Genomic DNA, 71,437 nt, shown 5'->3' on the forward strand with positions numbered 1-71,437 from the left:
TATGTTAGCTGCCTGGGCTATATGTTAAATGTTTTTATTTCTGCAGAAAAATTTGATTTTCTATGTCTATTTCATGTTCTTTGAATTTGCTTCTCTATTCATATTTAAATTATGACTGATTTTATTGCATATGGGCTAAAAAAAAATTGGGGTTTTCAACTGATGTTTTTTGCTCTCCCTACATTTCTTTGTCCCCCTTCCCCATCCCTACCCTCATTCATTCAAGACCAGGTGGCATCTTTCCCTCAGGGAAGGGATGTCACAGTAGAAGGATGAAAAAAATCTTTTGAGTTTCAAAGCCCAAACCCTGAGGGACTTTGGCCATGAGCAACAGATTTGGGAGAGGAGGGATGGAGTCAGATGGAGAAAAGCAGGCTGAAGCTTCCCAGACCGGAGGAGAAGGGAGCAAAAGGAAATTGAGAGTGAGGGAACAGCAGAAAACAAGAACTGCAGAGAGACATCTGTCCCAGAGGGAGCCTGTGCCCTGCCTCCCACTCAGTGCACAAGGACAACACCAGACCCGTGGCAGAACGGCTGCGTGGTTAGACAGATGGGCCTGAGACCACCTCCCAGAGCTTCCTGCACCCCAGAGGGTACAGGGACTATGCAAAATGACTCCCATATGCCCGGGAAGGGGGGAGTCTGGAGACGCTTGGAGAGCATATCCGGAGGGCCCTTCTGCTTGAGAAAGGAAACTGTGCGGCAGCCTCCTTCATGAACCCAGATCAAGGCCAGATGATGGTCTTCACCCCAGATGCCAGGATACATGGACAGTGGCTGAAGATGAGGACAGGTGCCTGGCTTGCCTTGATGACTTGTAGCCCTGCAGAATGGAGATCAATCCGGAAAAACCCAAAGATCAACTTTCTGTCATTTGTCAGAATGTTGCTCTTAAAAGAAACTGAGTCTCCTTATAGAGAAATCGTTATACTTCTTGTAAACCTGAGTTTGCAAATGTTGATACTCAGAGCCCCTCAATGGAATGAAATGGAGAAGCAAAATTTTTTAAGTAGCAAAGTGCCTTGTCCAAACATTAGTCTTTTCCAGAGACTTCTATAAGAGGGAACCCCAGGACAGACTGCCGCCTTAGGACCCCGGGGACGGTTTTTCTGATAAGGATACGATTTCTCTGCTTGGGAGACAACTACATCTCCCTCCCACATTCTGAAGGGCCAGGAAGCCTTTGCCACGCTTGGTGCTTCTTCCTCCATCAACTGCTTTCTGAATCAACTGGATCTGCCACTGAGCACGGTAAGACGGATGATCTGGAAGCTTTCCAGCTGCTTTAGGAAAGAAGCGGCATTTCAGCCACGGTTTTTGGCCTTCATAATCAATGTCAGCCTCAAATGCTGTCTGGAATAGCAGATGAGTGCCTGTCTGACCCGGAAACCTTTTGCTCACCGCGCCCCCCAGCTTTGTAACTCGCTGATGGAGGAGGCTGGTTTTGTCATGTGCCGTAGCTGTCTTACCGGTCTGACCGTTCCTTTACCTGTCTTTCAAATGAGCAGAAGAATAATTTCTTCGTGGGGGACTGATGCTGAGCAGATGTTCACAGAGCCCCAGAGGATCACCGTGACAAGTCCCTCAGTAGGACTGAGATTGTGGTTATGTAATAATTTTTCCTTCTCATTTTGATTAAAAAAATGATGCATGCGCATCTCTGAGCGCAAATGTGTCAATGCTAATTGGACATGCGCATTCGAGACGGCTCCATACGGAACGGAATGGGACCGTGGCCCCGAAGCAACACTCCCTCCCAGCACCATATTACGCAAACAAAATGATTCAGGGGAAGAATTCCTCCATTAAAAAGAATTTGAGGTGTCCCTGATCTTTGGGTGCCAAACATTGTGGCGAAGGGCTCCGCCGGCCCCTGCAGACGCCGCGCCGCGAACTTGGTGCCGTAGTCTCGAGTGCCCTCTGCCGTAACTTGGCAAACCAGCGCTTCTTTAGGGAGCCAGCCATGTTCTCCTGCAAGGAAGGAAAATGAACTACGCTTTATTTCTCAAAAGTTTCCGCCAGAATCTGGCCTTCCTGCTGTTTCGAGTTATTTGGGTTGGGAGCCAGGCTCCCTCAAACCCTGGAGTGTCCCGTTAAGTCCGCCTCAATGTTCACCCCAAAGATGGAACTGGGGCGTCTTGGAACAAAAAAAGGAAACCGACCAAAATACTATGACTCTCCGGGTTGAAATAGAGCTCCACGATATTTTGGAGACATCTTCTAAGAGTATAACCCGGGTCTGATTTTATACAACCTCAAGCTGTTGTGTTCTGAGCATTATTTATTCATTTTAACGTTTACTCGAATTTTGTTTTTTTGCCCATCAAGCAATGAAAAGCTTAGATTTGGCCTAAAATGTGGAGGTCTTCACTGGGTTTGTCTGTGCCTTTCTTTCACACCTCAGTATGGCTTAAAAATCAAATGTTCATTTACTCTGTAAGTGAAAAGGATATTTGCCCATTAATTTCAACTCCAGCGCTCAAGCCCCATATAAGACACAGTTAATATAATCTCACTTTGGATGGCACTCGGAGGAGCAGGAAGAGAATTTGTGGGGGTAAAGGAATAAGAGGCAGCGCACATTTAACAGGAATGTTAATATTTACTGGTCGCTGTGCTGGATATCTGGAAGGCTGCACAGTCACTAAGTAGGGATTACATCTTCAATTAAGTAGTGGTGGCGGGGGACTTAGCGATGTTTCACAGAGGGAAACTGCCGAAATCATACTTTAAGGAGAATAATTTTTTTAAAAGCTACAAAAAAAAAAATGGAAAGAAAAGCCCGAGGGAAAAAAATAGAGGGAACATTTCTGTTTAGGGAATCCTAATATTTTGGCTGAACACATTATGTAAAATTAAATACTATTTTAAACCAAGGAGATATAATATCTAATTAAGTTTTTGTGGTTGATGGGCTTAGAGAGGATTGTGAATGTTACATCCATTGAACTGAAAGAAGTAGAAAAATTAAATAACACTGTTCTATAGTGACTTTCACCCAGACATACAAGCAGACTTCCATATTCCACTATTACTCTGCCCTACCTACAGCTCACTGAAGACATGAAAGAGAAAATGAGAATGTGCACAGTGATCTCATTAAGGCTTGTAACAACCCCAAGGAGCAGAGATCAAGAGTTGTCAGCCTCATTTCCAAGCAGCAACCATGGGCTCCAAGTGCACAAGGGACTCGCATCCGGGGTCATCCTGAGTCAGGGTGGAGAGAGAACAGAACCACCACTTTCTAGCTGCATCTGGAACTTCTGTTCCAGAGCACACAGCATGCCCTGTGCTCCCTAGCAAGAAGAATGTCACACTGGGGAAGTAGAGGCTTCGGTTCCTGACCAGAGTTATCAGGGGACACCAAGATTTTAAGACTTTTTGGAGTTTTAGGAGAATTTCAATGTAACGTATGTGGTGACAGGAGATGGAAGATAGTTTTAAAAGAATATTGACTTCTAAGATTAATTATTACATGCTGGCATTTTCAAGTAACTCTATACAATAATTTTTTTTTTTTTTTTGAGATGGAGTCTCGCTCTTGTCGCCAGGCTGGAGTGCCGTGGTGCAATCTCAGCTCACTGCAACCTCCGCCTCCTGGGTTCAAGTGATTCTCCTGCCTCAGCCTCCCGAGTAGCTGGGACGACAGGCACACACCACCGCACCCAGCTAATTTTTTGTATTTTTAGTAGAGATGAGGTTTCGCCATGTTGGCCAGGCTGGTCTCAAACTCTTGGCCGCAAGTGATCCGCCCACCTTGGCCTCCCAAAGTACCTGGATTACAGACGTGAGCCACCATGCCCAGCTACAATAATTTTTAAAGGTAGAAAATCAAGCCTGGGTGTGGTGGCTCACATCTGTAATCCCAGCACTTTGGGAGGCCAAGGCAGACGGATCACTTGAGGCCAGGAGTTCGAGACCAGCCTGGCCAACATGAAGAAACCCCATCTCTACTAAAAATACAGAAATTAGCCAGGCACAGTGGCACACACTTGTAGTCCCAGCTACTCAGGAGGCTGAGGCAGGAGAATAGCTTGAACCCAGAAGGTGAAGGTTGCAGTGAGCCAAGATCTGCTACTGCACTCCAGCCTGGGCCACAGAGCTAGACTCTGTCCCAAAAGAAAGAAAAGAAAGTCAATCCCAGCACTTTGGGAGGCCAAGGTGGGTGAATCACGAGGTCAGGAAATCGAGACCATCCTGGCTAACACAGTGAAACCCCGTCTCTACTAAAAAAAAAAAAAAAAATTAGCCAGGTGTGGTGGCACGTGCCTGTAATCCCAGCTACTCGGGAGGCCAAGGCAGGAGAATCACTTGAACCCAGGAGGCAGAGGTTGCAGTGAGCCAAGATCGCGCCACTGCACTCCAGCCTGGGTGACAGAGCAAGACTCTGTCTCAAAGAAAAAAAAAAAAGACAAGAGATAGCTATGCGATTTTTGGTGGGCAATTTTTAAAAACTTAGCTTGAATAGGGAGCCTTCTCAAACTGCATAAAACTGAAATACAGTACCTACAGATACCAAAAGGCAACATATACAAAGGCAATATTCCAAGCACAAAGACTGAATGTTTCAATCATATTTCATTGTTTTCTCCCTTTAAAATTTTATTGTTAGAGATATACAATAAAAGAACTAACAGACCACTTTAAAAAGTTTAATAATATCTATTCTGTCTATAGTTCCCCACATAAATTAAGCAGGGTCATATTTCATATTTGAGGGGAATAAAAGAACTTCCAGGACATCTTCATAGAGAGCTGAGATAAATTTGGTGAGAAGGCTCTTTGAAATTAGAATATTCAAATTATAATTTGATAATAAGAAAGTATTTTAAATAATTAAAAATGAGAAATGAGCTTCAAGAAGTTGCTCTATGGTGGTCATTTTTGTTTCAATTGCTGCAAGCAAGAAGTAGGTTTTAAAAATAAATCACCAGGGCACAGCAAGTATTTCTGACAGGCACTTGCAGGCAGGATTTTATAAATTCCAATCATTTAACAAATTGCACCATTAAAAGTCATAATAGGTCTAAAAGCCATTCTTAAAAGAACTTACTAAGTAATTTGACCTACATAATCATCTTGTTAAATTCATTTGACATCATGAGACAGTGAAATATGCATAGTACATTATATTAAAGAAAAAAGTACCCTTCAATTGGTATCTGATTGCACTTTGCAATTGCAGCTATTAGTTGTCTATAAAACTCCTAGACATGATTTGATTTGATTTTATTACTGTTATATCATTTTACTTTGTAACATATAGGGGTGGAGATTACAGGTCTTCTATTGCTTACTAGGAAATATTTAACGAAGGATGTTTTATTTATTAGCATAAAGAGACACAGTGGATTATTGGGTGATTAAAGTGACGATACGGCTGCTGTACTTGTCAAAAATATAGCCCTAATTCAATAGCAAGGCGACAGAGAGTCTATGAGCTGATCTATGCCTAAGCAAACTGACTCTGAAAGCAGGACATTGCCCTCTTAAAAGGATCTTTGTAAATTTCTATAATTGTACATTATCAAAAACAAACAGCAGCGACAACAAACCCACAGAGTGAGTTCTCAATTGGAAGTTTACTTTCTATCTGCCAAGAGCCCCTACCTTTTATCTTTTGCATTCCTAACATCTCAAATCAATAATAGAGAATGATACTTAATGTTACTAATCTTTGTGGCAAACACACTTTTTTTTTTTTTTTTTTTTTTTTTTTTGAGATGGAGTTTCGCTCTTGTCGCTCAGGCTGGAGCGCAATGGCGCGGTCTCGGCTCACTGCAACCTCCGCCTCCCGGGTTCAAGCAATTCTCCTGCCTCACCCTCCCGAGTAGCTGGGATTACAGGTGTCGGCCACCACACCCGGCTAATTTTTGTATTTTTAGTAGAGACGGGGTTTCACCATGTTTGTTGGCCAGGCTGGTCTCGAGCTCCTGACCTCAGGTGATCTACCTGCCTTGGCCTCCCAAAGGGCTGGGATTACAGACGTGAGCCACTGTGCCTGGCCGGAAACATAATATTTTTATAAGAAGTAAATTGAAAAGAAAATGCAATAAATGGAGCAAAGGAAGAAAGGAACTAGCATTTATTGAGTACCTTCTGTGTACCAGGCACTGTTCTAAATGTTTCATCAGTACTATCAGGCTATCTTTTCCTTTTTTTTTTCTTTTTTAGACAGAGTATCACTCTGTCATTCAGGCTGGAGTACAGGGGCATGATCTCAGCTCACCACAGCCTTGACCCTCTGGGCTCAAGTGATCCTCCCACCCCAGTCTCCCAAGTAGCTGGGACCACATGCATGAGCCACCACACCTGGCTAATTTTTTTAATGTTTGTAGAGATGGGGTTCTCCTTGTGTTGCCCAGGCTGGTCTGAAACTCCAGGGCTCAAGCAATCCTCCTACCTCCCAGCTTCCCAAAGTGCTGGGATTACAAGCATGAGCCACCATACCTGGTCATAAAAAAAAAATTATTTTTAAATGTTGAATTGCGCACTTATTCACTATTTGTCCTTTGTTTTCTTTAAATGTTGAATTGCGCACTTATTCACTATTTGTCCTTTGTTTTCTTTCGGTTCATGCCATTTAAGTCTTACAAGTAGCTTGTATCAGCAGGACTGCTTTCCTTCGCCTGATTGTGAGGAAAAAGTTGCTATCACTTGTCAATTAACATGTTTACTGCAATCACAATGTGTACATTTCATCTATTCTTAACTCTTAAAAGAGATCAGAATTGGGCAGGGCGCGGTGGCTCATGCCTGTAATTCCAGCACTTTGGGAGGCCGAGGCAGGAGGATCACAAGGTCAGGAGATCGAGACCATCCTGGCTAACACGGTGAAACCCCACCTCTACTAAAAGTACAAAAAAAAAAAATCCGGGCATGGTGGCGAGCGCCTGTAGTCCCAGCTACTCAGGAGGCTGAGGCAGGAGAATGGCATGAGACTCCGTCCCAAAAAAAAAAAAAAATCAGAAATGTATTCTGTGTATATGTGTATAATGTGGCATACAATATGTTTTCCCAAAAATATCAGCTCTGTGCTGACTCTTGTGAATTTAAAGAACTCTTATAAGATTATAAACTACAATCAGGTGATCATGTAAATCATTAATTTTTCTTTAATATGTGTTGTCTTATTTGCATTTCAGGACACAGTGATATTTCGAGGTAAAATATTACAGATTCTGTTTTATTTCAGGTTATAAGCCAAGATATGGTGTAGACCCTTTCTCAATTATTTTACTATGTTTTAAGCTGAAATCCACCCAGCATATCACAAACCTTTCCTGTGCTTTAGGACTTTAGATTCACAGCGCCCTCTGCTGTAACTCTGAGTTTGTCACACTATTCTAAAACTCACTAAGAGTCAGCACGGAGACAGACACATCCCTGCTGAAAAGGATCTCCAGGTCAGGATCAGCTCCTCAGCTTTTAGGGTTTGAACCCAAATACTGATAGTAACTCAAATCCGAGCGGGCTCTGGGGACCAGTGTTCACTGATTGGCAGGATTTTTCTTTCCATCCCACCCTCTCCCCTGAGTTCCTGGGCGCCTGCATTCAGACCCTTAGACGATATATAATGGGCAATTTAAATTTAGCACTTCCCAACCCGACCTCTTGACTCCACCACTCTTAGCCCAAGTATGACTTACCTCCTGGCCTTCCTGTACCCATTAATGTCTCGCCACTCACTCAGTGGCTCAGGCCTCAGCGCTGGGAGTTGTCTGACTTACCTCACCTGGCACACAAGGGGCCGTTTATAAATATCTACTGCATGGGCCAGGCACGGTGGCTCACGCTTGTAATCCAGCACTTTGGGAGGCCAAGGCGGGTGGATCACCTGAGGTCAGGAGTTCGAGACCAGCCTGACCAACATGGAGAAACCCCGTCTCTGCTAAAAATACAAGGCGTAGTGGCGCATGCCTGTAATCTCAGCTACTCGGGAGGTTGAGGCATGAGAATCACTTGAACCCAGAATGTGAAGGTTGCAGTGAGCCGAGATTGCACCACTGCACTCCAGCCTGGGCAACAGAGTGAGACTCTGTCTCGAAAAAAAAAAAAAGTTGGTCCTGCATTCGCTTAGCAGAAAATAGTTGGTTTAAGTAAAATCCTAAATTAATTCTAAATTTCTAGCCAGGCACAGTGGTTAACGTTTGTAATCCCAGCACTTTGGGAGGCCGAGTGGGAGGATAGCTTGAGCCTGGGAGTTTGAGGCTGCAATAAGCCATGATTGTACCACTGCATTCCAGCCTGGTTGAGAGAGCCTGTCAAAATAATAAATAAATAAATAAATAAATAAATAAATAAATAAATAAGGCTGGGAGCTCATGCCTGTAATCCCAGCACTTTGGGAGGCCGAGGCAGGGGGATCACTTGAGGCCAGGAGTTTGAGACCAGCCTGGTCAACATGGCGAAACCCCGTTTCTACCAAAAATACAAAAATTAGCCGGGCGTGGTGGCAGGTGCCTGTAATCCCAGCTACTTGGGAGGCTGAGGCAGGAGAATCGCTTGAACCCGAGAGGTGGAGGTTGCAGTGAGCTGGGATCGCACCTCTGCACTCCAGCCTGGGTGACAGAGTGAGACTCTCTCTCTCAAAAAAAACACATAAATAAAAATTTAAAATGAAATAAATAAATTTCTAATTAATTCTAAATTTCTAAATTATATTAGCTAGTTCAATAGTTCAATTTAGGGCTGGGCACAGTGGCTCACACCTGTAATCTCAGTACTTTGGGAGGCCGAGGCAGGTGGATCGCTTGAGCCCAGGAGTTTGAGACCAGCCTGGGCAACAAAGGGAAACCCTGTCTCTACAATAAATACAAAAATTAGCTGGGCATGGTGCACGCCTGTAGTCCCAGCTACTTGAGAGGCTGAGGTGGGAGAATTGCCTGAGCTCGGGAGGTCGAGGCTGCAGTGAGCCATAAGCCATGTCACTGCACTCCAGCATAGGTGTCAGAGTGAGACCCTGTCTCAAAAAAAAAAAAAAAAAAAAAAAAAATTTAATTTAAACAGACACTCTTTGGACCAGGCACGGTGGGTCACGTCTGTAATCCCAGCACTTTGGGGGGCCGAGGAGGGTGGATCACTTGAGGTCAAGAGTTCCAGATCAGCCTGACCAACATGGTGAAACCCTGACTCTACTAAAAATACAAAATTAGCCGGGCGTGGTGGCGCATGCTTGTAATCCCAGCTACTTGGGAGGCTCAGGCAGGAGAATTGCTTGAACCCAGGAGGCAGAGGTTGTAGCAAGCTGAGATCACACCATTGCACTCCAGCCTGGGCAACAAGAATGAGACTCCGTCTCAAAAAAAATAAATAAATAAACAGATACTCTTTGATTTAAAATATACACCAATAATACACATTTTACATTTTGACATGTATAATTCAAAAAATTAACAGGCTAATCTCACTACTCAGATATAACTTTTATTTATTGATTTATTTATTTTGAGACAGAGTTTTGTTCTTGTTGCCCAGGCTGGAGTGCAATGGCGTGGTCTCAGCCACTGCAACCTCTGCCTCCTGGGTTCAAGCGATTCTCATGCCTCAGCTTCCCGAGTAGCTGGAATTACAGGTGCCCACTACCACGCCCAGCTAATTTTTTTTGTATTTTTAGTAAAGATGGGATTTCACCATGTTGGCCAGGCTGGTCTCAAACTCCTGACCTCAGGTGATCCGCCCACCTCGGCCTCCCAAAGTGCTGGTATTACAGGCATGAGCCACTGCACCCATCCTTTTTTTTTTTTAAGACTTGTTTTATTTTAATGGCTGATCTATGTAATCACAAAGGCCAGTATGTACAGACAAAGGGGCAGCTTTTGTTTCTTCATCTCTTCGTCCTTGGACAAAGTCTTGATGATCCCCTCCTTCTTGGCCTGGAGGCACTCTTCATGTTGCTTTCATGCTTCCTTGGTCTTAGGCCTGCGGGCCTCAGCCTGGTCAGCCAGGAGCTTCTTGCAGGCCTTGTCTGCCTTCAGCTTGTGGATGTGTTCCATGAGAATCTGCTTGCCTTTGAACACACTCCCCTTCACCCTCAGGTACAGGCTGTGATACATGTGGCGATTGATCTTCTTAGATTCACGGTATCTTCTGAGCAGCGGGCGCAGAATCCTCATTCTCCTCACCATGTGACCTTCTCTGGCATTGGGGCATTGGCTGTACCCTTTCGCTTACCCGTGCCCATGTGCCTGCCTTTCCGGTGGGCCAAGGTGTTTTTCCAGCATTGAGCCTGGGAATGGACGGTCACAGGCTTACAGATAATCAGCCCATCTTTGATCAGCTTCCGGATCTGCTGACGGGAGTTGGCATTGGCGATTTCATTGGCCTCATTGGGGTCCAATCAGACCTTCTTCTTGCCACAGCAGAGGACACTAGCGGCGGGCCTCTTCTGAAGCCCGAGCGTACTCATGGCTGCAGCCGCAGCAGTGAAGAGAGAGATAACTTTTAGTAACATTTTGGTGTTTTCTTAAACACAGACTTTGTTCTTTACTTGTTTGTGTGTGTGTTCCTCCTATGAGACCCCTGGGCTGGCTCACACTGTGGCCTTCTCTCTGGCCACTTTCCTCTTGTCACCATCTTCTTCTAGCTTTATTGAGGTATCACTGACAAATAAAAAGTTGTTGGTATTTGAGGTATGCAACCTGATGTTTCATATGCTTGATATTCACAATGGTATCATTGTGAATGGTACCACAGTCAAACTAATTCACATACCGTGTGTGTGTGTGTATTGAGAGCATAAGTATACAATACAGCATTGTTAACTATCATCACCATGCTGTACATTACGACTTATTCCAGACTTATTCATCCTGCAGAACTGAAGCTTTGTACCTTTGACCAACGTCGCTCGGTTACTCCCATCTCCCCAAACCCTGGCAACCACCTCTACCACCTCTACTCCGTGCCTCTATGAATTCCACTGCTTTAGAGCCCACGTGTAAGTGAGGCCATGCACTTTGTCTTTTTGTGCCTGGCTTATTTCACTTAGCATAATGTCCTCTAGGTTCATCCGTGTTGCTGCAAATGGCAGAATTTCCGTCTTTTTAAAGGATGAGCCGGGCGCGGTGGCTCACGCTTGTAATCCCACACTTTGGGAGGCCGAGGCGGGCGGATCACGAGGTCAGGGGATCGAGACCACAGTGAAATCCCGTCTCTACTAAAAAAAATACAAAAAATTAGCCGGGCGTGGTGGCGGGCGCCTGTAGTCCCAGCTACTCGGAGAGGCTGAGGCAGGAGAATGGCGTGAACCTGGGAGGCGGAGCTTGCAGTGAGCCGAGACTGCGCCACTGCACTCCAGCCTGGGCGACAGAGCGAGACTCCGTCTCAAAAAAAAAAAAAAAAAAGGATGAATAATATTCCATTATATGAATATATACACACATATACACTGTATATATGTATACATATGTACATACATATATACACATACATATCTACACACACACACACATCTATCATATTTTATCTGTCCATCCTTCCATGGACATCTAGGCTGTTTTCACATCTTGGCTATTGTGAATAATGCTGCAATAAACATGGCAGTGCAGACATTTCTTCAAGATACTGATTTCAGCTAGGCATGGTAGCTCACACCTGTAATCCCAGCACTTTGGGAGGCTGAGGCAAGCAGAACAGTTGAGCCTGTGAGTTTGAGACCAGTCTGGGCAACATGATGAAACCCCATCTCTACGAAAAATACAAAAATTAGCCAGGCATGGTGGTACATGCCTGCGGTCCCAGCTACTCAGGAGGCTGAGAATGAAGGATCGCTTGAGCCTGGAGGCAGAGGTTGCAGTGAGCTGAGATAGCACCACTGCACTCTGGCCTGACAGAGTGAGACCCTGTCTCTTAAAAAAAAAAAAGGAAAGAAAGAAAAATGTCTATCCAAGTCCTTTACCCATTTGTAAATAAATTGTTTTTTCTCTTTCTTTTTTTTTCTTTTTGCTACTGAGTTGTTTGAGCTCGTTATATGTTTTGGATATTAACACCTTCTGGCCGGGCATGGTGGCTTACGCCTGTAATCCCAGCACTTTGGGAGGCTGAGGTGGGTGGATCACCTGAGGTCAGGAAGTCGAGACAAGCCTGGCCAACATGACAAAACCCCATCTCTACTAAAAATACAAAAAATTAGCCAGGTGTGGTGGTGCATGCCTGTAATCCCAGCTGCTTGGGAGGCTGAGGCAGGAGAATTGCTTGAACCCGGGAGGCGGAGGTTGCAGTGAGTCGAGATTGTGCCATTGCACTCCAGCCTGGGCAACAGAGTGAGACTCTATCTCAAAACACAAAAACAAACAAACGAAAAACCAAAACAACCACAACAACAAAAACCACCTTCTTGGAGATATGGTTTGCAAATATTTTCTCCCATTCCATAGGTTGTGGCTTCACTCTGTTCATTGTTTCCTGCTGTGCAGAAGCTTTTTAGCTTGATGCAATCCTAGTTGTCTTTCTTTGCTTTTGTTGCCTGTGGTGTCGTATCCAAAAAATCCTTGCCCAGACTAATGTCAAGAAACTTTTCCTCTGTGTTTTCTTCTAGTAGTTTTACTGTTTCAGGTCTTACATTTACATCTTTAATCCATTTTGAGTCCATTTTTGTGACAAGTGTAAGATCCAATTTCAGTCTTCTGCACATGCCAGTTTTATTGAAGAGACTTTCCTTTCCCCCACTGTGTGTTTTTGGCATCTTTGTTGAAAATCAGTTGGCTATAGGCCAGGTGCGGTGGCTCACGCCTGTAATCCCAGCTCTCAGGGAGGCAGAGGCGGGAGGATAGCTTGAGCCTGGGAGTTCGAGACCTGCCTGGTCAATATAGCGAGACCCCATTCTCCACAAAAAGGAAAAAAAAGAAAAAACAAAAACAAAATAAGTGAAAGTCAGTTGGCTATAAATCCATGAATTTATTTTGGGGACCATCAGAATTTTTATAGGAATTGCACTGAATCTGTAGGTCACTTTGGGTAGTACGGACATTTTAACAACATTAATCTCTCCAATCCATGAACGTGGATGTCTTTCCATTTATCTGTGTCTTCTTAAATTTCTTTTTCTTTTTCTTTTCTTTTTTTTTTTTTTTTTTTTGAGACAGAATCTTGTTCTGTCACCCAGGCTGGAGTGCAATGGTGTGATTTCAGCTCACTGCAACCTCTGCCTGCCAGGTTCAAGCAATTTTCCTGCCTCAGCTTCCCAAGTAGCTGGGACTATAGGCATGCACCACCACACCTGGCTAATTTTTGTGTTTCTAGTAGAGACGACGTTTTGCCTTGTTGGCCAGGCTGGTCTCGAACTCCTGACCTCAGGTGATCCACCCACCTCAGCCTCCCAAAGTGCTGGGATTACAGGCGTGAGCCACCACGCCTGGCCTTAAATTTCTTTCATCAATGTTTTATAATTTTCAGTGTACAAGTCATTCACCTCTTTAAGTTTATTCCTAATTATTTTATTCCTTTTGTTGCTATTTTAAATGGGATTGTTTTCTTTTTTCTTTTTTTTTTTTTGAGACAATGTTTCCCCCTGTCACCCAGACTGGAGTGCAGTGGTCCAATCTCGATCTCGGCTCACTGCAACCTCCGCCTCCTGGGTTCAAGTGATTCTCCTGCCTCAGCTTCCCGAGTAGCTGGAACTACAGGCGCGTGCCACCACGCCTGGCTAATTTTTTGTGTTTTTAGTAGAGACGGGGTTTCACCGTGTTAACCAGGGTGGTCTCAATCTCTTGACATCGTGATCTGCCCACGTCGGCTTCCCAAAGTGTTGGGATTACAGGTGTGAGCCACCGCGCCCGGCCCATATATGAGTCTTTATTGTGTTAAGGTAACTTCCTTTTATACCTTTTTTTTAATTTTAATTTTTATTTTTTGAGACAGAGTCTTGCTCTGTCACCCAGGCTGGAGTGCAATGGCGTCACCTCGGCTCACTGCAACCTCTGCTTCCCAGGTTCAAGCGATTATTCTGCCTCAGCCTCCCGAGCAGCTGGGAATACAGGTGTCCCACCACACCTGGCTAATTTGTGTATTTTTAGTAGAGACAGGGTTTCACTGTGTTAGCTAGGATGATCTCAATCTCCTGACCTCGTGATCCGCCCCCCTTGGCCTCCCAAAGTGTTGGGATTACAGGCGTGAGCCACCGTGCCCGGCCCATATATGGGTCTTTATTGTGTTAAGGTAACGTCCTTTTATACCCTCTTTTTTAATTTTAATTTTTATTTTTTGAGACAGAGTCTCACTGTGTCGCCCAGGCTGGAGTGCAGTGGCGTGACCTCAGCTCACTGCTGCCTCTGTTTCCCAGGTTAAGGCGATTATTCTGCCTCAGTCTCCTGAGCAGCTGAGACTACAGGTGTGCCACCACACCTGGCTAATTTGTGTATTTTTAGTAGAGATGGGGTTTCACCATGTTGGCCAGGCTGGTCTCGAACTCCTGACCTCAGGTGATCCAGCTGCCTTGGCCTCCCAAATTGCTGGGATTACAGGCGTGAGCCACCGCTCCTGGATTTTTTTTAATTTTTTATTTATTTATTTTTTTGAGACAGGGTCTTGCTCTGTCACTCAGGCTGGAGTGCCGTGGTATGATTATAGTTCACTGCAGCCTCAACCTCCCAGGCTCAAGCAATCCTCCTACCTCAGCCTCCTGAGTAGCTGGGACTATAGGCACATGCCACTACACCCAGCTAAGTTTTGTATTTTGTGTAGAGGTTGGGGTTTTGCCATGTTGTCTAGGCTGGTCTCGAACTTCTGGACTCAAGTAATCCTCCTGCCTCGGCCTCCCAAAGTGCTGAGATTACAAGGGTAAGCCACTACACCCTGGCCTATACCTGTTTTTAAAAAATAATTTCAACTTTTATTTTAGATTTAGGAGTACATGTGCTGGTCCCTTCCTTCCTTCTCTCTCTTTTCCTTCCTTCCTTTCTTTTTTTTGTTGTTTTTTTTTTTTTTTTTTTGTCTCACTTTGTCACCCAGGCTGGAGTGCAGTGGCGCCATCTTGGCTCACCGCAGCCTCAACTTCTCGGGTTCAAGCAGTCCTCCTGCCTTAGCCCCCAAAGTAGCTGGGACTACAGTCGCATGCCACCATACCCAACCAATTTTTTTGTATTTTTTGTAGAGATGGGGCTTCACTGTGTTTTCCAGGCTGGTCTCAAACTCCTGAGCTCAAATGATCCACCTGCCTCAGCCTCCCAAAGTGCTGCGATTCTAGGCATGAGCCACCATGCCCGGCCCATGTGCTGGTTTCTTACATGGGTATATTGTGGGATGCTGAGGACTGAGATGCGAATGATCTTGTTACCCCGATAGTGAGCATAGTACTCAACGGTGAGTTTTTCAACCTTTAACTCCCTCCCTCCCCCATCTAGTGGTCCCCAGTATTTATTGTTGCCATCTTTATATCCATGAATATCCAATGTTTAACTCTCACTTATAAGTGAGAACATGCAGTATGTTTTCTGTACCTGCATTAATTCACTTAGGATTATGCCCTGGAGCTGCATCCATGTTACTGCAGAGGACATGATTTCATTCTTTTTATGGCTGCATAGTATTCCAGGGTGTATATGTACCATGTTTTCTTTATCTGCTCCACTGTCGATGGGCACCTATATTGATTCCATGTCTTTGCTACTGTGAACAGTGCTGTGATGAACATATGAGTACATCTATCTTTTTGGTAAAACAATTGATTTTCTTTTGGATATATACCTAATAATGGGATTGCTGGGTTGAGTGGTAATTCTGTTTTAAGTTATTTGATTACAGGTGTGCACCACCATGCCTGGCTAATTTTTGCATTTTTAGTAGAGACGGGGTTTCACCATTTTGGCCAGGATGGTCTCAAACTCCTGACCTTGTGATCCCACTGCCTCAGCAGTGGGATTACAGGCGTGAGCCACCGCCTGGAAACATTATTTTTAACCACTGCCAAACATTGTCATTGTCTGAATGTATGGCAAACTTTTCAATGCATCTTTGACTATTTCTTTAGGATACACCTCTAGAAGTGAATTACAGAATCAAAGGCTAAGAATTTTAAAGGTACACGCTACATCATCTTAAAGTTGTACCAATTCATATTCTAATCAGGAAGATGTGAAAGGGCCTGTTTTCTTGAACCCTCCCCAACTCTGCATATTAGCAATTGTGTTGGTCAGAGTTGCACTGCAGATAACAGAATCCACTCTAGCTGAAAGTAGAGTTATTGCCAGTTACTAGGAAATCATTAGGAGATTGGGAGACGCTGGTCCAAGCTCCCAGGAATAAACCCAGAACCATATTGCAAAACTGGTTCACTAAGGGAGCTATCTCTGCCACTGTCTGGAAGCCTGGGAATAAGAAAGTTGTGGCTGGAGGCAGTGGCTCAAGCCTGTAATCCCAGCACTTTGGGAGGCCGAGACGGGTGGATCACTTGAGGTCAGGGGTTCAAGACCAGCCTGGCCAACATGGCAAAACCCTGTCTCTACTAAAAATACTAAAATTAGCTGGGCATGGTGCCTGTGCCTGTAATACCAGCTACTTGGGATGCTGAGGTGGGAGAATTGCTCCAACCTGGGAGGCAGAGGTTGCAGTGAGCCGAGATCAGGCCACTGCACTCCAGCCTGGGTGACACAGTAAGACTCTGTCTCAAAAAAAAAAAGAAAGTTGCCATAATGACTGCAGTCTCTAGGCTCACAGTGCCTCTGTCATGATTCACACTATCAAAATGGATGCATCTTAACCCTCGTTAAACTAGGAATTGGATCCTGGGTCTTCTACTACAAATGCCACAGCAACTCCAAATGCCTCTGTAACCTGGGTTACTGGCCAAAACAGCATAACTGACAGAATGATGGCTTCTGCTTCATAATTCCAATTTTTATTTTTCAAATTTCATATAAGTACATTGTTAGCTATAAGGGAGTCTGAGCAATGTAGCATTTTGCTTTCCAGCTTTTAGCAGGCAGTAAGACATGATACACGGTGGCTGGAATGGAGCTGAATGAGCCAGTCTGTAGTATCTGCCACAGCCAATTCCTTTGGCAGCGTTCACACATCGCTGTCTTTTTTTTGTCTTTTTTTTTTTTTTTTTTTTTGAGGCAGAGTCTCACTCTGTCGCTCAGGCTGTAGCGCAGTAGCGTGATCTCGGCTCACTGCAGCCTACACCTCCTGGGTTTGAGAGATTCTCCTACCTCAGCCTCCCAAGTAGCTGGGATTACAGGTGCCTGCCACCATGCCCAGCTAATTTTTTTGTATTTTTAGTAGAGATGAGGTTTCACCATGTTGGGCAAGCTGATCAATAACCCCTGACCTCAAGTGATCTGCCTGCCTTGGCCTCCCAAAGTGCTGGGGTTACAGGCATAAGCCACTGTGCCAGGCTCATATATAGCCTTCTGCCAGTAAATCTCCCAAACAAAAATAATAGCAAAACCCAGCACACTCTCCTAAGGGACCCATACCTAATACAATCAAAAATGAGCTTATCCCAAAAAGGAGACCCAAGTCTCATTGCATCCATCTACATGATGTTCATTCCTCTTCTAGTATAATCACATACCCTGTAATCTATAGACTCAGTGATAAAGTTTACTACCCCTCTATATTAAATATCCTGACTTACTCCATATAATGTAGTAGGTGGGCTGGGCGCGATGGCTCATGCCTCTAATCCCAGCACTTTGGGAGGCCGAGGCAGGCTGATCACCTGAGGTCAGGAGTTTGAAACCAGCCTGACCAATATGGTGAAACCCTGTGTCTACTAAAAATACAAAAATTAGCTTGGCGTGGTGGCGTATGCCTGTAGTCCCACCTACTCAGGAGGCTGAGACAGGAGAATCGCTTGAACCCAGGAGGCGGAGATTGCAGTGAGCCAAAATCGTGCCACTGCACTCCAGCCTGGGTGACAGAGCGAGAATCTGTCTCAAAAATAAATAAATAAATAAATAAATAAATAAATAAATAAATAAACGTATTTGAAATTTTCAGGGTTAGGGCCAGGGTCAGAGTCAGGGTCAGAGTTAGCTGGGCCAGTGAAAGTCAAGAAGAAGACAGTTAAAGGATCAGAGAGAAGCTGTTAACCAGGGACCATGAAGAGAAGCCAACGACGTCTGTAGAAGGCGTCTGTTGACTGGGCTGAAGTTGCTGTAGGTCAACAGGGCTGGAAGCTGGGAATCAAAGCTGAATGTGAAGCAGGGGAGAGTGAGGACAAATTAGAACTGTAACCCATGAAGGTATATTGGAACCCACATCTTTTTTTCAGCACCTCCAACCTTGATGCCGTGGGTTACTGCAGAAAAAGCCAGGGCCCTCTGCCACAGAGCTGCACATACATCTGGCCCAGGCCCCAGAGGGCCTGAAAGAGAGCATTCAGAGAGGCGAAGCCAGCAAGAGGTGGCACAAGTTAGTCACAGTGGCACCTGGAGACCTTAGAGACCAAGGTAGGAGGATTGTTTGATGCCATAGTGTTGGGCTATGTTGCCCAGGCTGGTCTCAAACACCTGGTCCTCACTCCTAAGTGATCCTCCTACCTCAGCCCCACAAGAAGCTGGGATTGCAGATGTATGCAGAGGGAATTTATTGTGAGAATTGGCTCACATGATTATGGAGGCTGAGAAGTCCCATGATAGGCCATCAGCAAGCTAGAGAACGAGGGAAGGCAGTAGTGAGGCTCAGTTCAAGTGCAAAGGCCTCAGAATCAGGGAAGCGGATGGTGTAACTCTCTGTTCAAGGCCAAAAGCCTGAGAACCTGGGGGCTGCTGGTACAAGTCCCAGATTCCAAAGGTCATAAAACCTGGGCCAGGCGGGGTGCCTCATGCCTGTAATCCCAGCACTTTGGGAGGCCAAGGCAGGCAGATCACTGGAGATCAGGAGTTCAAAGCCTGGCCAACATGGCGAAACCCCATTTCTACTAAAAATATAAAAATTAGCCGGGCATAGTGACGCGTACTTGCAGTCCCAGCTACTTGGGAGGCTGAGGCAGGAGAATCACTTGAACCTGGGAGGCGGAGGTTGCAGGGAGCCGAGATCACAGCACTGCACTCCAGCCTGGGAGACAGAGCAAGACTCCATTTAAAAAAAAAAAAAAAGGTCAGAGAACCCGGAGTTCTGATGTCCAAGGGCAGGAGAAGTTGGATGTCTCAGCTCTAGAAGAGAAAGAACAAATTCACTTTTTTTTTTGGCTTTTGTATTCAATCTGGGGTTCATTTTTGCTTTTTTATTCAATCTGGGTTTATTCAATCTAGGGGTTCACTGATCTGGGACCCTCCAGCAAGATGGTATTGGTTTTGGTTTCAGATTTGGTGGAGGCGGTGATGGTGGTTTCCACTTGGCCTTTTCTACCCTAACAGTGCTCGTTCCACACGTCAGGGAGCCAATGTGGGGATTGTGCCAATGTGGGGATTCAGCTGATTGGATGGTGTTCACCTACTTTGGTGAGAATAGATCTTGCATACTCAGTCGACGATTCCAATGCCAGTGTCTTCTGGAAACACTCTCACAGATACACACAGATATAATGCTTTACCAGCTCTCTGAGCATCCTTAATGCAGTCAATTAACCATCACAAACACCATTGGATCTTCTGGGTGATATGGCCCAATGTGGGAGCAGCATGGTAGCCTGGACTTGCTGCAGAGCTTTCACTTGTTCCAGACTCTACCGAAACCTGGCAGCCTTTGGGTTACTCAGTACACACAATGCAACAGCGTGGCCTGGTAAGATACATGTTGCCTTCAGAATCCAAAGAGGCTCACAAAGTATCGTGCTACTTTCTTGGTGGCGGAAGGGACCAGATAGAGAAACTTGCCCTTCATCTTGGAAGGAATATCTCAAAATGTCCCAGATCAGTGAACCCATAGAAACTTTACTGAGGTGGCAGATGCTTGCAATTTTGTGGGATTTACTTCCTATGCTTTGGGATGTAAGTGTCTCACCAAAATAGCTGGAGTAGTTGCTACTTCCTGCTCACCAGGTCCAACCAACATGATATGATAAAAGGAGTGAAGCGACCTAATGTCTTATGGAATGGAAATGCAATCCAGCTCCTTTCAGACTGAAGCAGGACAGAGGGCCTTAGGAGTGATTACCCCTGAGTCAGGACATTGAAGGTGTATTGGTGGCCGTGGCAGCTGAAAGTAAACTGTGTCTGATGGCGTTAATTAACACGTATGGGCTGAGCGTGGTGGCTCATGCCTGTAATCCCAGGACTTTGAGAGGCTGAGGCGGGCAGATCACCTGAGGTCATGAATTAAAGACCAGCCTGGCCAACATGGTGAAAACCCATCTCTACTAAAAGTACAAAAATTAGCCAGGCATGGTGATGCTTGCCTGTAATCCCAGCTACTCAGGAGGCTGAGGCAGGAGAATTGCTTGAACCCGGGAGGCAGAGATTGCAGTGATCCAAGATCATGCCACTGCACTCCAGCCTGGGCAACAGAGCAAGACTCTGTCTCAAAAAAAAAAAAAAAAATTAACAGATATGGAGGGGAAAAGTGTTCTCCAATAGCTGAACAGCAGGGCCTGGGGGATGTGGTGATTTATTTCAGAAATGAAACCATATCTAGGACAGCAATGCAGTGGCAGTCACTACTGATTAAGTTTACAAAATCCACTGTCATTCTCCAGGGTTCATCTGTCTTCTGCACAGACTGAAAAGGTGAGTTAAATGAGGATAGGGTAGGAATCACCACCTCTTCAGATTCTACCAAGTCCTTGATGGCAACATTAGTCTCTGCAATCCCTCCAGCAAGTTGGTATTGGTTTTGGTTTCAGATTTGGTGGAGGTGGTGATGGTGGTTTCCACTTGGCCTTTTCTACCCTAATAGCGCTCATTCCACACGTCAGGGAGCCAACGTGGGGATTCTGAATATATCTATGCCAATGATCCATGCTGAAGAAGAAAATTACAAGCTCAGGTTGGCCAATTACCAATTCAGGACCTGGTATGAGTCAGAAGGCCTCTATGGTAACACTTAAGGCACCTTCATTGAGAGAGAGCAAACCATGCTGAAAATCACACCTAAGCCTTGATAGCAACAGAACTACAAAGAAGCCTGAATCTGTAGCCTTTGCTAGTCCCCTATGCCACCAGAAGGAAGAAATGGCCCCTGAGACCCAGAATGCTGATATCTAGATAGACCTTATGTGATCTCATTGAAATTCCAGATTCCCCTGAACCCGTGGGCCTGCAAGAGTGGCTCATTATCCCTTGCTGGTATACAGCAGCTTCCCCTTTCTTGAAAATTATATGTGTTTCAACCAAAGTGGATGCCCTTCAAAATGATATTTGCCCTCCTCGAGATGGGTTACCACCTCCCCTATGGCTATAAGACCAATAATCAAAGTCAAGTCACAGCGTGGCCCAGCTGAGGAAGTATAGGACCCGCTAGGGAAGAAAATGGCAGAGCTGCAGGGCCCAGAACTGGGAAAAAAGTACCCACTGGGAATGGATGCTAAGGATGAAGGGAGAATGTAAGAGGCAGTAAGGAAGAGATTGTTGATATGAAGGATCCTTCCGTGGCTCAGGATTCAGCGTCCTACTGAGGGTTCCTGGTGCCAGCCCCAGTTGTGGCTCCTGGAAGCTTGGAAAAACTGATGGTGCACATAAATAAAGGTGGGGCGTGCCAGAAAGGTGCCAGGGCAGAGTGCTGAGGAAGTGGCCAAAACACTCATTGTGTAAGACCTGAGAACCTACCGATGAGCAGGCAAAAGAGGGCTGAGAGATCCTCCCTCTTTTTAAATGATACGAAATGAGTTAGTGAGGGAGCCATTGCCATCACCGAGAAGCTCAGTATTGGCTGTTCTGTGGGGCCAGATGGCAGTTCTTTTTTTTTTTTTTTTTTTTTATTTTTTTTTTGAGACGGAGTTTTGCTCTGTCTCCCAGGCTGGAGTGCAGTGGCGCGATCTCGGCTCACTGCAAGCTCCGCCTCCCGGGTTCACGCCATTCTCCTGCCTCAGCCTCCCGAGTAGCTGGGATTACAGGCGCCCGCCACTGCGCCCGGCTAATTTTTTGTATTTTTAGTAGAGACGGGGTTTCACCGTGTTAGCCAGGATGATCTCGATCTCCTGACCTCGTGATCCACCCGCCTCGGCCTCCCAAAGTGCTGGGATTACAGGCGTGAGCCACCGCGCCCGGCCCAGATGGCAGTTCTTAACTACCAAAGACAAGGTGGGTGGAATGGCTCTAATGGGCAGCAAGGCTGGAATGGCCACTGGGAGACTTGACTCCCAGGGATCACTTATAATGATGAATAGGCCCCGGTGTTCCTAGGGACAAGAAAGAGGGCAGCCAACAAGGAAATGGCAAGTATTTAGATGTTCTGGCAAGAAATATGTGCTCCAGAGGGCAAGAAGTTAAACCCTGCAAAGGTTCAGAAACCAGTGAAGCTAGTGAAGTGTTCAGGTACCAGTGCCGGATGTGGGAAGATAGGTCAAGTGCATTATTGCATCTGGCAACTCCCACACTAAGAAAGACTCGCAAGGCTTGATAAAAGGCTCTTGAGTTTTGGATGTTCTGCTCTCAGAAATATTGTTCTGACCCATATATCAGAAATCAGGTGACTTGAAGGAATGCCAGGTCTGAGGAGTGGGCAGGGCCAGAAAGGGCTCTGCAGCAGCTCCAGGCTGCAGTATAACTGGGCCTGCCATCTGGGCCATATGGCCCAACAGATTCCCATCATGGTAAGGTTATCGGTGGTAAACACACCACGTGAAGTTTCTGTCAAACCTCTAAATACAGAACCCTAGAGTTTTGGAGCAAGGGCATTCTATCTGCAATAGAGAACCACTTAAGAAAATGGGTTTTTGGAGTGCTACTGTGTCCTGGTAGAGACCGAGCATCTGACTGCTGGAATCAAGTGACTGTCAGACCCACTAAATCCTAAGGTTAGGTGGGCACAGCCTCATTCTACTGTACGGTGGAAGTAGTACACCCAGGATTGGGCTCAGACAGGCCCAAAGGGCACAAGTAAGTTATATGAATGGGTGGGCCCAGACCCATGTCACCTGCCTCCATTGCACTAATCCTTCTCTCTCAGCTTATACCTACAGCCTCATGGGAGCTTCCCTATGCCCAGATGACAGAGGAAGAATCATGGGCTGGTTCAGAGATGGGCTACCCCATAGATGGGCCTATTTTTTGTATAAATAAAATATTCGAATTTAAAATGATGTGAGTTTTAATCCATTGACCTTTAGATTTTTCCCTCAACTGCTTTAACATTCTGGGGAAAAACTAGGCATCAAAAGCTACTTTAAGGTATAGAAAAGAAGAGATTTGAATAAGGAAGGAAGGCTGGGCATGGTGGCTCACACCTGTAATCCCAGCACTTTGGGAGGCTGAGGTGGGCGGATCACCTGAGGTCAGGGGTTCAAGAGCAGCCTGGCCAACATGGTGAAACCCTGTAGCTTCTAAAAATACAAAAAAAAAAAAAAAAATTAGCCAGCCATGGTGGTGCACATCTGTACTCCCAGCTACTCGGGAAGCTGGGGCAGGATAATTACTTGAACTCAGGATGTGGAGGTTGCAGTGAGCCAAGATCATGCCACTGCACTCCAGCCTAGGTGACAGAGCAAGACTTCATCTCAGGGGCCAGGCCGGTGGCTCACACCTGTAACCCAGACTTTGGAGCCGAGGCGGCTGATCACCTGAGGTCGGATTTGAGACCACCAAACAAATGGAGAAACCCACTCTATTAAAAACAAAAATTACCAGATGGTGGCCATCCTGTAACCACTACTCGGAACTGAGGCAGGAGAACTTAAATGGGAGGAGGGGGTCGGGTGAAGACGCCATTGCAACAAAAACAAAACCATTCAAAAAAAAAAAAAAATAAAATAAAACAATTAGACAGAGTTTCACTCTTGTTGCCCAGGCTGGAGTGCAATGGTGTGATCTCGGCTCACCGCAAACTCTGCCTCCCGGGTTCAAACAATTATCCTGCCCCAACCTTCCAAGTAACTGGGATTATAGGTGCCCACCACCATGCCCAGCTAATTTTTGTATTTTTAGTAGAGATGGGGTTTCACCATGTTGGCCAGGATGGTCTCGAACTCCTGACCTCAGGTCATCCACCTGCTTCGGCCTCCCAAAGTGCTGGGATTACAGGCGTGAGCCACTGTGCCCGGCAGACAGTGTTTTTCTTAAACCGTTAGAGTGTAGAGAACAAACCCTTATGAAAACAGAAATGTCAATTGTGTAATCATTGCTCCAATTAGGTAAATAGGAGTCCTTATGTATCGTTACAAGAATTTCCCTGTAACATCCTTTATGACCCTAAGTTCAATGACAGTTTGCATCTGGTGGTAAAAGGTTTTCTCCATGGCCTGAATGAAGACCACTAGAAAACACCAGGCAGTGAGAACAGTAACCATCGGGTGACTGTTTTCGTGCATCCTGTGTCTGGGGACATGGGGCGGTGTGCCTCATCTGTGTCAGAGAGTGGAACTGATGTGTTTGGCATTACATAAGATCTGGTGCTCCTTTTCTCCTGGATTCGCGTCCCCACCCAAGACCCCCTTTTACTAAATGTTCTGCCCTAGCCTAGTTCAAAGAAGTCATCCAACTTACTCTATCCAGTGGAATTGGGATATATTTGATATATATTTGCCTAACAACATGAAAAAGGATTTTCTCCTTCTTTCCCGGCAAGGTACATCCTACTGCTTCCAAGTATGCCTAGTCACCTTTTAAAATGTAGAACAGGCCGGGCGCGGAGGCTCACGCCTGTAATCCCAGCATTTTGGGAGACCGAGGTGGGCAGATCACCTGAGGTCAGGAGATCAAGACCAGCCTGGCTAACATGGTGAAACCCCCTCTCTACAAAAATACAAAACTTAGCCAGGCATGACAGTGGGCGCCTGTGATCCCAGCTACTCGGGAGGCTGAGGCAGGAGAATCACTTGAATCCAGGAGGCAGAGTTTGCAGTGAGCCAAGATCCCGCCATTGCACTCTAGCCTGGGTAACAGAGCAAGACTCCATCTCAAAAAAATAAATAAATAAAATAGGCCAGGCGCAGTGGCTCACGCCTGTAATCCTGGCACTTTGGGAGGCCAAGGCAGGCAGATCACAAGGTCCAGAGTTTGAGACCAGCCTAGCCAACGTGGTGAAACCCTGTCTTTACTAACAATACAAAAATTAGCTGGGCGTGGTGGTGGACACCTGTATTCTCAGCTACTCAGGAGGCTGAGGCAGGAGAATCACTTGAACCCAGGAAGCAAAGGATTGCAGTGAGCTGAGATTGCGTCATTGCACTCCAGCCTGGGTGACAGGGCGAGACTCCGTCTCAAAATAAATAAATAAAATAAAATAAAATGTAGAACAATTTTCAGAAAAACGAGAATTGCTTTCCTTGTATGCACTTATTTTCTTGACTACCTGAATTGCAAGAGATTTTTATATATTCACATGTCAAAAGTCAGCAACTTTCCTGTTGGTTCATTGTTGAATGTGCTGTAACTGAAGTGTTTTGCAATTAAAATGAGATTCACCTAGAAAAAAAAAAACTACTTAAAAACATGTACAGGGAGGTGCATGACTTTTCCTTTTGCTTCTGGTTCCAATAGGGCTCAGCACAGCAGTGAAATTTATTCAGATTTTTGATATTTTATTATCATGGATTTTTTTGCATTCATTTTGATTTTTAAAACATTGCACTAAAATATTATTTATCCTGGCTACTGATTTTTTGACACCCCCCCAGTTTTGTGCCCAAGGTGAGTTCCTTACACATCTTAACCCTAATCTCATCTCTGCAGCTCAACTGTGCAAAAAAGAACACAAGAAGAATAATCCAGAAACATGAGATTGTGTCAGAGGCGTGTGACCCAGAGCAACTCCGTCTTGAATAGGGGCTGGGTAAAATGAGGCTGAAACCTACTGGGCTGCATTCCCAGGCGGTTAAGGCATTTTAAGTCACAGGATGAGATAGGAGGTCAGCACAAAATACGGGTCATAAAGACCTTGCTGATAAAACAGATTGCAGTGAAGGAGCTGGCTAAAACCCACCAAAACCAAGAGGGCCACGGGAGTGGCCTCTAGTCGTCCCCACTGCTACACTCCCACCAGCCTCATGACAGTTTACAAATGCCATGGCACAGTCAGGAAATTACCCTATATGGTCTAAACAGGGGAGGCATGAATAATCCACTCCTTGTTTAGCATATCATCAAGAAATAACCATAAAAATGGGGAACTGCAGCCCTCGGGGCTCCCCTGTCTATGGAGTAGTCATTCTCTTATTCCTTTACTTTCTTAATAATTTGCCTTCACTTTGCACTGCGGACTCACCCTGAATTTTTCCTGGCGCAAGATCCAAGAACCCTCTGCTGGGGTCTAGATCGGGACTCCTTTCCTGTAATAATTGGGCCGGCTGCCGTCGCTCATGCCTGTAATCCCAGCACTTTGGGAGGCCAAAGCGGGTGGATCACCTGAGGTCAGGAGTTCGGGACCAGCCTGGCCAACATGGCTGTATCTTAAAAATACAAAAATTAGCTGGTCGTGGTGGTGTGTGCCTGTAATCTCAGCTACTCAGGAGGCTGAGGCACAAGAATCGCTTGAACCTGGGAGGCGGAGGCTGCAGTGAGCCAAGAGTGCTCCACTGCACTCCAGCCTGGGTGACAGAGCAAGAGTCCGTCTCAAAAAAAAAAGAAACAAATGAGATTGGTAATTTATAGGCAGTAGACAGGAATCGGGTAGAAAGGATAGGGGAAGTAATATCACTCTGAGCCATCCTTTTTGTATATTTCTGACTTTTAAAACCATGTAAATATTTCACATACTTAAAAATGAATGAAAATGTAATCAACAAAGATGGGATAGAGCCCCAAATGGAATACAAAGAAAAACAATAAACTGGCCAGGCGCAGTGGCTCATGCCTGTAATCCTAGCACTTTGGGAGGCCGAGGCGGGTGGATTGCCTGAGCTCAGGAGTTCAAGACCAGCCTGGGCAACAAGGTGAAACCCTGTCTCTACTAAAATACAAAAAATTAGCTGGGCATTGTGGTGTGCGCCTGTAATCCCAGCTACTCGAGAGGCTGAGACAGGAGAATCACTTGAACCTGGGAGGCAGAGGTTGCAGTGAGCCGAGATCTTGCCACTGTACTCCAGTCTGGGCAACAGAGCGAGACTACATCTCAAAAAAAAGAAACCAAAACAAAAAACTAGCTGTAACAAAAATGAATACCAAACCACACTGGAGATAGAGGAAGAAAATAACTACCCTAAGTAACTCTGGAAAAGAGCATTTTTGGCTATGTCCTATAAAGCCAAAGAAAAAATTGAGCATAAGTATTCTACTTAGTAGTTTTTCTCACAGCTATATATATTAGCATCTCTGAAACTAATTTATGTGTATTGGAGAAAATAAATGCATTATGGACAACGAAAGCTAAATTTCTCTTTGTCAGAGAAAGCAGTTAAAATAAGAAATGGGAAAGGCTGCATGAAACCTATTATTTTGGTTCGCAGTTGTAGGTATGAACTAGTGTGTGTGTGTGTGTGTGTGTGTGTGTGTGTGTCTGTGTGTGTGTGTGTGCATCCTACAACCAATGAACACAACTAGCACCCGGGTCTGGATTTCTAAATACCATTAGCCAATGAAAGGAATTACATCTCCTTGAAGAAATGGCTGATTTCAGTGGTAGGGCAGGGAAAGTACAAAATTAATGTGCAACAGAAAATAGGAACTGCACACACACAAAATGATGGGATGTGTCAAAAGGACACAGGAGCCCATTTGAAGGGGTTCCAATGGCCAAACCTTAAACAGTTTAAGCAAGAGAGCAGGCTGGGCCTGGTGGCTCACATCTGTAATCCTGGCACCTTGGGAGGCCAAGGTGGAAGGATCTCTTGAACCCATGGTTCAAGACCAGCCTGGGCAACATAGTGACACCCTAGCTCTACAAAAAATTAAAAAATTAGCCCGGTGTGGTGGTACGCACCTGTAGTCCCCCCTACTCTGGAGGCTGAGGTGGGAGGATTGCTTGAGCCTGGGAGGTCAAGGCTGCAGTGAGCCATGATTGTGCCACCGCACTTGAGCCTGGGCAACAGAGCAAGACCCTGTCTCAAAAGAAAAAAAAAAGGACAGAGAGAGAAAGAAAAAAGAAAGTAAATACTAAGAGTAATACATTACAACACATAGAATAAAGTAAGAATCACGAATCCATCCTGACATAAATAAATACAGAGATAAGATGGAAAAGCTCTTCCTTACGGTAGAATTTCAACTAGCAAATAGACATTGAAAAGCATTGTTTGGCAAATACTATGCTAATAATTTCTTAGGTAAAAACACTTCAACAGAAGCTAGGATGAGTAGGTAAAATAATATAGAAAATGGGATAGTTATTTAGTCTTAAAGATCTTCCCATAAAATACTTATTAATTACAAAGGGAAAGAGTAACTTTGTAGTGGGGAAACCTCTAGACATCACCCTATCAGGTGATCAAAGTGAACATCCCCAGAAATGGGAAAAATATCACGTGCCTCCTGACATGATGCACACAGCACATAGCATGCCTTCTCTGATATTCACGACAAAAATGCAGAACCGAAATTAGTCACAAGGAAACCTCAGCCAAACCCCAGATGCAGGCTATTGTACAAGATAAGTGGCCAGTTATCTTTACAAGTGTCAGGGTCATGGAAGACAAAGGATGAGGAACAGTTCCAGATCACAGAAGATTAAGGAGACATGCAACTTAATGCGTGGTGAGATGCTGCACTGAATCCTGAACCAGAAAAAGAAGATCAGTGGGACAGTTGGTAAAATTTGAATTAGGTCTATAGATCAGAGAATAGTGCTGTATCAGTGTTAATTTCCTGGCTTTTATATATGTATTGTGGTTACGTAAAATGTTAATATTTGAGGAATCTGGACAAAAAGTATAAGGAATTTTTTCTGGTACTATTTTTGCAACGTATGTAAATCTGGAGGCCGAATACAGTGGTTCACACCTGTAATCCCAGCACTTTGAGAGGATGAGGCAGAAAGGATCACATTTTGAGGCCAGAAGTTTAAGACCAGCCTGGGCAACATAGGGAGATCCTGTCTCTACAAAATAAAATAATAAATAAATAAATAAATAAATCGGTGGGGGAGGGGGAATCAGCCTTTGTAGCCTAGTGTTGCCTCACCGAGTAGGTAAAGTTCTCTTGGTAACGTCCTTTTAAGAATTCTCTAAGCTGGTTACTTCTGGATGTGCCAAATTCTGGACGTGCCGTCAAGCTCACCATCGTCCTCTCTTTTCTTTGCCAACACAGGTAGCTCTAGCCAGCCTCTGGCCTTCAGACTTTTCCAGGCAAGAGTTGGGAAGCATTGACCAGGCGTGGTGGCTCACGCCTGTAATCCCAGCACTCTGGGAGACTGAGGTGGGTGGATCACTTGAGGCCAGGAGTTCAAGACCAGCCTGGCCAACATGGTGAAACCCCGTCTCTACTAAAAATACAAAAATTAGCTGGGTGTGCTGGTGCACACCTGTAGTCCCAGCTACTCCGGTGGCTGAGGCAGGAGAATTGCTTAAACCAGGAGGCAGAAGTTGCAGGTGAGCCGAGATCGTGACACTGCGCTCCAACCTGGGCAACAGAGCGAGACTTCTTCTCAAAAAAGAAAAAAAAAGAGTTGGGAAGTGGACTCTGCACTCCCTTAACTCCAGGAGACACAGGTCACACTTTCCAGATCTCTCTCAGCATCTTTTGCTCCAGTACAGGGCAGCACTGCGGCTAATGGAGCCTTCTGACTTGACTTCAGGTCCAGGGTAGGAATAGCCCTGACCTCTAGGCCAGTAACTCCTTTCAAAGAAATCCTCTGTATCCTCTGATCAGTCTCCTCAATGACTCTCCTGTTTGCTCTTCTCTACGGTCTGGAGATATGTTATGAACTATATGCCACAGGATGGGTTAGCAACTTCTAGTAGGTTCTGCTTGATTGGTGCACTTTAGAAAGAGGGAGACGTGTCAGCTATTTTCCTCAGACTGGAGACTGAACTGGGAGCCGGAGATAATCAGTAAGACCCCATTTAACATTCTGTAGGTTCTCCATGCTACCCATAGAGGGGGCCATACGACGCTGTTCTGGATTTTCATCTTAAAAGGGAAATTTCCACAATGTCCAGAGCCTCGATGTCCTGCAAATGAAGGAGGGGAATGTCCTCTAGTTTCTTGCAGCAGGAACCCACTTAAGTGGCACCAACTTGGTTCCAGATGGAACAGTATATCTACAAAGGAAAAGTGTTGGGCGCGGTGGCTCACACCTGTAATCCCAGCGCTTTGGGAGACCAAGGCAGGTGGATCACCTGAGCTTGGGAGTTCGAGACCACCCTGACCAACATGAAGAAACCCTGTCTCAGCCGGGCGCGGTGGCTCAAGCCTGTAATCCCAGCACTTTGGGAGGCTGAGGCAGGCGGATCACGAGGTCAGGAGATCGAGACCATCCTGGCTAGCATGGTGAAACCCCATCTCTACTAAAAACACAAAAAATTAGCCGGGCGTGTTGGCGGGCGCCTGTATTCCCAGCTACTCGGGAGGCTGAGGCAGGAGAATGGCGTGAACCCAGGAGGTGGAGGTTGCGGTGAGCCGAGATCGCGCCACTGCACTCCAGCCTGGGGGACAGAGAAAGACTCCGTCTCAAAAAAAAAAAAAAAGAAACCCTGTCTCTACTAAAAATACAAAATTAGCCGGGCATGGTGGCGCATGCCTGTAATCCCAGTTACTTGGGAGGCTGAGGCAGGAGAATCACTTGAACCCAGGAGGTGGAGGTTGCAGTGTGCCGAGACTGCGCCATTGCACTCCAGCCTGGGCAACGAGAGCAAAACTCTGTCTCAAAAAAAAAATGGAAAAGTGGTGGCATTTACATCCTAAATCTGAAGAATCTAATTCTGTTGGCAGCTCGTACCATTGTTGCCATTGAAAACCCTTCTGATTCTGCAGCCAATTAAGCTGACTGAGTTCCTTTCCTCAGGGGGTCCCAGTGTGCAATCACTGCAAACAGCAGCTTCCTTGGTAGTATATGCAGACTGTTTATTGTATGGGTTGCTCTACGGGACCTTGGAGACAGGCTTTTCAGATGGATGTTCATGTTTCTGACTGCACTACCCCAGTGTAGGCTCCAGACAGGCACGCGAGGTGCCTTTGGAAAGCCCCAGGGCACTGTGGCCAGGGTTCACATTGGCCAAGTTATCATGTCCATCTGTACCAAGCTGCAGAACAAGGAGCATGTGATTGAGGCCCTGCGCAGGGCCAAGTTCAAGTTTCCTGGCCGCTAGAAGATCCACATCTCAAAGAAGTGGGGCTTCATCAAGTTCAATGCCAATGAATTTGAAGACATGGTGGCTGAGAAGCGGCTCATCCCAGAGGGCTGTAGGGTCAAGTACATCCCCATTTGTGGCCCTCTGGACAAGCGACGGGCCCTGCACTCATGACAGCTTCCACTGTGCTGCCTCCCTCTTAATATTCACCAATACATTCTACTTTCTGTCCAAAAAAAAAAAATTAAAGCCCTTCTGATGTCAATCTCATGTCCTCCTGGAATCCTGGCCAGCGGGCTGAGCTGAGCTTTGCTGCTGCCACAGGAGCCACTCCTATTGCTGGCCACTTCACTCCTGGAACCTTCATTAACCAGGTCCAGGCAGCCTTCTGGGAGCTGTGTCTGTTGGTAGATACTGATCCCAGGGTGGCCACTGGCCTCCCACAGCGGCATCTCATGATAACCTACCTACCAAACCTCTGTGGAACACAGGTTCTCCTCTGCGCTGTGTGGATATTCCCATCCCATGCAACAACGGAGCTCACGCAGGGGGTCTGATGTGGGGAATGCTGGCTCAGGGAGTTCTGCACATGCCTGGCACTGTCTCCTGTGAACACCCATTAGAGATCACGCCTGATCTCTGCTTCTACAGAGATCCCGAAGTGATTGAAAAGCTCATGCCTGTAATCCCAGCACTTTGGAGGCTGAGGCAACCAGATCACAAGGTCAGTAAATTGAGACCATCCTGGCTAACACAATGAAACCCCGCCTCTATTAACAATACAAAAAATTAGCCGGGCGTGGTGGCACATGCCTGTAGTTCTAGCTACTCAGGAGGCTGAGGCAGGAGAATCACTTGAACCTGGGAGGCGGAGGTTGCAGTGAGCCAAGATCGCGCCACTGCACTCCACACTCCAGCCTGGGTGACAGAATGAGACTCCGTCTCAAAAAAAAAAACAAAACAAACAACAAAAAAAAAAACAGAAAAGAAAAAGAACAGGCTACTGCTGAGAAAGCTATGACCACAGACCACAGAGGAATTTCAGATTTCAGGGTGAACAGACTGCCCCAGCTTCTGAGTTCACTGCTACTTAGCCTGAGGTTGCAGACTGGTTGGAGGCATGCAGGTACCCAGTGTCTATCCAGCAGTTCTCTATTGAAGATATGGAACGCTCAGCCTGCCATAGAAGACTGACCTGCAGCTGTCATTGCTCAGGCCACTAAATGGGTAGGAACAACAAATGTGTGGTCTTAAGCTGTTCTTCCACAAGCTTTTTTTTTTTTTTTTTGAGATGAAGTCTTGCTTTGTCACCCAGACTGAAGTGCGATGGTGCAATCTTGGCTCACTGAGACCTCTGCCTCCCAGATTCAAGTGATTCTCATGCCTCGGCCTCCCAAGTAGCTGGGATTACAGACGCGTGTCACCACGCCTGGCTAATTTTTCCGTATCTTTAGTACAGACAGGGCTTCACCATGTTGACCAGACTGGTCTTGAACTCCTGACCTAAGGTGATCCGCCCACCTCGGCTTCCCAGAGTGCTGGGATTACAGGCATGAGCCACTGCACCCAGCCCCACAGGCTCTTAAGCAACATGAAAATAAGATTGATGGAAAAAAAACTTTAGTTTCTAAAAATAACAACAGAGGCAGGCAGATCTCACCAGGCGGGTGGATCACTTGAGGTTAGGAGTTTGAAACCAGCCTGACCAACATGGTGAAGCCCCATCTCTACTAAAAGTACAAAAAACTAGCTGGGCGTGGTGGCGCGTGCCTGTGGTCCCAGCTACTCGGGAGGCCAAGGCAGGAGAGTCACTTGAACCTGGGAGTCAGAGTTTGCAGTGAGCCAAGATCGCGCCACTGCCCTCCAGCCTAGCAAAAGAGTGAGGCTCCATCTCAAAAAGAAAAAAGGAGACAAATCCCCCAAAGCTGGAACCTAGCTTTTCACAGTGCCCAGAACATAGTTAGTATTCATGTAATGCTATGATTCCCCACTGGGAAATTTTAGAAGAAACTGCAACTTCAAAACTTAGGTTAAAAAGCAATAGTCTTACTGAGCACAGTGACTCACATCTGTAATCCCAGCACTTTGGGAGGTGGAGGGGAGCAGATCATCTGAGGTCAAGAGTTCGAAACCAGCCTGGCCAACATGGTGAAACCCCGTCTCTACTAAAACAAAAAAACAAAACAACAAAAACAAAAACACACAATGAAAATTAGCCGGGCGTGGTGGTGGGTGCCTGTAATCCCAGCTACTTGAGAGGCTGAGGCAGGAGAATCACTCGAACCTAGGAGGCGGAGGTTGCAGTGAGTCGAGATTGCATCACTGTCCTGGGCGGCAGAGTGAGACTGCGTTTCAAAAACAAAAACAAAAAAAACGACAGTCTTAAACTAATGTGTTTGACTAAGATGGATAACAGGGATTGGATTTACACTTCCATTTTAAACAACTAAAAACTTGACCAAATATATGAAATAAGCCTTTTCAGACATCACATAGTCAGCACAGGGCAATCACGCTTGAGAGAGGAAACAGATGATTGCCCAGCTGAGTTCTAGGAGCGTTTCCAGGCCACAGCAAAGGGAGGTGGGATGTGTGGAGCCTGGTCGTCTCCCTGAGTTGAGGGAGCGCTGGGAGTTTGGGGAGGCAGGCCCAGGTGGCTAGCGTTTGCAGGGCAGAGTACTGGGGAGGAGAGAGTTAGACAGAGAGACCCAGAGAGCTGCAGAAGGCTCCCTTCAAGTCTTCAACTGAAGACAAATCAGCAAAGGCTTGTATAGAAACTGTCAGGCCTCTGAGCCCAAGCTAAGCCATCATATCCCCTGTGACCTGCAGGTATACATCTAGATGGCCCGAAGCAACTGAAGATCCACAAAAGAAGTGAAAATAGCCAGGTCCTGCCTTTCCACCATTGTGCTTTGTTCCTGCCCCACCCTCACTGATCAGTTGACCTTATGACAATACACGCTCCCCGCCCTTGCGATCATGTACCTTGTGATATTCCCCGCCCTTAAGAAGGTACTTTGTAATATTCTTTCCACCCTTGAGAATGTACTTTGTAAGATCCACCCCCTGCCCACAAAAAAATTGCTCCAGGCCGGGCGTGGTGGCTCACGCTTGTAATCCCAGCACTTTGGGAGGCCGAGGCGGGCGGATCACGAGGTCAGGAGATGGAGACCATCCTGGCTAACGCGGTGAGACCCCCATCTCTATTAAAAAAAAAAAAAAAAATTGCTCCTAACTCCACCGCCTATCCCAAACCTGTAAGAACGAATGATAATCCCACCACCTTTTGCTGACTCTCTTTTCGGACTCAGCCTGCCTGCACCCAGGTGATTAAAAAGCTTTATTGCTCACACAAAGCCTGTTTGGTGGTCTCTTCACACAGACGCGCGTGACAGAAACCACTTGAAGCCGGGCGCGGTGGCTCAGGCCTGTAATCCCAGCACTTTGGGAGGCTGAGGTGGGTGGATTACCTGAGGTCAGGAGTTGGAGACCAGCCTGACCAACATGGTAAAACCCCGTCTCTACTAAAAATACAAAAAAATTAGCCAGGGGTGGTGGTGGGCACCTGTAATCTCAGTTACTTGGGACGCTGAGGCAGGAGAATCGCTTGAACCTGGGAGGCGGAGGTTGCGATGAATTAAGATCAAGCCATTGCACTCCAGCCTGGGCCTCAAGAGTGAAAACTCTGTCTCAAAAAAAAAAAAAAAAAGAAAGAAAGAAAAGAAAAGAAACCACTTGAAGCTGGAGAAAGAACCCCCTCAAAAGAACCATCCCTAGAGCTCACACAGGGCTGGGGATCATTGGTATTCAGGCAGAGTGGGAAAACCTCATCCTGCCCAGGGCATCCAGTAGAGTACTCAAGAGTTTTTGCCTCAGAAATGGTGAGAAAACTGGCTCTAGATAATAGGCTGCTTTAATTCCACCTAATGAAACCGAAAAGCAAGATTCACAATGAATCAAACTCATTCTGAGAATCTTAATTGTGTGCCAAAACAAGACTCAACAGTATTATTATTATTATTATTTTGAGAGTCTTGCTCTGTCACCCAGGCTGGAGTGTGGTGGCATGATCTCAGCTCACTGCAACCTCCGCCTCCTGGGTTCAAGCCATTCTCCTGGCTCAGCCGCCCCAGTAGCTGGGATTACAGGTATGCACCATATGCTCGGCTAATTTTTGCATTTTTTGGTAGAGACAGGTTTTCACCATGTTGGTCAGGCTGGTCTCAAACTCCTGACCTCAGGTGATCCACCTGCCCTGGCCTCCCAAAGTGCTGGGATTACAGGCATGAGCCATTGCGCCTGGCCAACTCAATAGTATTTTTAATTTATTTTTTAAAGACAGAGTCTCGCTCTGTCACCCAGGCTGGAGTTCAGTGGCTTGATCTCGGCTTACTGCAGCCTTGACCTCCTGGGCTCAAGAGATCCTCCTACCTCAGCCTCCAAGTAGCTGGGTAGCTAGAACTCCAGGTGCATGCCACCCCACCTAACTATTTTTTTTTTTTTTAATTTTAGTAGAGACAGGGTCTCACTATATTGCCCAGTCTGGTCTTGAACTTCTGGGCTCATGCTATCCCCTGCCTTGGCCTCCCAAAGTGCTGAGATTACAGGAGTGAACCACCATGCTGGGCAGTATTTTTTTAAAATACAAGAATATTCAGCACTTGGCCAGGCACGGTGTCTCACGCCTATAATCCCAGCACTTTGGGAGGCTGAGGTGGGCGGATCACTTGAGGTCAGGAGTTTGAGACCAGCCTGGCCAAAAAGGAGAAACCCTGTCTCTACTAAAAATACAAAAATTAGCCAGACGTGGTGGCACGTGCCTGTAGTCCCCACTACTCAGGAGCTTGAGACAGAAGAATCGCTTGAACCTGGGAGGCGGAGGTTGCAGTGAGCCAAGACTATTCCACTGTGCTCCAGCCTGGACAATAGAGGGCGACACCGTCTCAAAAAAAAAAAAAAAAAAAAAAAAAGAATATTGAGCGCTCATCAAGGTAAAACTCACAATACCTGGCATCCTGGCATCCGATCAAAACTTACCTGGTTGCAAAGAAGGAAAATATGACCCACAAGGAGGATAAAAATCAGTCAATCAAAAGAGACAGAAAGCGCGTCAGCCTGCACCTTCCAGAACCTCGTTGAGGTTTGCTTTCTCCTGGTTTCCTCCTCAAACTCCAGCTGCAAATTCAGCAATCCAAGGACGAGTGGACTGTTCTCACCATGACAGAATTCCCCTGGGATCTGTACTTGGCAGAGGCGCCATCTCCCGAACCCAGACTGGAGGTGACGATCCAGGGAAGGTGCTTCCGGGTCCTGAAGAGGGCTCCTGGACCACCAGCCCCTGAGCTGGCAGCACCACAGCCCCCACTGCGCCTGTCCAGACCTTGTGGGCCCTGGGTGCTCAGGTGTGGGTTTAGTGCAGCACTGCTTGCTGCTCCTGTTACTGCAGCCTCAGCCGCATAGATTCGGCTTGTGTTGGCACCTCTCTGTTTTTGTGTGCGTCTGTTTCCTGGCAAGGTTGATCACTCGGCATGTCCGAATACTGCCTACATAGTCTCGTGGCACATGCATCCTGCCCACGTGTGTGAAACGAAGCAGAGGATGTATTGTGAACACTGGTGGTCTTGGGTTCTTGTGTTGGTGGCATTGTCCCTAGTCCAGTATTTCCCACGTTGTTATTATTATTATTGAGTTGGGGTTTTGCTCTGTCGCCCAGGCTGGAGTACAGTGGTGCCATCATGGCTCACTGCATCCTCTAAATCCTGGCCTTAAGGGATTCTCCTGGCTCAGGGTCCCTAATAGCTAGGACTACCGCTGGCGCCACTACACCTGGATAATTTTATTTGTTTTTATTTTTATTTTTTTTTTCTTTTGAGAGAGAGAGAGTCTCACTCTGTTGACCAGGCTGGAGTGCAATGGCACTGCAACCTCTGCCTCCCGGGTTCAAGTGATTCTCCTGCTTCAGCCTCCCGAACAGCTGGGATTACCGGTGACTGCTACCATGCCTGACTAATGTTTGTGGGGGTTTTTGTTTTTGTTTTTGTTTTAGCAGAGACAGGGTTTCTCCATGTTGGCCAGCCTGGTCTCAAACCCCTGACCTCAAGTGATTCACCCACCTCGGCCTCCCTAAGTGCTGGGATTACAGGCGTGAGCCACTGGGCCCAGCCTATTTTTTTATTTTTTGTAGAGACAGGGTCTCGCTATGTTGCCCAGGTTGGTCTTGAACTCCTGAGCCCAGGCATTCCTCCTAACTTGGCTTCCCAAAGTTTTGGGATTACAGGCATCAGCTGCTGTGGGCTGTTATTTTGTATTGTCCAAAATTTTAACTTTCCAACTACTCAAAGTTGTTGAACTTTTACTTTTTTTTTTTTTTTTTTGAGACAGTTTCGCTCTTGTTGCCCGGGCTGGAGTGCAATGGCACGATCTTGGCTCACTGCAACCTCCGCCTCCTGGGTTCAAGCGATTCTCCTGTCTCAGCCTCCCGAGTAGCTGGGATTACAGGCATGTGTCACCACGCCGGGCTAATTTTTGTTATTTTTAGTAGAGATGGGGTTTCTCCATGTGGGTCAGGCTGGTCTCAAACTCCCGACCTCAGGTGATCAGCCCGCCTCGGTCTCCTAAAGTGCTGGGATTACAGGCGTAAGCCACCGTGCCCGGCCTGAACTTCTACTTTTATGTAATATCTTCAGTCCTCAGTAAGTATCCTCTACATTTGGGATAAATGTTGTCTTTAGTTTTCAACTACTTTTTCTTTGGCTTTCTCTCTCTCTCTCTCTCTCTCTCTCTCTCTCTGTGTGTGTGTGTGTTTGTGTGTGTGTGTGTGTGTGTGTATTCATGTTTTCTTAATCCATCTGAATTGTTGTGTCGGTTTTCCACGCGAATTTCCAGTTACCTCCGCAGTATTCGTTTCAGAATGCTTCCATTTTGTGCTACTTTTTGATATCTATTTTCTCATATAGTAAACATCGGTTTCTGGTAAAACACACACACACACACACACACACACACTCAGATATAACACGAATTATAACACAAATGATGGCTGGGCGCGGTGGCTCTTGCCTGTAATCCCAGCACTTTGGGAGGCCGAGGCAGGTGGATCATGAGGTCAGGAGTTCAAGACCAGCCTGGCCAATATGGTGAAACCCTGTGTCTACTAAAAATATAAAAAATTAGCTGGGTGTAGTGGTGTGCACCTGTAGTCCCAGCTACTCGGGAAGCTGAGGCAGGAGAATTGCTTGAACCCAGGAGGTGGAGGTTGCAGTGAGCCGAGATCGCACCACTGCACTTCAGCCTGGGGAACAGAGCAAGACTCCGTTTCAAAAATGCAAAAAAAAAAAAAGGAAAGAAAGAAAGAACGCAAATGATAAAATTAGCAGAAAAAGACAATAAACAGATATTATATTACATATGGTCAAGAAGGTAGAAAAAAAACCATAGGCATTAAAGGAAAACATGAATGATGTAAAAAAAAAAAAAAGGTCAAGTAGAACTTTTAGGGATATAGCCTGGCGTGGGTGGTGCATGCCTGTAGTCCAAGCTACTTGGGAGGCTAGGCGGGAGAACTGCTTGAACCTAGGAGGTGGAGGTTACAATGAGCCGAGATCATGCCACTGCACTCCAGCCTGGGCAACAGAGTGAGACTCTGTCTCAAAAAAAGGAACTTTCAGAGATAAAAAATATGTGTAAGATAATGAGAGGTCGGGCGCGGTGGCTCATGCCTGTAATCCCAAAACTTTGGGAGGCCGAGGTGGGCAGATCATACCATCTTGGCTCACACGGTGAAACCCCGTCTCTACTAAAAATACAAAAAATTAGCCGGGCATGGTGGCGGGCTCCTGTAATCCCAGCTACTTGGGAGGCTGAGGCAGGAGAATGGCATGAACCCGGGAGGCGGAGCTTGCAGTGAGCTGAGATTGCGCCACTGCACTCCAGCCTGGGTGACGAAGGGAGACTCCATCTCAATTAAAAAAAAAACGATAATGAGAAATACACTGAATGGGATTAACAGCAAATTACATAACAAACAAAACAAGATTTGTGAACAATAGGCATATAGTAATAGAAGTTACCAAAAATGAGCCGGGTGCGGTGGCTCATGCCTGTAATCCCAGCACTTTGGGAGGCCGAGGGGGGTGCGGGTCACGAGGTCAGGAGATGGAGACCATCCCGGCTAACACGGTGAAACTCTGTCTCTACTAAAAAATACAAAAAAATTAGCTGGTCGTGGTGGCGGCTGCCTGTAGTCCCAGCTACTCTGCAGGCTGAGGCAGGAGAATGGCGTGAACCCAGTGAGCCCAGATCGCGCCACTGCACTCCAGCCTGGGCGACAGAGTGAGACTCCGTCTCGGGAAAAAAACAAAACAAACAAACAAAAAAGTAGTTATCAAAAATGAAACATTGAGGAAAAAAAGACTGAAAAAAATAGAGTATCAGTGAGCTATGGGACAAATCAAATATCCTAATGTATGTGGAGCTGGAATCTCTTAGGAGAGGAGGTAAAAGAGGGAACAGGAAAATATTTTAATATTTTAAATAATAATGGCTTCAAATGTTCTACATTTAATGGAAACCATATGTCCACAGATCCAAGAAAATCAAAGAACCGCAGACAAAAGAAACATGAAACTGTATTATATTTTACTGTATAATATATATACTGTTTATTATAATCAGATTGCTTAAAATCAGGAATAAAGAGAAAATCTTAAAAGTAATCAGAGAATAAGATATTGCATAGAGAGGAAAAAATATAAAAATGACAGCTGACTTCTTGTTAGAAGAAAAAAATAAAGCAAGCCAGAAGACATTGGGGCAACATCTTTAAACTACTAAAAGAAAAAAACTTCTGTCAGGCACGGTGGCTCATGCCTGTAATCCCAGCACTTTGGGAGGCCAAGGAGGCAGATCATCTGAGGTCAGGAGTTCGAGACCAGCCTGACCAACATGGAGAAATCCCATCTCTACTAAAAATAAAAAATTAGCTGGGCGTGGTGGCGCATGCCTGTAATCCTGGCTACTCGGGAGGCTGAGGCAGGAGAATCACTTGAACCCAGGAGGCAGAGGTTGCAGTGAGCCGAAATGGTGCAATTGCACTCCAGTCTGGGCAACAAGAGTGAAACTCTGTCTCAAAAAGAAAAAAAAAAAAGAGAAAAAGAAAACTTCTAAAAAAAAAAAAAAAAATGAGAGGCTGAGTGTGGTGGTTTACGCCTATAATCCCAGCACTTTGGGAATCCAAGGCAGGAGGATTGCTTGAGCCCAGGAGTTTGAAACCAGTCTGGGGAACATGGAGAAACCCTGTCTCAATAACACATACAAAAATTAGCCAGGTGTGGTCTAGCGCACACCTGTAGTCCTAGCTACTGGGGACGCTGAGTTGGGATGATTGCTTGAGCCCAGGAGTTTCAGGCTGCAGTGAGCTGTGATCACACTCCAGCCTCGATAACCGTGAGACCCTGTCTCAAAACAAACAAACAAAAAAACAGAGGATATTTTTTGTCCTTTGGTTAGGGAAAGATATTTTGAGATATTTTAGACACTACATCAAAAGCATGCTCCATATGAGAAAGAACCTGATAAATGAGATTTCATCAGAATTAAAATCTTCTACTCCTCAAAAGACACTGTTAAGGAAATGAAAAGACAATTCACAGGCTGGGAGAAAATATTTGCAAATCACCTAGATGATAAAGAACTTGTATCCAGACTATATAAACCTCCCAAAACTCAATAATGAGAAACCAATAACCCAACTTTAAAAAATGGGCATAAAAACCTGGCAAGATGGCTCAAGCCTTAAGCCCAGCTACTCAGGAAGCTGAGATGAGAGGATTACTTCAGGCCGGGAGTTCCAGATCAACCTGGGCAACATAGTGAGACCTCGTCTCTTAAAAAAAGATGGGGGATGAAGGGCCGGGTGTGGTGGCTCACACCTGTAATTCCAGCACTTTCGGAGATCTAGGAGGGCAGATCACCTGAGGTCAGGAGTTCAAGACCAGCCCGGCCAACAGGGTGAAACCCTGTCTCTACTAAAAATACAAAAATTAGCCAGGTGTGGCGGCAGGCACCTGTAACCCCAGCTACTCGAGAGGCTGAGACGAGGGCATTGATCACTTGAGGTCAGGAGTTCGAGACCAGCCTGACCAACATGGTGAGACTGTATCTCTACTAAAAATAGAAAAAAAATATAAAAATTAGACGGGCATGGTGGCGCATGCCTGTAATCTCAGCTATTCGGGAGACTGAAGCAGAAGAATCGTTTGAACTCGGGAGGCAGAGGTTGCAGTGAGCTGAGATCGCGCCACTGAACTCCAGCCTGGGCGACAAAGCAAGACTCCATCTCAAAAAAAAAAAAAGAAGGCAAAATATTTAACAAAAGGAGGCAAAAGATTTAAACAGACATTTCACCAAAGATGATACGTGAATAGCAAATAAGCACATGAAAACACATTGACCATCATTAGTCATTAGGGAAATGCAAATTAAAACCACAATAAGATGCCTCTGCACACATAATAGATCATCTGAAATGAAATTGTATTAGTGAGGATGAGGATATGTAGGAACTAAAACAATCACACATGGCAATTTACTGTAAAATGGTACAATAACTTCAATAACTTTGGAAAACAGTTTGGCCATTTCTTTACCTTTTCTTCTTCTTCCTCTTCTTTTCTTTTTTTTTGAGACAGTCTCACTCTGTTGTCCAGGCTGGAGTGCACTGGTGCGATCTCAGCTCACACAGCCTTGACCTCCCAGGCTTCAGGCAAGAGCGCAGACAATCTTCTCACCTCAACCTCCTGAGTAGCTGGGACCACAGGCATGCGCCACCACACCCAGCTAATTCTTTTGTATTTTTAGTAAAGACCAGGATTTGCTATGATGTCTCACAGATTCAAGCGATTCTTGAGCCTCAGCCTCCCAAGTAGCTGCATTTACAGGTGGGCACCACCATGCCACCACGCCTGGCCCTGGCTCTGCAATTTCTTAAAGAGTTTAATATGGGCAGGCGCAGTAGCTCATGCCTGTAATCCCGGCACTTTGGGAGGCCAAGGTGGTAGGGTTGCTTCAGCCCAGGAGTTGGAGACCAGCCTGGGCAACATAGTGAAACCCTGTCTTTACTAAAAATACAAAAAATCAGCAGCATGCAGTGGCAAGCGCCTGTAGTCCTGGCTACGCAAGAGACTGAGGTGGGAAGATTTGCTTAAACCCGGGAAGTCAAGGCTGCAGTGAGCAGAGATTGTGCCATAGCACTCCAGCCTGGGCAACAGAGAGAGATCGTGCCTCAAAAAGAAAAAAAAAAGAAAAAAGAAAAGAAAACAGAAAAGATCTTAACATAGATGTGCCAGATGAACCACTTTTTCACCACTACATGTTTATTCAATAAAAATCAAAGCAGATGCTTACATATAAACATTGTCCACAAACATACATGGAAGCTTTTTAGGATGAAAATATTTATTTTTCCTATTTATTTATTTATTTATTTTATTTTTTTTGAGACGGAGTCTCGCTCTGTCACCCAGGCTGGAGTGCAGTGGCGTGATCTCGGCTCACTGCAAGCTCTGCCTCCCAGAGTCACGCCATTCTCCTGCCTCAGCCTCTCCGAGTAGCTGGGACTACAGGCACCCGCCACCACGTCCGGCTAATTTTTTGTGTTTTTAGTAGAGACGGGGTTTCACTGTGGTCTGGATCTCCTGACCTCGTGATCCGCCCGCCTCGGCCTCGAAAAGTGCTGGGATTACAAGCGTGAGCCACCGTGCCCGGCCTTTCCCATTTATTTTTAAATTGACAAATTAACGTGTATATATATATATTTATATTGTACAACAAGATGTTTTTAAAATATGCATACATTGTGGAATGGTTATTAACCATTAGCAAATTCATTACCTCACATACTTATTATTTATTTGTGGTGATATGGTATAATATGAAATATATTTGGTCTTTGTGCCAGTTCCTCTCACCCTGTCACAGAGAAATTTCTAAAACCCTTGGAATTTTCTGAGTGACAGGAGTGCATTTTGAAATTCACAATGAGCCTTTTTTGTGAATTATTTTATTTTAATTTTTTATTTCAATAGGTTTTTGGGAAACAAGTGGTGTTAGCTATCTTTTTTATTATTATTACACTTTAAGTTCTGGGATACGGGCAGGTTCAGAACGGCAGGTTTGTTACATAGGTATACACATGCCATGGTGGTTTGCTGCACCCGTCAACCAGCCATCTACATTAGGTATTTCTCCTAATGCTATCCCTCCCCTAGCCCCCCACCCGCCGACAGGCCCCGGTGTGTGATGTTCCCCTCCCTGTGTCCATGTGATCTCACTGCTCAACTCCCACTTATGAGTGAGAACATGTGGTGTTTGGTTTTTTGCTCCTGTGTTTGCTGAGAATGATGGTTTCCAGTTTCATCCATGTCCCTGCAAAGGACATGTACTCATCCTTTTTTATGGCTACATAGTATTCCATGGTATATATGTGCCACATTTTCTTTATCCAGTCTCTCATTGATGCGCATTTTGTTTTGTTTTGTTTTGTTTTGAGATGGAGTCTCGCTCTGTCACCCAGGCTGGAGTGTAGTGGCATGATCTCAGCTCACTGCAACCTCTGCCTTCTGGGTTCAAGTGATTCTCCTGCCTCAGCCTCCTGAGTAGCTGGGATTACAGGGGCCCACCACCACACCTGGCTAATTTTTTGTATTTTTAGTAGAGACGCGGTCTCACCATGTTGGCCAGGCTGATCTCGAACTCCTGACCTCAGATGATCCACTCACCTCAGTCTCCCAAAGTGCTGGGATTACAGCTGTGAACCACTGTGCTCCGTCTCTTTTTTTTTTTTCTTTTGAGACAGAGTCTAGCTCTGTTGCCCAGGCTGAAGTGCAGTGGTGCCATCTCGGCTCACTGCAACCTCCACCTCCTGGGTCCAAGCGATTCTCCCACCTCAGCCTTAGGCTGGCCTCTAACTCCTGAGCTCAAAGTGCTGGGACTACAGGGGTGAGCCACGTTGCCGGCCAAGCCCCTTTTGATCACACTTGAGTTTACAATAATGAGGTGGGTCAGGGTGGGGCCCCTAGATAGCCTCAAGATAGAGCTGGCCACCGGAAAGACCAAGTGATTGGAGGATTGGAACTTTGAGCTCCACTGACTGACGTCTGGGAAGAGGTGGGTGGAGTTGGAGACTAGGCCTTATAAAAACTCTTATTTTTTGTTGTTTTTTTTTTGAGACAGGCTTGCTCTGTTGCCCAGGTTGGAGTGCAATGGCGTGATCCCGGCTCACTGCAACCTCTGCTTCCCGGGTTCAAGCGATTCTCCTGCTTCAGCCTTCCGAGTAACTGGGATTACAGGTATCTGCCATCATGCCCAGCTAATTTTTGTGTTTTTGTAGAGACAGGGTTTCACCATGTTATCCAGGCTGGTCTTGAACTCCTGAACTCAGGTGATTCGCCTGCCTCAGCCTCCCAAAGTGCTGGGATTGCAGGCATGAGCCACCGCGCCCGGCCATGTTTTTAAATTAATAAAAATTTTAGGGACCCGGTACAGTGACTCACGCCTGTAATCCCAGCAAGTTGGGAGGATGAGGTGGGTGGATCACTTGAGGTCAGGAGTTTGAGACCAGCCTGGCCAACATGGTGAAACTCTGTCTCTATTAAAAATACAAAAATTACCCAGGTGTAGTGGTGCCTGCCTGTCATCCCAGCTACTAAGGAGGCTGAGGAAGAATTGCTTGAACCCGGGAGGCAGAAGTTGCAGTGAGCTGAGATGGCACCATTGCATTCCAGTTTGGGCAACAGAGCAAGATTCCATCTCAAAAAAAAAAAAAAAATTTTTTTTTAATTAAAACAAAGTGTTTTTTTTGTAGAGATGAGGGTCTCAGTATATGCCCAGGCTGGTCTTGAACTACTGTGCTCAAGTGATCCTCCTACATGAGCCTCTCAAAGTGTTCAGGTTACAGGCATGAGCCACCGCTCCTGGCCAAAGCCTCATAAAACCTGTTGAACAACACCTGATGGGCCCGGTGCGGTGGCTCACACCTGTAATCCCAGCTCACATCTGTAATCCCAGCACTATGGGAGGTTGAGGCGGGAGGATCACCTGAGGTCAAGAGTTAGAGACCAGCCTGGCCAACACGGTGAAACCCCATCTCTAATAAAAATACAAAAATTAGCCCGGCATAGTGGTGCACCTCTGCAATCCCTGCTACTTGGGAGGCTGAGGCAGGAGAATTGCTTGAACCCCGGAGGCAGAGGTTGCAGTGAGCCGAGATTGCACCATTGCACACCAGCCTGGGCAATGGAGTGAGACTCCATCTCAAAGAAAAAAAAAAAAAGCCGGGCACGGTGGCTGATGCCTGTAATCCCAGCACTTTGGGAGGCCGAGGCAGGTGGAATGCTTGAGGTCAGGAGTTCAAGACCAGCCTGACCAACATGGTGAAACCCCATCTCTACTAAAAATATAAAAATTAGCTGGGCGTGGTGGTGGGTGCCTGTAATCCCAGCTACTCTGGAGGCTGAGGCAGGAGAATCGCTTGAACCTGGGAGGTGGAGGTGGTAGTAAGCGGAAATTGTGCCATTGCACTCCAGCCTGGGTGACAGAGCGAGACTCCGTCTCACAAAAACAAGCAAAAAAACTAAAAAAAAAAAAAAAAAAAAGACTTGATGAGCTGAGTAAAAGCATCCATGGCCAGGAGAGTGGCACACTCCACCTCCATGAAGACAGAAGCTCCTATCTTGATGACCTACCCTTTCAGACCTCACCCCATGTACTTCATCTGGTGGTTCATCTGTGTCCTATTTATTTATTCATTTATTTTTTGTTGATACAAATTTGATGTACATATTTTGGAGGGCACATGTAATAATTTGATACATTCATATAATCAAATCAGGGTAATTGGAATGTCCATCACCTGAAATATTTATCTTTTCTTTATGTTGGAATATTCAAATTTTTTTTTCTAGCTAATTTGGAATGTACCATCAATTAATGATAACTATAATCACCCTACTGATCTATTGAACACTAAGTGGTCTTACTTCTTGTATCAAAATATATTTGTACTCATTAATCAACCTCTCTTCATCACTCCCTTCCTCCCATCTGTGTCTTTTTTTTTTTTTTTGAGGCGGAGTTTTGCTCTTGTTGCTCACGCTGGAGTGCAATGGTGCAATCTCGGCTCACCGAAATCGCTGCCTCCCAGGTTCAAGTGATTCTCCTGACTCAGCCTCCCAAGTAGCTGGAGTTACAGGCATGCACCACTATGCCTGGCTAATTTTGTATTTTTAGTAGATACAGGGTTTCTCCATGTTGGTCAGGCTGGTCTCGAACTCCCGACCTCAGGTGATCTGCCCGCCTCAGCCTCCCAAAGTGCTGGGATTACAGGGGTGAGCCACCACGTCTGGCCATCTGTGTCTTATATAATGTCCTTTTTGTTTGTTTGAGACAGAGTCTCGCACTGTTCCCAGGCTGGAGTGCAGTGGTGCAATCTTGGCTCACTGCAACCTCTGTCTCCCGGGTTCAAGTGATTCTCATGCCTCAACCTCCCAAGTAGGGGCCTGCCACCACGCCCAGCTATTTTTTTTTTTTTTTTTTTTTGAGATAGATTCTCACTCTGTCTGCCCCAGGCTGCAGCACAGTGGTGCGAATCTCGGCTCACTGCAGTTTTCCCCTCCCGGGTTCAAACGATTCTCCTATCTCAGCCTCCTGAGTAGGTGGGACTACAGGCATCTGCCAGCACACCCAGCTAATTTTATATTTTTAGTAGAGATGGAGTTTCACCATTGTTGGCCAGGCTGCTCTCGAACTCCTCAGGTGATCCACCCTCCTCGGCCTCCCAAAGTGCTGGGATTACAGGCACGAGCCACTGTGCCTGGCCTAGTTTTTGTATTTTTGTATTTTTTTTTTTGAGATGGAGTCTCGCTCTGTCACCCAGGCTGGAATGCAGTGGTGCAATCTCAGCTCACTGCAAGCTCTGCCTCCTGGGTTCATGCCATTCTCCTGCCTCAGCCTCCCAAGTAGCTGGGACTACAGGCACCCGCCACCACGCCCGGCTAATTTTTTGTATTTTGTTTAGTAGAGACGAGGTTTCACCATGTTAGCCAGGCTGGTCTCGATCTCCTACCTCAGATGATCCTCCTGCCTCAGCCTCCCAAAGCGCTGGGATTACACATGTGAGCCACCGCTCCCAGCCTTCTCTATAATTTATAACAGCACAAGACTAGAAACCACCCAAATGTCCATTAATAAGGAACTGGTTCAATAAACTAGAGTATATCCACACTATGCAGCTGTAAAATAGAAAATGCAGCTGTGAATGTGAGAAAAAAACTTTATATGCTACCATACAGTGGTGTCTAGAATATGTTGCTAAGTGAGAGAAAAGAAAGAATAAAATGCAAAGCAACGAATACTGTATATTATTTGTCACCTAAGAAAGTATTTCCTAGCTCTACCCATTGAAAAACACTAGAAAAACAACCAATGCAATAGCAATGAGTGCTTTTCATAACCAGAATGTGGTCTCTAATGCCACTTTCCACTGAAAGGAACCAGAGTCCTTAAAGAAATGGCTTAATCTATGTTGGGGCAGAAAATGTACAAAGTGAACCTGGAATTATTATTTTTTAATTGGAAGCAAGTTTATTAAGAAAGTAAAGGAACAAAGAATGGCTATTCCATAGGCTGAGCAGCTTGAATCTGGAATTTTTATTTATTTTATTAGAAATGAGGTTAGGCCGGGCTCGGTGGCTCACGTCTGTAATCCTAGCATTTAGGGAGGCCAAGGCAGGCAGATCACGAGGTCAGGAGTTTGAGACCAGCCTGGCCAACGTGGCAAAACCCCGTCTCTACTAAAAATACAAAAAAATTAGCTAGGAGTGGTGGCAGGCGCCTATAATCCCAGCTACTTGGGAGGGAGGCTGAGGCAAGAGAATCGCTTGAACCCAGAAGTCGGAGGTTGCAGTGAGCCGAGTTTGTGCCACTGCGCTCCAATCTTGGGCGACAGAGCAGGACTCTGTCTCAAAAAAAAAAGAGAGATGAGGTCTTGTTATGTTGCCCCGGCTGGTCTCGTACCCCTGCCCTTAAGGGATCCTCCTTCCTGAGTCACCTAGCTGAGATTATAGGCACAATCCACCAAGCTCCGTCTGAACCTGGAATATTTTATCATACCAGAATGTAAGAAAGCTGTCAGACATTGCTGGAATTATTTCACAAAAACATCAATGCCAAATTGAAAGAGCTCTCATTGCCACAATGAACCATTTGAGTACCAAAAAATCATTATTAAAACAAATGGAAACATTAGCTGTAGTAAAACTCATGTGCAGGTAAAGATACCAAAAAAAAATTAGTTACCTTTGGAGACACTTGGGACTCCACCTTATTCTGAAAACAAGGAAATAAAGACTCAATCATTTTCCTGCTTTTCTTGTACAAATTATTTCTATTTATTTATTTATTTATTTATTTATTTATTTTTTTTTTTTGAGACAGAGTCTTGCTCTGTCGCCCAGGCTAGAGTGCAGTGGCGCGATCTCGGCTCACTGCAACCTCCGCCTCCCGGGCTCACGCCATTCTCCTGCCTCAGCCTCTCCGAGTAGCTGGGACTACAGGCGCCCGCCACCACGCCCGGCTAATTTTTTGTATTTTTGGTAGAGACGGGGTTTCACCGTGGTCTCGATCTCCTGACCTCGTGATCCGCCCGCCTCGGCCTCCCAAAGTGCTGGGATTACAAGCGTGAGCCACCGCGCCCGGCCTCTATTTATTTATTTTTTGAGACAGTGTCTTTCTCTGTTGCCCAAGCTGGAGTGCAGTGGCTTGATGATGGTTTACCACAGCCTCGACCTCCCCGTCTCAAGTGATCCTACCACCTCAGCTTCCTGAGTAGCAGGGACCATATGTGTGAGCCACCACACTCAACGAATTTTAAAATTTTTTGTAGAGATGGGGTCTCCCTATGTTGCCTACGGTGGTACAAATTATTTTTGGCCAGGCATGGTGGCTCACACCTGTAATCCCAGCACTTGGGGAGGCCGAGGCGGGTGGGTTGCTTGAGCTCAGGAGTTCAAGACCAGCCTGAGAAACATAGTGAAATCGTCTCTACCAAAAATACAAAAAATCAGCTGGGCATGGGTGGCCTTTGCCTGCAGTCCCAGCTACTTAGTAGGCTGAGATGGGAGGATCACTTGAACCTGGGAGGCGGAAGTGAGCCAAGATCACCCCACTGCACTCCAGGCTGGGTGACAGAGTGAGACCCCCATCTTAGAAAGAAAATTATTATTATTATTTTTTGAGATGGAGTTTTCACTCTTGTTGCCCAGGCTGGAGGGCAATGGTGCAATCTTGGCTCAATGCAACCTCCGCCTCCTGGGTTCAAGCAATTCTCCTGCCTCAGCCTCCCAAGTAGCTAGAATTACAGACATATGCCACCACACCCAGCTAATTTTTTTTTTAATTTAGTAGAAACAGGATTTCATCATGTTGGTCAGACTGTTCTCAAACTCCTGACCTCAGGTGATCCACCGGCCTCGGCCTCCCAAAATGCTGGATTACAGGTGTGATCCACTGCACCTGGCCGAAAATTATTTTTTAGGGTAATAAAATAATTGATCAAGAAATATTCTCCTTTACATAAGATTACAGGCTGGGATTACAGGCATGCCACCACGCCTGGCTAATTTGGTATTTTTAGTAAAGACAGGGTTTCTCCATGTTGGTCAGGTTGGTCTTGAACTCCCGACCTCAGGTGATGCACCCTCCTCAGCTTCCCAAAGTGCTGGGATTACAGGCGTGAGTCACCACACCCGGCCAGGAACATGTTAAATGACAACATGACTCAAGGTAATGTGTAGACCTTGTTTTGATCCTTATTCAAGCAAATCAACTGTTAAGAGACAGGGGTATTTGAACGGGATAATTCATAATATTAGAAATATATATATCTATTTTGAGATGGAGTCTCACTCTGTCACCCAGGCTGGAGTGCACTGGCTCAATCTTGGCTCACTGCAACCTCCATTTCCTGGGTTCAAGTGATTTTCCTGCCTCAGCCTTTCAAGTAGGGAGAGAATGCCTTAGTAAATATCTTTGTACATATGTAATTATTAATGTCTGAAAGTAGTTTTGTAGAGTATTCTAAGAAATGGATTTGCACAGTAAGTAGAGCAGGCACTTACAAATATATATACTGTACATACAAATGTTTCTTTTCTTTTTTTTTGGTTGGTTGGTTGGTCATTTTAGAGACAGGCTCTCACTCTCTCACCCAGGCTAGAGAGTAGTGGTGTGAACATGACTCACAGCAGCCTTGACTTTCCAGGCTTAAGAGATTCTCCCACCTACCTCAGCCTCCTGAGTAGCTGGAACTACAGGCACGTGCTACCACACCCAGCTAATTTTTTCTGTTTTTTTGTAGAAACAGGGTCTCACTATGTTGCCCAGGCTGGTCTTCAACTCCAACCCCTCCTGCTTCAGCCTCCCAAAGTGCTGGGATTACAGGCGTGAGCCATTGCGCCTGGCATTCACTGTTTACGTAAGCAGGGTCGTATTTTATCTATCCTTCCTTCCTTCCTTCCTTTTTTTTTTTTTTTTTTTTTTTTTTTTAACTTTGCTTTTTCACTTCATGTGGCGTAGCTATCTTTCCAGGATATAATATATAGGGGACCACTGTATTCTTTTTAGAAGTTGCACAGTATTCCACAGGATAAACTGATATACCATTTTTTAAATACAAGTTTTATTTTAATCTTCATTTTTTAACACATCTTATCATGGAAATTTTCAAACAAGAACAAAAATAGAAGGAATCCTATGATGAACAACCATATACCCATCACCCAGCTTTAACAATTATCATCATGTAATCAATCTTATTTCATATATACCCTCCCACTCTCCTTTCTCCTCCCCTTTTGCTGGATTGTTTTTCTTTAAAGTCTTAGATAAGGCCGGGCGCCATGGCTCACGCATGTAAGCCCAGCACTTTGAGAGGCTGAGGCGGGTGGATCACTTCAGGTCAGGAGTTCGAGTCCAGCCTGGCCAACATGGTGAAACACCGTCTCTACTAAAAATACAAAAATTAGCTAGGCATGGTGGGGGGCGCCTGTAATCCCAGCTACTTGGGAGGCTGAGGCAGGAGAATCACTTGAACCCAGGAGGCAAAGGTCACAGTGAGCCAAGATCATGTCACTGCACTCCAGCCTGTATGACAGAGCGAGACTTCAGTCCCCCCAAAAAAACAATTAAAATAAAAAATAAAATAGTGGCCGAGTGTGGTGACTCACGCTTGTAATCCCAGCAGTTTGGGAGGCCAACATGGTGAAACCCTGTTTCTACTAAATATACAAAAATTAGCTGGACGTGGTGGCAGGCACCTGTAATCCCAGCTACTTGGGAGGCTGAGGCACGAGAATTGCTGGAACTCGAGAGGCAGAACTCGTGAGTCAGAGATCTTGCCACTGCACTGCAGCCTGGGCAAGAGAGCGAGACTCCGTTTCTCCGTTTCAAAAAAAAAAAAAAAAAAAAAGCTGGCCGGGTGCGGTGGCTCACGCCTGAAATCCCAGCACTTTGGGAGGCGGAGACAGGCGGATCACCCGAGGTCAGTTTGAGCCCAGCCTGGAGAACACAGCAAAACCCCATCTCTCCTAAAATACAAAAATTAGTCGGGTGTGGTGGTATGCACCTGTAGTCCTTGCTACTCGGGAGGCTGAGGCAGGAGAATTGCTTGAGCCTGGGAGGCGGAGGTTGCATCCAGCAGAGATCACGCCACTGCACTCCAGCCTGGACAACACAGCGAGACTCCGTCTCCACAAAAAAAGAAAAAAAAAAGGCATAACAAATTTAATGACTCAAAGCTTTATGTGACACAGGAGCTCTCAGAAAGGAACAGTTAAATTATAACATGTCCATATTATGCGTTAGTATGTGTCCACAACTAACGCATAATATGGACATGTTATAATTTAACTGTTCATTCCTCTCATAGACACTGAAATCGTCTCTATAATTTTCCTGTAAGAAATAATGCCTTGGGGTGGGGGGGGGGTCTTCCTTTCTGAGGCTATCATTTGTATTCCTCACTTCTTAAATTTGTTTGATATGTTGAGGCTAAAAAAAAAAGATTACCGGTCTTCAGAACGCCCCAATGCCCGCAGGGTGCTGGGGTGCCTCGGTTTGTCAAGGTGTAGCTTAAAACGTTAATTCCCATGCTCGCTCCCAAATATTCGAATTAAGGCTTCTGTAGTTCTTACAAGTCACCCGCTTTCTTTCAGGAGGAATGTTAAAGATTAAGAGCGGCAAGAAGTCAGAGTCGGCCCACCCTCCGAGCTCCCTTAGGGCGATGTCCTTGCTCATTTCGAGACTGATTCAGTCCCCTTTTGGCCCCCAAGTTACATAAAGATGAGGACTTTGGAGATGTTTCCTCAGGAAGGACAGAGCTGAAAAACAAAGTTCCGTAAGTCTGGCCGGTAGCTACATCTTTCCTTCCTAACAAAGAGTAAGCCGCAATTCACTTTCTCTGGCACCTAAACTTTGGGGTAACGATTAACTGCGATCCGAAGCCTTCAGGCAAGTAAAAAATTCCTGAAGTGATTACGCCTGTTTGGAGGCTTGCAGGGCACTAGGGGATGTGGAAAGGTGAATCGAGGTGCTCTCTGGCTTATTCCCAGCCGGCTAACCCGCCATATCTTACACAGCTAAAGGTTGCCGACGCCATTTTGCAGGGTGGGCTGCGCAGACTCTTGGCGGGAGGCCGGCACGCTTGAGCGGGAGAGGACGTGGAAGTGTTGGAGGTGGGGAGCGCGCGTTACGACTGGAAAGCACGCGTGCGCACAGGCGACAGCAGCGGAGGGGTGGGGCCAGTGTACGAGTGCGCGTGCTCGGTGGGAGCCCGCGGAGTACCTGGAAGGAGGTGGGGGGCGAGGTAGAAAGGAGTAGCGTTGAAAAGCGCTTGCGCAGGAGGCTACGGTACGGGGGTGGGAGGGCTTCGGAGCACGCGCGCGGAGGCGGGACTTGGGAAGCGCTCGCGAGATCTTCAGGGGCTATATATAAGCGCGGGGAGCCTGCGTCCTTTCCCTGGTGTGATTCCGTCCTGCGCGGCTGTTATTTGGAGCAGCGTTCGTTTATCTCCGTCCGCCTTCTCTCCTACCTAAGTGCGTGCCGCCACCCGATGGAAGATTCGATGGACATGGACATGAGCCCCCTGAGGCCCCAGAACTATCTTTTCGGTAACTGCTGGGGGGAGCTGGAGCGAGGCCGAGCGGGGCCTGGTGGCGGTGAGGGTGGGGGTGAGGGGCGGGAATCCGGCTGCAGCCGGGTCTGGTGGAGACCGCCAGACAGACTGGAGGCCTGAGCGGGTGGGAAGAGCTGCCCGAGCCCTGGACCTGGAGGGATTGGAGCCGCGGGGGGAGCCGGTGGCGTGAAGGGGGAGGAGACGAGCGGCCTGAAGCGTCTGGGGCGTGAGCGGTCCGAGGCCCAGGGCCTGAGGTAAAGCGGAACCGGCCGCCTGGAAGTTTCGGCCGTTGTCGGGGATACGCCGCGGAGCTCCAGGCGTGGTTTATTTTCTAACGGCGTTCATTCGTAGGCTTCTGATGCCAGGCCCCGGGTTGGTGGTCCTGGAGGCTGGGTTTACCGGGAAGCACGCGCCTGCTTGTTGGAGGGGATAGATGCACAGTCTGGCGTTATTCTGGCCACAGAGTCTAGAAGCTGCCGGACCTAGACTTCACTCGCGTGCTTCGGCCAGTTACTGGGGGTGGGGAGGCGCGGCGCGGCGTGTGGAGGCCGCAACTGCTGGGAGCACGTGGTTGCCACGTGGTTGGGGGAGGGAGGGGGGTGTGGGCGCTACATCCGGGACTCACCGGCGTGTTGCCACTCCCGAGCCAGGGATGCTGTGGCTCTGTTGAAGTGGGAAATGTTAAGAGGCTGGTAGCACTAGGATTCTGGAGTTCTTTGTTCAGTGCTCACAGCATCTACTGTGATGGCAGCTTTCATTTTTTTGAGCCCCTTTTCTGTCTCACTGCGGTAGGTGGAGCTAGCCTCACTTTGCAGATGAGGATACTGGTGCCCAGAGATAAACTCACTTAACGAAGGTTGTACTTATAGGCAAAGAGACTAAATCTAAACCAAGACGCTTGACTCCGTAGCTGCTGCTTCGTGAATATTAATGAGGCTTCGTTTTAGGGGGACGTCTTCGCATGCCGCCATTGGTGCGGCATTGACCAAACCGCTTTTCTAAATACAAGAAACACGTAGAGTGTTCGGTTTGAGTCAGATCAAGACCTAAGACTATTGGCAGAATTTTTGGAGCACCACCCCCCCCCCCTTGACTTGCGGTAGCCCTGCCCCAAAAAGGAGAGTCCCACTTGGGTTTTTGATCTCAGTAGGATTAATTGCAGAAACCTAATCTTTGTACTATTCAGACTTTGAAGTAAGTGCAAATCCTACCATGAATTTTATCTTGTTCATTATCCGTGCTGAGATTTGTTAATTAAACCTCTGTTCACATTTAAGCATGTATATGTATTGGTAACGGTTAGATGATAGTTAAACGGAATCATTTAAAATTTTTATTCTGACAGTGTTTTGAAGAATTTTGCCCACTCATGGAGTGGGAGTAGACACATGTATTTAAAACATTAAGGCTTTAGTTCCTAGCTGAGAATTCAATTCTGATAAGTTTATATGAGTACTTTTTGATAACTATTGGAAACAACCCTCATCTTAAACATAATTTCTGAATATAGTTTGAGGCGTATGTCACTTTCTGTTGCTTTAAAGAGTGAAGTGTTGATCCCTGTAGCAAGCTTCGGTTCTTTTACTTTTATCATTTTTCTTTTGTAATAGTAAGCTATTCATGTTTGTAACCGTTCTCATTTCGAAATTGTCATTTGGGAATTTAGGTAGGTAAATCAGCTGTTTTAAATAGAGTTAAACTTAACATTGGACATTACATTTGGTTTCAGATAATTGCTTCAGGTTGAGATTTACTAAACTGTTGAGCTTGTTTATGCAGAATAACAGTACCTATCAGCGTAGTTAGAGATGAAATATGATGAGAGAATGGAATTATAGTCTTCTATGGGTGTTTGCAGAGGTTTCTGTTAAAGAAATCTAGGAATTGATCATTCTGCTTTGCCGTCTGGTAGCTAAAATAGTGAAAAACTAGTTCAAAAGTTAGACCTGACCTTTTTGGTTACCCACACTTAAGTTTCAGTGTTATTTTTCTCCTTGTTAGAGTTGCTTTTTTCTTCATTTACAGGTTGTGAACTAAAGGCCGACAAAGATTATCACTTTAAGGTGGATAATGATGAAAATGAGCACCAGTTATCTTTAAGAACGGTACTTAAACTTTCAAAATAAACTACTTAACCCTACTTGATTTCAGCCTTTTAGTTTCTATTCATGTGGCTTGAGACTTTTTTCCTTTGCTGACTGCTTATAAAATACTATTTCTTACACCTGGATATTGTGTGTACCTCACTGTCTGTACATCTTTGAAGAACTTGGCATCTATACCACTCATTTGGTAACCATGTAAAATCCAGTCACACTGTTCAACTTGCCTTATTTATTTTCTTCAGTTGGATTATAAAGCCCTTGTAAAAGGCAACGATAATCTTTCATGTCTACCAGAGACTAGCCTTCTGCTCAACTTAGAAGTTGCTCAATAAATATGTTAGGTGGTCTATATTGTGTATATGCATATTTATGCATTTCTTAAATTTTCTGAATGAGAAACTGATTTGCCAAGATCACAAAACCTGAGGACAACATTGCACAAATTTGTTTTCCAAGGTAATAGTGAGAGGTTTATACTTGTTTTTTAAAAAAATCATAGTCGTGCCTCATTGCAACTGCTGGGTCAACAGATGGATCGCATATACAGTGGTGGTCCCGTAAGATTATTATACCTTATTTTTAATATACCTTTCCTGTTTTGTTTTTTTTTTCTTTGGAGACAGTCTCGCTCTGTCACCCAGGCTGGAGTGCAATGGCGTAATCTCGGCTCACTGCAACCTCTGATTTCCGAGTTCAAGTAATTCCCTGCCTCAGCCTCCCGAGTAGCTGGGATTACAGGCATGTGCCACCACACCTGGCTAATTTTTGTGTTTTTAGTAGAGACGAGGCTTTACCATGTTGTCCAGGCTGGTCTCAAACTCCTGACCTCATGATCTGCCCGCCTCAGCCTCCCAAAGTGCTGGGATTACTGGCATGAGCCACCATGCCTGGCCCTTTCCTATGCTTAGATGCACAAATACTTCTTATTGTGTTTCAGTTGCTTACAGTATTCAGTACAGTAACATACTGTACAGGTTTGTAGCCTAGGTGTGTGTAGTAGGCTATACCATCTAGGTTTGTATAAGCACATCCTTAACGATTGTACAAAGATGAAATTGTCTAACAACACATTTCTCAGAACCTAGCCCTGTGGTTAAGTGACGCATGGCTGCATATAACATTGGGGGGGGGGTGTAAAATAGGTGGAACTCAATTGAAGTAGTATTTTTTTTGTTTACAGGTCAGTTTAGGGGCTGGTGCAAAGGATGAGTTGCACATTGTTGAAGCAGAGGCAATGAATTACGAAGGCAGTCCAATTAAAGTAACACTGGCAACTTTGAAAATGTCTGTACAGCCAACGGTAAGGGCACTTATGTACTTTGGATGTTGTGTCAAGGTTTAATTCTGTTTTAAGGTAGGTTTGGTGTCATTTAGTTGTGCCAAGGAGTTAGAAAGTGGTTCTTTATCTTCTGTCACTGGAGTTCAATGGTCAACTCTTGAACATGGGGGCTTCTGCTGCTAGTTTATCAGAGGTGGAAAAACAGGTTCACTGGTTTGTTGATTTGGCTTATGTGTTTGCCTGTAATGTTTATTGTTCATTTTCTTCACGTTTAGTGATTAAAAATTTCTCCCTTCTAGGTTTCCCTTGGGGGCTTTGAAATAACACCACCAGTGGTCTTAAGGTTGAAGTGTGGTTCAGGGCCAGTGCATATTAGTGGACAGCACTTAGTAGGTATGTTATTTTTATATGTTATACTACTTAGATTATTGTCTTTAGTGCAGTTGCCTGGTTCCCAGTTTGGTCTTAAAGCATAGGTATAGTACTACTGTCTTTATAATAGGTTCCAATGTGAGTCTAGAAATTTATAATTGGAGAGGGCAAATAAATTTTTGGGGTGGGGGGAAAAATCTTGCTCTGTCACCCAGGCTAGAGTACAGTGGCGCAATCTTGGCTCACTGGAACCTCTCTGGGATTCAAGCGATCCTCCTGTCTCAGCCTCCCCAGTAGCTGGGACCACAGGCGTGTGCCACCAAGTCCAGGCCTTCTTGAACTCCAGGCCTTAACGTGATCGCATGCCCTGGCCTCTCAAAGTGCTAGTATTACATGCATCAGCCACTGTGCCTGGCCTAAAAATTTTTTTAAAATAAAGACAGTCTCATTATAACGAGGCTGGAGTGCAATGATGTGATCATAGCTTGCTATAGCCTCAAACTACTACTGGGTTCACCTCAGCCTCTGGAATAGCTAGAACTACAGGCACACTCCACCATGCCTGGCTAAGTTTTTTTGTATATGTGCAGATGGGGTCTCACTGTGTTGCCCAAATTGGTCTCTTGGCCTCAAGTGGTCCACCTTGGCCTTCCCAAAGTGAGATTACAGGCATGAGCCACCCTCCCCAGGCCTCTTGCATTTAAAATCTGGCAGTGAACATTAGGCTTCAAAATAAAGTTCCTTTTCCCATTTGCTCTCTCTTTTTTTTTTTTAATAGAATAGAAATCTCAGTTTTTAAAGTATTTACTGTATACTATCAGTGTTCTTTTTTTTTCTGACTTCTTGCTGCTTGAGTTTTATAATGTCTTATAATGTCTGATAAATTGTATTTTAGCTGTCGAGGAGGATGCAGAGTCAGAAGATGAAGAGGAGGAGGATGTGAAACTCTTAAGTATATCTGGAAAGCGGTCTGCCCCTGGAGGTGGTAGCAAGGTTCCACAGGTAGAGATGGCAATTTTATTATAGGTTTTGTATTATAGCTTTTAGTTTGGTGATAGATAGAACAGCTCTTGTTCATGAGTATGTACCTTTTCTTTTAAAAGAAAAAAGTAAAACTTGCTGCTGATGAAGATGATGATGATGATGATGAAGATGATGATGATGAAGAGTAAGTATGATCTTAGAAACTTGATATACTTCTGGAATCTTAAAAAAAGGAATTTGACATAGTTCTATGCATGAGGGTTTTATAAAAGTCATTTACAAAAAGCCATCCTGTGTAATAGTTTATAATAAAAGGGCAAGTGGTCATTTGTTGTCAGTTTAAGTTAAATGAGCTGAGTTGAAAGGATATTGGGTCTATGAGCCTTTACAATGCTGTGACTTGTGACTCTTCAGAAGGGTAGACTATAGCGTTTGAAATTTGATTATGTCCCTTTGTTCTGAAGATTTAGTGGATGTGTTATACCCATCAAGCCTGGTATGTTTTATGGTGAACAGTTAATGAGATTAGGTTGGAAGAAAATATGACTAAATAGCTCTATATTCATTTTACAAGTTGTTACTGAAGGTTTGTTATTCTCCAAAAGGATTTTGGCTTGTGGTTTTATGTAGATACTTATGGACAAAAATAAGATTCTAAAAGGGATATTAAGATTTTTCTTGGGATTTAGAATATGGTTGGAAACAGTATTTGATGAGTTTATATTAAACTAGATCAAACTTGTTATAAACAGTTAACACACACACTGTTATAAAGTACTGTTTATAATTGGTCTTATGTGTGCCAGTATCAGTAATACATTGAATACTTTGATTTGGCTCTCAGCTTTGTCCTTCAGTTCTGAGATTGGTCCATATGCATTTATTGAAAACATAAAAGAACATGCACTTTAAAAGAGAACATGCATGAATGATCAAATTGGGAGTTTAGGTTTTAAGGTGGTGGTTCTGGAAAATCTTGAGCATGACAATGAAGGCAGAAAACAGGAAAAGAGCTGAAAGAGCTGAAAGCTTAAAAATTCAAAGTATGACCAGGTGCAGTGATTCACACCCATAATCCTAACACCCAGCCAAGATGGGAGGATCTCTTGAGGCCAGCCTGGTCACCATAGCAAGACCCAATCTCAAAAGAAAAATAAAAATTCAAAGTACTTGCATGTCAAACTTATAAATGAACTCAAACTTAAAGGCAGTATTTGACTGTCGCTGTTTTTCTTTTTTCTTTTTTTTTTTGAGATGGAGTCTCCTGTTGCTCAGGCTGGAGTGCAGTGGCGCCATCTTGGCTCACCACAACCTCTGCCTCCCGGGTTCAAGCGATTGTCCTGCCTCAGCCTCCCGAGTAGCTGGGACTGCAGGTGCGGGGCACCATGGCCTGCTAATTTTGCACAAGTTTATAAAATAAGTATTTAATAGCATTTACCGAGGCTCGGGGACAAGCAGTCCCTTCCAGAAAGGCTTTGGAGTAGGACCTGATTGTAGTCTTGATCCTTTTGGGGCTTTGGAAGATTTCCTTTTTTAAAAATGGATATAATTAGGCTAGGCGTGGTGGCCTCATGCCTGTAATCCTACCACTTTGGGAGGCTGAGGTGGGTGGATCACTTGAGGTCAGGAGTGATCAGCCTGGCCAACATGGTGAAACCCGGTATATCTACTAAAAATATAAAAATTAGCTGGGTATGGTGGTGCCTGCCTATTGGTCCCAGTTACTTGGGAGGCTGAGTCAGGAGAATCACTTGAATCCGGGAGGTGGAGGTTGCAGCAAGCCAAGAATGCGCCACCACATTCCATCCTGAGCAACAGAGGGAGACTCCCATCTCAGAAAAATGGGTATAAATTCATGATGTAACCACAATGTAATTTTGTTTGTCTCTAAGTTGGGCATTGATAGGAATGAAAAGTGTAGATATCAAGGTCCAAGTCAGTAGCTGGTATTTTTTGTGGGATTTTTTTTTTTTTTTTTTTTTTTTTGCAAGTCTCGCTCTTGTGCCCCAGGCTGGCATGCAATGGTGTGATCTCTGCTCGCTGCAACCTCTGCCTTCCAGGTTCAAGTGATTCTTCTGCCTCATCCTCCCAAGTAGCTTGGATTACAGGCGCTTGCCACCATGCCCGGCTAAGTTCTGTATTTTTAGTAGAGACGGGGTTTCACCATGTTGGCCAAGCTGGTCTCGAACTCCTGACCTCGTGATCCGCCCGCCTCGGCCTCCCAAAGTGCTGGGATTACAGGCGTGAGCCACCGCGCCCGGCCCAGATGTATGTAATATGTTGATAGTATGTGGCCCTTAAATATCTTTTTTAATTTATTGGGCAATTTCTTTTTTTTTTTTTTTTTTTTTGAGACGGAGTCTTTCTCTGTCCCCCAGGCTGGAGTGCAGTGGCGCGATCTCGGCTCACCGCAACCTCCACCTCCTGGGTTCACGCCATTCTCCTGCCTCAGCCTCCCGAGTAGCTGGGAATACAGGCGCCCGCCAACACGCCCGGCTAATTTTTTTGTGTGTGTTTTTAGTAGAGACGGGGTTTCACTGTGTTAGCCAGGATGGTCTCGATCTCCTGACCTCGTGATCCGCCCGCCTCAGCCTCCCAAAGTGCTGGGATTACAGGCTTGAGCCACCGCGCCCGGCTATTGGGCAATTTCTTAAGTAAAGCTGGACTTTTTTTTTTTTTTTGAGACTCTTGCCCTGGCTGAAGTGCATTGTTGGCCAGGCTGGAATGCAGTGGTGCAGTCTTTGCTCACTGCAACTTCTGCCTCCCGGGTTCAAGTGATTTCTCCTGCCTCAGCCTCCCAAGTAGCTGGGATTACAGGCATGTGCCAGCATGCCAAGCTAGTTTTTTGTATTTTTAATAGAGATGGGGTTTCACCATGTTGGTCAGGCTAGTCTTGAACTCCTGACCTCAGGTGATCTGCCCACCCCAGCCTCCCAGAGTGCTGAGATTACAGGTGTGAGCCACCACGCCCTGCCAGGAAAGCTGTTTTGATAGTAGTTTTGATAGCTATTTTGATAGTAGTTTAATAGACTTGTTTTTTTTTTTTTTTTTTTTGGAGGGGTGCCCCGCTGTCCCCCCTGGGGTGGAGTGGTGGGGGCAAATCTCACCACAAGCCCCGCCCCCCCCCCCGGTTTTTTTTTTTTTTTTGAGACGGAGTCTCGCTCTGTCGCCCAGGCTGGAGTGCAGTGGCGCAATCTCAGCTCACTGCAAGCTCCGCCTCCCGGGTTCACGCCATTCTCCTGCCTCAGCCTCTCCGAGTAGCTGGGACTACAGGCGCCCGCCACCACGCCCGGCTAATTTTTTTGTATTTTTAGTAGAGACGGGGTTTCACCGTGGTAATAGACTTGTTTTAACGAATAAGAAAAAACCTTTAAAAACATTCTCATCTTGTTTCTAGCACAGAGGAGGCACCTGCAGGGATTGGGTTCTTTTTTTTTTTTTTGAGACGGAGTCTCACTCTGTCACCTAGGCTGGAGTGCAGTGGCTCACTGCAAGCTCCGCCTCCCGAGTTCACGCCATTCTCCTGCCTCAGCCTCTCCGAGTAGCTGGGATTACAGGCGCCTGCCACCACGCCCAGCTAATTTTTTGTATTTTTAGTAGAGACGGCGTTTCACTGTGGTCTCGATCTCCTGACCTCGTGATCCGCCTGCCTCGGCCTCCCAAAGTGCTGGGATTACAAGTGTGAGCCACTGCGCCCTGCCAAAGGATTGGGTTCTAATGCCAGAAACTTGTACTGACAAAATCACTGTTAAAAAGCACTTAAAGGGCTATTTGTGACAGCTTTTTAAGTTATGATACTTTTTCTAAATACAGCAAATATTTCTTCGGTATTGGAAAGATAGGTGTTTCTTACATGAAGTTGCTGTATTGGGATTTAGAGACCAGTATGTTCAGTTTTTGAATTAAACGTGAATCACTTGGTATTTGCTAATACAGACTTCTGCCTGACTTGCCCTCCAATGACTCGATTTGATTACTCCACTCCGTTATTTACCTATTAACAGTTCGCACCTGTAATCCCAGCACTTTGGGTGGTCAAGGCAGGTGGATCACCTGAGGTCAGGAGTTCAAGACCAGCCTGGCCAATATGGTGAAACCCCATCTCTTCTAACATATAGCTGGGTGAGATGGTGGGCGCCTGCAATCCCAGCTACTAGGGAGGCCGAGGCAGGATAATTGCTTGAACCCGGGAGGCAGAGGTTGCAGTGAGTTGAGATCACACCATTGCATTCCAGATTGGGCAACAATAGTAAAACTCAAAAAAAAAAAAATGTGCAGTTCAGTGGTTTTAGTGTGCATAGTTGTGTAGCCATCACCACAATCAATTTTAGAACATTTCATCACCTCAATGAGAAATCGTACTCTATAGGTATTACCCCTCATGCTCCTCAGCTCTAGTCAACCACGAATGAACTTTGTCTATAGGTTTCCTGTCCCTCATATTTTGCATGAATGGACTTCTGTGACTGTTCTCTTAGCACAATGTTTTCAAGTTTCATCCATGTTATAGCATTATCAGTACTCCATTTATTTATATGGTTGAATACATTGTATGGGTATGTTTGCTTATTCATCAGTTGGTGAGCATTTGGGTTGCTTCTACTTGTTGACTGCTACGAACGCTTGTAGACATGTCATTTTACTTGGGTGTACACCTAAAGCAGAGTGGCTCACCCATTGTATTCCCACTAGCAGTGTATGGGGCTTCTGATTTCACTCCAACCTACTGATTTCACTACACCTTCACTTGCCATTATCTGACTCTAATCCTGGTGGTATGAAGTGCCGATTGTGGGTTTGATTGCATCTCCCTGTGGACTAATAATGAGCATCTTTTCATGTATTTATTGGCCATATATGTCTTTGGAGAAATGTCTTTGCCCATTTAAAAAAATCCAGTTCTCTTTGTCTTTACTGAGTTGTAAGAATTCTTTTTTCTTTTTTTTTGATACAATTTTTTGTATTTTTAGTAGAGAAGGGGTTTTGCCATGTTGGCCAGGCTGTTCTTAAACTCCTGTCTTCAGTGATCCACCTCCCTCTGCCACCCAAACTGCTGGGATTACAGCTGTGAGCCACTGTGCCTGGCAAGAATTCTTTTTTTTTTTTTTTTTTAAGACTCTGTTTTCCAGGCCCGAGTGTAGAGATATGTTTTTGTTTCTCTCTGACCTCCCCCTCCCTTGTTCAAGCAATTCTGCCTCTCCCTATTTGTTGGGACTACGGCCACCGCCCCCCCGGCCCCAACCATGCCCGGCTAATTTTCTGTATTTTTAATAGAGACCGGGTTTCGGTGTGTTGGCCAGACTGGTCTTGAACTCCTGACATCAGGCCTGACTCGGCCTCCCACAAGTGCTGGGATTACAGGCGTGAGCCACTGCACCGGGCCCAAGAATTCTTTATATATTCTGCAAACAAGTCCCTTATCAGACGCAAGATTTACAGATTATCTTCCACCATTCTGTGAATTGTCATTTAACTTTCATGATGGTGGTCTTTGAACAAGTTTTTAATTTTTATGACGTCCGATTTCTTTTTGTTGCTTGTGCCTTTGGTGTCAATCCTAAGAAATCATTGGTAAATTCAAAGTTGTGAAAATTTACCCCTTTAATTCTGAGTTTTGTCCTTTAGTTATATTTAGGGCTTTGTTCCATTTTGAGTAAACTTACGTGTATGGTGTGAATGGAGGGGTCCAAATACAGACTTTGGATGAAGATTAGCAGTTGTCCCAACATGATTTGTTCAAAAACTATTTTTTCCCCATTGAATGATCTTGGCAACCTTTAAAAGAGTCACTTATGGCCGGGTGCGGTGGCTCACGCCTGTAATCCCAGCACTTTGAGAGGCTGAGGCAGGCGGATCGTGACCAGGAGATTGAGACTATCCTGGCCAACATGGTGAAACCCTGTCTCTACTAAAAATACAGATTTTAGCTGGGCATGGTAGTATGTGCCTGTAGTCCCAGCTACTCAGGAGGCTGAGGCTGGAGAATTTGCTTGAACCTGGGAGGCAGAGGTTGCAGTGATCTGAGATTGTGCCACTGCACTCCAGCCTGGCGACAGAGCGAGACTCCATCTCAAAAAACAAAATCACTTACTATAAATATACGGATTTATTTCTGGAATATTCTGTTGATGTATCTATCCTTAACAGGTAAGAACAGTACAACACTGTTCCTTTGTAGTTTTTATTTATTTTTTTGAAATGAGTCTCACTCTGTCGCCCAGGCTGGAGCACAGTGGCTTGATCTTGGCTCACTGCAACCTCCGCCTCCTGGTTCCTCCTGCTTCAGCTTCCTGAGTAGCTGGGGTTACAGGCGCCCGCCACCATGCCCGGCTAATTTTTGTATTTTTAGTAGAGACTGGGTTTCCCTGTTGGCCAGGCTGGTCTCAAACTCCTGACCTCATGTGATCCGGCCATCTCGGCCTCCTAAAAAGTGCTGGGATTACAAGCGTGAGCCACGGTGCCTTGGCCCCTTTGTAGGTTTTATAGCTGATTTTTTGAAATCAAGTGTGAGTTCTCTAGCTTTGTTCCTTTCCAGATTGCATTTGGCCTCTTTGAGTCCCTTAAGTGTCTTGTTTTTGTTTTTTGAGATAGGGTCTTGCTCTGTCACCCAGGCTGGAGTGCAGTGCAGAATTACAGTTACAGTTCACTGCCTCAAGCAGATCCTCCTGCCTTAGCTTTTCAAGTAGCTGGGACTACAGGCACACACCACCACGCCTGTTAATTAAAAATTTTTTTTTGTAGAGAGGGTTCTCATTATGTTGCCTAGGCTGGTCTTGAACTAAAACGATCCTCCCACCTCAGCCTCCCAAAGTGTTAGGATTATAGGTGTGAGACACTGTGCCAGTTCTTGGGTTTGTATATAAATTTTAGGATCTGTTTCTACAGAGACCAGCTTGGGGAGTCTTCTAATGATTGTATTTAACCTGTATATTTGGGGAGTGTTGCCATCTTGGTAATATCAGAACATGGAATGTTTCTATTTAGGTCTTTAATTTTTTTTTTCAAACACAAATTCACTCTGTACAGTTTAATATAACCATACATTACTTAAATATACATACATTATACAGTGGTATAGTGTGTATTCATGCAAAACTACTCATTGAGCAACTTCATTTCCCAGCCCCTAGCGATCACAATTATTCTATTCTATAGAAAAGAAATCCTTCTATTTCTTTGAGTTTGACTACTTTTAGATACTTAATGAATAGAGTCATACAGTGTTTGTTCTTTTGTGGCTGGCTTATTTCACTTTGTTCAAGTTTCAGTCACGTAGCATGCAAGAGGATTTTCATTGTGTGTACATACACATTTTCATTTAGCCATTTAACACTTGGGTTGCTTTCACCTCTTGGCTGTTGTGAACAATGCTTCGATAAACATGGGTGCACAAATAATCACTTCAAGGTCCTGCTTTCAATTCTTGTGTCTACTCCCAAATTTTGAAAGTGCTTAATGTCTTGACATTTCATTCTTAGTGATGATGATGATGATTTTGATGATGAGGAAGCTGAAGAAAAAGCGCCAGTGAAGAAAGTAAGTAGATACAATGCTACAAGGTTATTAAACTAACAATAGAAATGGTGATTTTTTTAGTGCTATTTGCTTGTTTTGTAGTTAAGGGAAGCTGGTGTGGGAGATATCTCATACTGAAAAATTAGTCCTGACGAGGCCTACAGAAAACTTACAGTGGTTAATGGTCTGTTCTCTTTATCCGTGCGGCCCTCCGCCCAATTTGTTAGTCTTGTGTAACCTTTTGTCCAAGTGGTTGCTGCTTTTTCTTTTCTTTTTTTTTTTTTTTTGAGACGGAGTCTCAGTGTCACCCGGGCTGGAGTACAGTGGTGCGATCTCGGCTCACTGGGTTGAAGCGATTCTCCTGCTTCAGCCTCCCGAGTAGCTGGAATTAGACTCATGCCACCACACTCAGCTAATTTTTGCATTTTTAGTAGAGACGGAGTTTCACCATGTTGGCCAGTCTGGTCTGGAACTCCTGACCTCGTGATCCACCTGCCTCGGCCTCCCGAAGTCCTGGGATTACAGGCATGAGCCACCACGCCAAGCCTGTGGTTGCTCCTTTTCTTAAATGGCTTGGACAGTTTTGTTTGCACTGTTGGGGTCAGGGACAGTGATTAAGATAAATTTCTAATTGCAGTCTATACGAGATACTCCAGCCAAAAATGCACAAAAGTCAAATCAGAATGGAAAAGACTCAAAACCATCATCAACACCAAGATCAAAAGTAAGTGGCTACATTTACACATGGGTCTTATTGATCTAGTTGGGAAAAAAAGATCTACTGTGGAAAAATCTAGTGTGTCTGAAATTTGATAGGCCTTTATAGAACCCCTGTAATTGCTGTTTAAAAGTTAAAATCAGCTTGCTGCAGCTGGGCTCAGTGGCTCACTCCTGTAATCCCAGCATTTTGGGAGGGAGGCCGAGGTGGGTGGGATCACCTGAGGTCAGGAGTTTGAGACTAGCCTGGCCAACATCGTGAAACCCCGTCTTTACGAAAAACACAAAAATTAGCCAGGCATGGTGGTATGTGCCTGTAATTCCACCTACTCAGGAGGTGGAGACAGGAGAATTGCTTGAACCTGGGAAGTGGAGTGCAGTGAGATTGCACCACTGCACTCTAGCTTGGGCAAAAGAGGGAGACTTGGCCTCCAAAAAAAAAATCAGCTTGTTGTGTGTTGTAGGTACACACACATAAACATACTAAATGTAAGGTGCTGTTGGGGTTCCAGTGGCCAGGGGGAAGCCATTAGACTGTTTTGAAAGAGATGGACCCTCACTATGTCACTCAGTCTGGATTAGAGTTGTGTGGTCTCGGCTTACTGCAACCTTCACTTCCCGGGTTCAAGCGATTCTCCTGCCTCAGCTTCCCAAGTAGCTGGGACTACATGCGCGCCACCAGGCCCAGCTTATTTTTGTATTTTTGAGTAGGGATGGGGTTTCACTACATACGTTGGCCAGGCTGGTCTCAAACCCCTGACTGCAGGTGATCTGCCTTCCTAGGCCTCTCAAAGTGCTGAGATTACAGGTGTGAGCCACCATGCCTGGCCTGAATTTTTTTATTGTGAAGTCAATAGTTGCTTCCCGTAAGGAATCTTTGTTGAAAGGTGTGTCTGCATAGAGTAGAGGTTCTCAACCTTGGCTGCATGTTAGATTGAAGTAGAACATTTGGGCCTAGACAGGGTGTGTTGGTCTCATTCCTGGCCCTACCCACTTCCCTGCAGAAAATGGAATTTAAAGGAAAAAAAGTTTAAAAGAACCCCAGTACTTGTGCTCTACTTATGGAGATTGTCATAAACATGGTCTGGGGTGGGTCCCAGGCATCAGACTACAGTGACTTTCTTGCTTTATTCTTAGGGATTTTCGATTTCCTTTTTTGACCTTAGTATTGTGCATAAAAGCAAACTCCCAAGTTACTCTTTTTATTTAAAGAGATGGGTGTCCTACTCTTGCCCAGGTTGGAGTACAGTGGTATAATCATAGCTCACAACAGCCTCCAGCTGCTGGGCTTAAGCAATCCTCCTGCCTTAGCCTCCTGAGTAGCTGGGATTACAGGCATGCACCACCATGCCTAGCTAATCATCTTATTCCTTCCTTAAAGGAAAGATTTTAAGAAGAAAATTATATGGCGTGAATTTATTGATGATAATTCCAGTTGTATAATTAGCTTTATAAGGGGGTTTTGTGGGAATATTTGAGGAAATCCAGATAGAATGGGTTTTAATTAGGAATTGTATTTGTTCTTATGACCTTTTGGAAATTCATTTCTTTTTCAGGGACAAGAATCCTTCAAAAAACAGGAAAAAACTCCTAAAACACCAAAAGGACCGAGTTCTGTAGAAGACATTAAAGCAAAAATGCAAGCAAGTATAGAAAAAGTGAGTAGTTATCTTAAAAAAAAAACCTTTGTCTCCCCCCTCAAATTGTATGTGTCTGGTTTGCATAGACTTGAATGTTTCTTGTTTTTTTGTTTGTTTTGGTTTAATATACTTGCCCTGTTCGTGGTGTGAATTTTTTTCAAAAATTTATTATAAAACATTTATAACTGTGTCTGTGGTGGTTTTTGCATATGCAAAATTAAATATGCCTTATTTTCCATTATAAAAGGAATGTAGTGCACTGCTTGCAAGATAACATTCTGACCTTCCATGTTAAAATAGATCAGTGAGAACCCTTTGCTTATTCTGGTTGTAAGATATGCTGGAGAACCAACAGAGGGCGTATGAGACTTCATTAAAATTACAAACAGCTGGAAAAGTAGACGCTGGCTGTTGCTTGGTATTATAGTTAAATATTCATGATTGACCCTAGTCAGAAGTAATTTCAGCAGATTGAGACATTGCTGTTTGTCCTTTACACCAAGTTGTCACCAGTTAATACATGTAGTAGTAGCTAGATTTTGTGAATGACTAATAGGCTTAAATCTAGTTTCCTTTTGTCTTAAATAATGGAAATGCGGGAAGAGGATTAGGTCTCTTGTCTGCTTGACTGGGGGATTTGAGTAGGTTATGGAATAAATGGTTTAAATGCCTTGGAAGCACATTTGAGAGAAGCTTTAATTCTATGAATAATACTTTTTAGACTCCAACTATTGAGAGCAAATGTGGGGTGGTGAGGAAAAATTGCCAACTCATTTCCCCATGTTTTTCTTGTGCTCTATAGATTTTTCGTGGCTTCAGTAGATACCTTGTACAGTGATAAGTCCACTGGAAAAAAAATTTTAGAACTGGAACATATTTCTTGTTTTAGTCACACTGTAAACCCTTTAGCCTTCCTGGTTATCACTGCTTTTTGTCCCTTGGATACAATGCTAAAATGACATCTTTTAGATGCCCCTCCCCTCCATTTTAATATGGTCCTATCTCCTTGGTTTAATTGCAGGCGCATTGAACAGTCCTGGGCACTACATGTAAATTAAGCCCAAAGATGGGGAGAAAGGAAAAGGAGAGACAAATATAGTCCATACTGAGTGTCATCAACAATCCAGACTGAAGTCTTCTATTTTAATGTCAATCCCCTTTTCTGATTTGCCACTCATGCCTCTTCAGGCTGGAAACAATCTCTTGGTTCCCTAAAGCACTTTCTTCTGACTGCTGTGATTCAGTGAACCTTGCCCTCTGCTTTCTATTACTTGTGCATTTGCCTCACCTGACAATGTTTTAAATCGCCTTTGTATCTCCTTAGCTGCTCAATAAATATTTGAATGAATCAATTAAGAATGTATGTGACAATAATTTTGAAATGAAAATTGTGAGGTTTATTTTACCAGGTTATTGGAGGCAGTTGTTTCTTAATGCTATACCTGATTCTGCCAAAGTCCCTTGGACATTTGAAAACCTTCTCAATCTTTTAAAAATGCATAAAAGATACTTACAGGGAAAGATATGAATTAAATTTAATAAAAAATACATTCAGTGCTTTAAAGTAATTCCAAAGTAGTGATAAATAAAAACATTTGAAGATATTTGCAATAGTAAATGTTTTGAAATTTCGGTGACAAAGTCACAGGTCTTGCCAATACTGTTGTAGTTTCTTGCCTATATCCATAATTTGAAGGAAATGGTAAGAGTGATTAGGGAAATGTAATTACTGTAATTTTTTCCCCATTCAACTTTATATGTTTTTAACTGATGACCAGATCATTGTTGTTCTGAACCAGTTTGTGGTCAAAAGTGTTTGGTGGGGTTTTGTTTGTTTGTTTTTAAAGAACAGTTTGGGTCACTTGACATGGTTCTCCAAAGGGGTGTTATGGGTTGTATTAGGTTCTGGGTGATAACCGACTTGTTAGATAATACAGATAAGCAACCGAGTTGCCATGTTTGTCTGTATAATCTCAAGTGTAGCTTATATTTATGTTCTTAGGTTGTCAGGGAAGATTTGACCCTTTGGCAAATCTGTTTGAATAGAGATACTAGCCATGCTGCCCAATAGGGCTTTCTGGCCCTGAAAAAGACATTGAGTATTCTTGGAAAGTTGAAGGGAAAAAGAATAAACTGATCCATGTAGTAGCATGCAGATTATTGAGGAATTTTCTAAAGGTATCTCTCTCAGTGTATTTCTCTACTTACCTGTAATAATGCTTTTGTCTCAATAGGGTGGTTCTCTTCCCAAAGTGGAAGCCAAGTTCATCAATTATGTGAAGAATTGCTTCCGGATGACTGACCAAGAGGTAACTGGATTTTCTGGGGACATGATTAAATCCAAGTTTTTTGTGATTTATTATGATTCTGCCTTTACCCTTTTTAAGTGTTGGCTCTTTTTAAAAAGTACCTAACCACAGATAATATTTCATTTAATGAAATACCTGAAAACTCATGTATTAATGAAATACATGAAGAATACAGTTGGCAGTCTGAGACGACAACTTTAGTATATTTTTCCCAGATTTCCTATAGTAAATTATTTCTTGGTTATTGAATTCAGTTTTACTTTTTTGGTACTATGTTGGTTAAGGAAATTGCTGTGGTTTTCCTTGCTGCTCCATTTGACTGCTTGGGGCAGTCTGGTCTTTGCTTTTTTGGGAGTTGGTAGAGATCATTTTCTTTTTTTTTTTTTTTCATGGATCTTATGGGAAATACATTTTGCCAAAATCATCCTAACATGAAATCTGGAAGCAAGACACTAAATTGTGGCTACTACCAGATACATAAGCTTGAGTTAGCTGTTAGATTTTACAGTTAGTACATGTGAAAGTCTTAGTTAACATAAAGATTATGCATTTATTTTTGCTCTTATTTACACTTGACTCATAAGTGTAAGGAAAATGTAAAAGTGGTTAAATAGGGACGTTAGGTATTGTGTAGAGAACCGATGCTGCATTTAATGGTCTTTAGGTTTCCTGTGGTCAGCTTTTTAAAAAAAATTAGGAAAATTTGGCAAATTCTGTTTTTTTTTTTTTTCAGCCATAGTATTTAGTACTTGTTACACTTTAATTTTTAGTTTTCGGGTTCGTAAAACCCTGATAATGGTTAATTTTGAGTTTAGCTTTGTGAAAGTTGTAGTAATGGGCTGTGATGATCAGATTCAGTCTTTTGGTTGCTGTTCTGTCTTTTCTCTACATTTGAATCCCAAAGTTTAAAGTGTGAGTTTTGGGAGTTTATTTGGAATACTAAACATTGATTGAGCATAAGTTATTTTGAAACTCCGCATTATGCAACTGTTCATTTAATATTGAAAATAGTGGAAAGTCAGACATAAATAACCAGCATGTACTAACAGCTAAGCATAAGAGATGCATTCTTCAACTACTGCCAAGGAAAGTG

General features: G+C 44.9%; 1 protein-coding gene, 1 non-coding gene and 2 pseudogenes across 5 annotated transcripts in view; 3 read left to right on the plus strand and 1 right to left on the minus strand.

Annotated features, from left to right (window-relative positions):
• Nucleotides 1–9,773: 9,773 nt before the first annotated feature.
• Nucleotides 9,774–10,429, minus strand: LOC116470646 (large ribosomal subunit protein eL19-like; annotated as a pseudogene).
• A 12,180-nt stretch (nt 10,430–22,609) lies between these two features.
• On the plus strand, nt 22,610–31,372 carry LOC116470647 (large ribosomal subunit protein uL16-like; annotated as a pseudogene).
• LOC116472069 (small nucleolar RNA SNORA70) lies at nt 30,876–31,010 on the plus strand. The gene has a single exon (XR_004248980.1). It is a non-coding gene; the product is annotated as a small nucleolar RNA SNORA70 (small nucleolar RNA).
• Nucleotides 31,373–53,251: 21,879 nt separating the features above from the next.
• Nucleotides 53,252–71,437, plus strand: part of NPM1 (nucleophosmin 1) — a 20,200-nt gene continuing 2,014 nt past the window's right edge. The window contains exons 1-10 of one of the 4 annotated variants that reach the window (XM_032158614.2): nt 53,252–53,418; nt 55,449–55,528; nt 56,709–56,828; nt 57,107–57,200; nt 58,075–58,181; nt 58,283–58,347; nt 65,642–65,699; nt 66,316–66,402; nt 67,952–68,053; nt 70,270–70,344. In XM_032158614.2, coding sequence (XP_032014505.1) covers nt 53,361–53,418; nt 55,449–55,528; nt 56,709–56,828; nt 57,107–57,200; nt 58,075–58,181; nt 58,283–58,347; nt 65,642–65,699; nt 66,316–66,402; nt 67,952–68,053; nt 70,270–70,344 — 846 coding nt within the window. In that variant the 5' untranslated portion in view covers nt 53,252–53,360. Of the gene's footprint in view, nt 53,419–55,448; nt 55,529–56,708; nt 56,829–57,106; nt 57,201–58,074; nt 58,182–58,282; nt 58,348–65,641; nt 65,700–66,315; nt 66,403–67,951; nt 68,054–69,056; nt 69,395–70,269; nt 70,345–71,437 lie in introns of those variants that run through there. The other 3 variants (XM_032158615.2, XM_058440143.1, XM_058440144.1) reach the window with 3 other exon arrangements.

This window comes from Hylobates moloch, unplaced genomic scaffold (genome assembly GCF_009828535.3).
Source record: "Hylobates moloch isolate HMO894 unplaced genomic scaffold, HMol_V3 SCAFFOLD_6, whole genome shotgun sequence".
NCBI lineage: Eukaryota > Metazoa > Chordata > Mammalia > Primates > Hylobatidae > Hylobates > Hylobates moloch.